General features: G+C 42.0%; 1 protein-coding gene and 1 long non-coding RNA gene across 2 annotated transcripts; one reads left to right on the top strand and one right to left on the bottom strand.

Annotated features, from left to right (window-relative positions):
• Nucleotides 1-29,914: 29,914 nt before the first annotated feature.
• On the bottom strand, nt 29,915-48,035 carry LOC128563844 (uncharacterized). Its single transcript, XR_008373908.1, has 3 exons — nt 47,913-48,035; nt 43,566-43,697; nt 29,915-30,459 (listed from the first exon to the last, which is right to left on the bottom strand). It is a non-coding gene; the product is annotated as an uncharacterized LOC128563844 (long non-coding RNA).
• On the top strand, nt 47,210-51,891 carry SNAI2 (snail family transcriptional repressor 2). Its single transcript, XM_053559332.1, has 4 exons — nt 47,210-47,727; nt 48,074-48,405; nt 49,195-49,740; nt 50,651-51,891. Exons 2-4 carry the CDS (start codon nt 48,327-48,329, stop codon nt 50,830-50,832), a joined length of 807 nt encoding a protein of 268 aa, XP_053415307.1. The 5' UTR covers nt 47,210-47,727; nt 48,074-48,326; the 3' UTR covers nt 50,833-51,891.
• The last annotated feature ends 20,198 nt before the right edge of the window (nt 51,892-72,089 follow it).

The raw sequence follows: 72,089 nt of genomic DNA, 5'->3' as shown, positions 1-72,089 counted from the left end.
AGAGCCTGAGTGATTTATTGAGTAGAATGTTCAGCTGGTCCTACTGAAAGACTTGGGACAAGACCCCCACTCTGTCCTGGGCCACAGCGACCCCCAATCAACTGCAAGAGACGACACTTGATGCAATCAGCAAAAGGATTTTTATTCCAGCATGCTGGGGCTTAGCTTGTGACTCTCTCAGGAGCAGAGGAGTTAAGCCCCGAACAGCAGATTTTACAAGCTTATAAAGGCAAAAACCACAAAGTAGGCAGGAGTAGCAGACATAGCAGGGGCTTTAACCATAAAGTAGGGAGGGGGAGCAGACATAGCAGGGGCTTTAACCATAAAGTAGGGAGGGGGAGCAGACATAGCAGGGGCTTTCTAGATAAGAAGAACTCTGGTTCATTACTCAACTGTCTTAAGACAAGATTAACATTTGCTTAACAGTTAAACATTTGCTTAGCCCTTTTATCTGCTTCAGCTCGGGGCTATCTCCTGGAACAGTTACAAAAGGTCACATTCTCATGGTAGGGGGTGAGAGGTGGTCACATTCCTATGGTAGGGGGTGAGAGGTGGTCACATTCTCATGGTAATACTTTCTTTCACTACCTTGACTTTTAACTGCTCACAGCAACTTTGAACTCTTGGGGCTGAAGTGATCCTCTTATCTCAGCCTCCCAAATAGCTGGCACTACAGGTGCCAGTCACAATGCCCAATAAGTTTTCTATTTTTAGTAGAGACAAGGTCTTGCTCTTGCTCAGGCTGGTCTTGAACTCCTAAACTCAAGCAATCCACCCACCTCAGCATCCCGGAGTGATAGGTTGACAGGTGCGAGCCGTGACACCTGGCTCAAAGTCTTTACATGATATGTATCTCTAGTACTGGAAAGGATGTGAAGATTAAATACATAGCAGAGCAAACTGTAAAAAACATATGAAAAGTGGCACATCACAGGCATAGATGTGGGCTGTGGCACAGAGATGGGCCATAAGAGCTGGTCAACTTTCATAATCATTAACTGCATTTTGAAGTCAGGCATCTCAATGAATAGCTGACGCTCTGTCTCTGTCAGGACATGGCTCTCCTTGGAGAGTATATTCACATTCACTTTCTGCATGGCACTGCTCTTCTCAAAATTGTCCCATGATTCAACATACACCAGCAGAAGTATTTCCTATTAAATGTTTCCATCTTTGCCATGCGTGGAAATCCATTCTTCATGCACTCATATACAGATCACAAATTTGGCAGAAACAGTACTAATGATCAAACAACAACGTTGCCCATCTTCTTATCCTACTATGCACATAATTGTTTTCAAACTAGTTGTAAACCGTGGTGGCTTCTCCAGCACGTGTGATAAAATGTCATACTTCCCTCAAATCTATGAGATCTAGGACTAGACAAAGAGAAAGACTGAAAATAGCTGCATGACTTACAAAAGAAAATTTGATAAATTGAACTTCATTGAAATGTGAAATTTTTACTCTGTGAAAAGTTCTGTAAGTCACAGGGAAAATATTCCAAAACCAAAAAGCTAGGCATTTTACCAAATAAGATACACAGATGATAATTAAGTCCATGAAAAGATGACTACTATCATTGGCCAATAGAGAAATTCAAATTAAAACCACAATATGACATCACACACACACAGAATGGCTAAAGTAAGAAGAATAATGATAAAACAAGGAGCTAGGATCACTCATATATTACTGGTGAAAATATGAAAATCATGTAGCCACTTTGGAAAAGTGTAGTATTTTCTTGGAAAAGCTAAACAAGTAACTATAAAATAATCCAGGAATTATACTCCTGGACTTTTATCCCAGAGAAATAAAAGGTTATGTTCATATAAAGACCTGTACACTAATGTTCATAGCAGCTTTATTTATAATAATCCAACACTGGAATTGGACCATGTGCCCTTCAGCAGATGAGTCAGTCAACCAACTGTAGTTTATAACATACCATGGAGCACTATCAGAAATTAAACCAAATATGCTCTTATTGATACATGCCATGACTTGGATGAATCTCCAGTGAGTCATACAGAGTAGAAAAAGGTTATTGCTGCAAGATTCTAATTTTGTGGGCGGCGCCAGTAGCTCAGTGAGTAGGGCGCCGGCCCCATATGCCGAGGGTGGCAGGTTCAAACCCAGCCCCGGCCAAACGGCAACAAAAAAATAGCCGGGCGTTGTGGCGGGCGCCTGTAGTCCCAGCTGCTCGGGAGGCTGAGGCAAGAGAATCGCGTAAGCCCAAGAGTTAGAGGTTGCTGTGAGCCTTGTGACGCCACGGCACTCTACCCGAGGGCGGTACAGTGAGACTCTGTCTCTACAAAAAAAAAAAAAAAAAAAAAAGATTCTAATTTTGTAACTTTTTTTAATGACAAAATTATAGAAATGGATGATGGATCAGTGGTGGTCAACCATTAGGGACAGGGTGAGGGGTGGTCAGGTGTTGGTGTGGCTGTAAAAGTGTCTTCCTGTAGGAGGTGCTATTCAGCACTTCAATCCTGGTGGTGGACGTATGAATTTACACAAGTGATAAAACTGTGTAGAACTGAATACATACATATACATACACAAATACATACTAATAAAACGGGAAATCTTAATAAGTGTGGTAGACCGAATCAGAATCCCGGTTGTAATTTGGTACAATGTTAGCATTGGAGAAACCACGTTAATCATACTAAGTGATTTCTCTGTAGTATTTCATGCAATTGCATGTGAATCTAAAATTGTAAATAAAAATTTAAATTTAAAAAATACAATTTAATGAATATAATACAGGAGTATGTAAACTATAGAAAGAAGCAAGGAAGAAAATGTCAAATCGTGTCATCAAAATTTGGTTCCTTATATGTATGACATATAAACAAGATAAAAACAGAGTAGAAAAAAGTTGAAAAATTGATGGCTCTAAAATCACATTCACCACAAGGTGGAATTTAGAAAACCTTAACGCATTTCTCATTATTATGTCCCCGAATAAAGGCTTGGCTAAGTCAAGGATCTGTCCCACATTAAACTTAAAAGGGAAAAACATGATGATTATTTTAACTAATGTTTCTCAGCATAATTGTTGGATAAAGACCTTCATTTCAGCACAAATACCACTGGGACCAAGAAAGAGCAACTCCAGCAAAGAATACAAGTTTACATACCTGTGAAAGAGTGGCACCCTGCAGTTTCCTTGTTCACGGGATACCTAAAACAGCCTGGAATAAATTATAAAGATTTGCAAGGGACTGTTCAGTCCAAGTATTTAAACACTTGTCTATTCCAATGAGGAGTCACATGCTAAAGCCATTAAATGGCTTAAACTGTTAGAAGAAAGAATAAGAGATCTGTGAACCGGGTCTCATCACATGACACTCAGAGATATTGCCAAGGACCACAAGGTGCACTAGGGAATAGGGCTGTTGGGTCCACCAGCATGAAAAGAAGTGGCAGTTAGTGAATGAAAACAGCTGTCACACTTTGCTGATTTACTCGTATATTACTACTTCCAAAGAAAGCTTATTTTTCATAACATTTATAGATTTACACATATATTTAAAAAGTTACTATTCCAAGATATGCACTTACTAAAAAGATGGTGGATATTTTTTAATCCAAAGGCCAAGAGCAGGAGGATTCAGCTGAGAACCAGCACATCCACATAGATGAATAGTAGGTAATTATATAAACGCTCAGTTCTCATGACTTAACAAAAAAGAAAAGGAAAAGGAAGAGGAGGAATGAGAAGAAAGGAAAATGTTCTCATCTGAAGCAGTTTGAAACTGCTTTGTATGTAGACTTTGTATGGTGGTAAAGGCCACACATCAACATTTACTCATTTTTTCCCCAATCTCCTTCTATGGAGAGCTCCTTCAATGAAAACTTCAACTAATAAAACTCTTCCAACTTCTTCTCCTATTGGAAAAATTGTACAGCCTTTAAATTAGATTTATTTCTCGATTAGAAGACTATTAAAATCAATTCAATGAATATGAGCTAGGAACTACATTAGATATTCCTGTGGAAGTCAGCCCAGTGACCTGCCCCAGGGAGGCAGCAGTCTGTGGATAATCATATAGTTTTACAAACGTACACTACTGAGAATTGAGTGTGTCCTTTGAACTCGAGACCGCCCTCTTTTAGATATATGGTTAGTTACTAGAATGTATAATAAGGCATGTATACAAATATTGTACAAACTGCAGCAAGACCATGACTATAACACACACGCAGAACGTGAAAAGAAGTTGGAAGAATCCCAGTGACAGCTGGATCCCATCTGTTCAGACAAAGCAGCAGAGAGCCATTTGAGATGAGCCATGGCACTTAGTACTTAATAGTCACTAACATTTACAGTGAACGTATTTCATACTACTCACTTATCTGCTTGTTTTACGTGGACTATCTCATGGGGTGTTTTCAACAACCTTATACACTAGGCGTCATCAATATCCCAAGTTTACAAATGAGAAATAGATCTAAAGAGGTAAAGTGACTTGACATCATGCTGCTAATAAATGGTAATGCCAGGATGCAAGCCAAATGATACCCAGAGTTCATGCTCAAAATCACTACAATATGTTGACTAAGAGGTCAGTAAAATTTCAATGTAGATGAAGGTACCCCAAGAGTCTGCAGTAGCCTTAGCAAATATAGGAGAAGTATTAAAATAGCCCATTCACTGAAAGTGAAGAGCTATATTTTGAGGAATTATATAATATCCTTAAGAGAGAATGAAAGCATAGATTAAAAAATGTTAGAATCCTATAGTAATAAAAAAGACAAAAGAAAGAAATTTGTGTTTAAACAGGCAAGGCAGGGAATACGGAGTAAGAATTCTGTGATGTTGCTACGTAAATATAAAATAGATGGAAAATTCCTCAACTTGATAATAAATATTTATAAAAAATTAAAAGCTAACGTAATAGTTAATGGTGAGATTAAGTATTGTCAAGACTTTCTCACTAAGAAGAGGAACAAGATAAGACTGTCCCCTCTCACCACTCCTTTTCATCATCATACTGGAAGACCTGACTAAGCAATAAGAAAAGAAAAGATATATTGAAGAAGAAAGATGAAATTAAACCAACTTGCAAATGACATGCTCCTCCATGTAGAAAATCTAAAATAATAGGTAAAACAAGACAAAACAACAACAAACAAAAAGTGAAAAAACCCTCCTGAAACTAATCAGCAATTATAGTAAGCTTTCGTGATACAAGGTTAATGAACAAAATCAACCACTTTCCTATGGGCCAGCAATGAGCAAGTGAAATATGAAGCTGAAAATACAATGTCATTTAAAGTAGCACCCCCAAAATGAAACACTTAGATATAAGTGTGACAAAATACGTACAAGATCTATATAAGGAAAAGTACAAAATGCCTTTGAAAAAAATCAAAGAACTAAATAAATGGAGAACTAGTCCATGTTCATGAACAGGAAGATGTAATACCATCGGTTCTTCCCAACTTGATCTATAGATTCAATGCCACCACAATCAGAATTCTAGAAAGTTATTTTGACAACATTGATTATAAATTTTATATGGCAAGGCAAAAGACCCAGAGTAACCAATAACGATATTGAAGAAGAACAGGTTTGAAAGAGTGGCACTACCTTATTTTAAGACTTAGTATAAAGCTATGGTAATCAAGGCAGTGTGGTAGCAGTGGAAAAAAAAATAGATTAGAACAGTGGAATAGAATAGAGAGCTCAGAAATAGATCCATATAAATATAAAATCATACTTGACACAGGAGCAAAGGAAGTGCAATGGAACAAAGATAACCTTTTCAACAAATGGTGTTCAGACAGTGGACACCCACAAGCAAGAGAAAAAGTGGTTCTTGACACAGACCTTATGCCCTTCACAGAAGTTAATTCCAAATAGAATGCAGAGCAAATGTAAAATACAAAAGTATAAAACTCATAGAAGGCAACATAGAAGAAAACCTAGATAACCTTGGGTTTGACCTTGACTTTTTAGGTGCAACACCGAAGTCAATTCATAAAAGGAAGAATTGATAACCTGGATTGTACTGAAAGTAAAACTTTCTGTTCTGTGAAAGACACTGTCAAAATAATAAAAAGGAAGCCACAGATGATGAGAAAATATTTGCAAATACATATCTGATAAAACATTGCTATCCAAAATGTGCAAAGAACTCTTAAAACTCAACAATGAGAAAAGAAATGACAAAAAAAAAAAAAAAAGGGTCAAAGACCTCAACAGACACCTCACCAAAGAAGAAACATAGATGGTGAATAATCAAGGAACAGAGTCTCCACACCGTACGTCCTCAGAGAAAGGAAAATTACGGCAAGATACCATTACACACCTTTACAGCAGCCGACATCCAGAACACGGACAGGGCCAAATGCTGGCCAGGATATGGAGCAAGGGGAATCTTTGTTCATTGCTGATGGGAATGCAAAACAATCCAGCCACTTTAGAAAATAGTTTTGCAGTTTCTGACAAAAATAAACATCTGTTTACCCTCCGATCCAGCAACTGTACTTGTTGGTAATTACCAAAAGGGGCTGGAAAACCACATCCTCAGGAAAGCTGCACCTGGATGCTGTGGCAGCTTCATTCATAACGGCCAAACCTGGAAGCAGCTGAGGTGTCCTTCAGCAGGGAAATGGTTAAACAAACCAAGGTGCCGTTTAAATGGTTAAACAAACCCGGTACACGGACAATGAAATATTACTTAGCACTAAAATAAAATGAGCCGTAAAAATCCTGAAGAAACTTAAATGCATATTACTAAGTAAAAAAAACAGGTCTGAAGAAGCTTCCTACTATATGATTCCAAGTCTATGACATTCTGGAAAAGTCAAAGCTGTGAAGGCAGTAAAAGGGTCAGTGGCCTCTATGGCTGTGGGCAGAGCATGAGGGTCTTCAGGGCAGTGACCTGCGTTAGCTGATGCTATAGTTGTGGGTGCTCGTCCTTATACACTGCAAACCCAAACAATGTAAAGCAACCTGAACGTAGCCTGTGTACTTGGGGTGATGACGCGGCGTCAATGTGGGGTCAAGTGGTAATGGGGGAGGCGGCACACGGCTGAAGGCAGGAGGCATGCGGGGAGCTCTGTACCTTCATCTCAATTTTTGTGTGAATTTAAAACTTTTCTAACAAACAAAATTTAAAAACAACAAGTCACACGTGGGGAAGCAGTCAAATCTATGTTGCTTATCCCGGCTTTTGCCATTGTTAACAAGATACGGAGGGTCCCTCTAACATAAATGCTTACTTCCACATTCAGGATAAAATAATCACTTAATAATGCAAGAACAACTACAAGATAGCATAGCGAAAATTCCAGGTATTATAAAGATAAAAAAGTAAGTAAAGTCAATCATTCAGAAAGGACCTGTGTGGAATGAAAGCTGCGCTCCACAGATGGTAGAATTGGGCAAGAAGAGAGGCTATGCCCCCGGATGACCAGGCAGGGATGTGGGTGATGGAGGCTAGGGATGCAGGTGAGGGCTGCAGGGGTGAGGGTGAGGACTGAAAGGGTCGAGGGTGAGGGCCTTCAGGGGATGCAGGTGAGGACTAAAGGGGGATGTGGGTGAGGACTAAAGGGGATGAGGGTGAGGACTGAAGAGGATGAGGGTGAGGACTGAAGGGGATGAGGGTGAGGACTGAAGAGGATGAGGGTGAGGACTGAAGGGGATGAGGGTGAGGACTGAAGGGGATGAGAGTGAGGACTGAAGAGGATGAGGGTGAGGGCTTCAGGGGATGAGGGTGAGGACTGAAAGGGACGAGGGTGAGGGCTTCAGGGGATGAGGGTGAGAACTAAAGGGGATGAGGGTGAGGACTGAAGAGGATGAGGGTGAGGACTGAAGGGGATGAGGGTGAGGACTGAAGGGGATGAGGGTGAGGACTGAAGAGGATGAGGGTGAGGCCAGCCACCGGGGTGGCGGGAAACTGCACTAGGTGGGGGGAATTGGGGCAGAGATGGGATGGAGGATGCGCCCATAGGGAGCAAAAGCAGGTGGTAGTGATGAAGGGTTTTATGTTTCTCCTGCTCTATGTAGCACCTTCCAAAATTAAAACAACCAATGAACCAAATGTGAGCTCAGCTCACAACTGGCAATATGTGGAACCAACCCAGGTGCCCGTCCACTCAGTCATAAAAAACACGGAGACTTTACATCTTTCATATTAATCTGGATGTAGCAGGAGAACATTCAGCATAGTGAAGTATCACAAGAATGGAAAAGCGAGTATCCAATGTACTCAGTACTAACGTGAAGCCACCGGATGACTAAATGCACACTCACAATTAAAATCCAGTGGGGAGAGGGAACTTGGGAGCTCTCATCGAAGGGGCACGATGTGAGGCGGGCCAGCTGAACCACCTGAACATTACTTTGCACACACACACACACACACACACACACACACACACACACACACAATTTAATCTAATCATTCATACCCTCATATTAATCTAGAAAAAATTGAAGAAGCACCTTCTTGAAGAACAAAGAATTCCAAATAACAAAGGGAACTGGACAAAAAGGAGAAAGGGTCCATCACTGGCTTTAACTAATTCAAAGGTAACAGAAAACAGAATAAAACGCTGACAGGTGGATTTGCGCATGGGCTGTCCTGCCTATCCCAGAAAGGGTGTCCTGAAGTAGAGAATGACATTTAACCTCTTAGGAAGCTCTTGAGACCTCAGGAGACAGACAGGAAAAGAAAATCTGAAGACATAGGCATCTATCCCTTGTTAGGGAGCCGCCTAACAGCCCCCACTAACACTCCACCACCATTGCTACCCTGTGCAAAGAGCTCCTGGAAACTGTGAGTGCCCCAGACAAACTAGAGGACTATTTCTCAAAGCATTAGCTTGAAATGGCTATGTAGCCTCGTGTGGGGCTGGCATTTGTGAATAAATCTCTCTGCATTGTGGCAATTACAAGTTCCCATCCAAGTAGACAGCTTCTTACCTCTATAACCCCAAGTGCATTTTGCTATGGCTTGATGCTGGGGGCGTCCACCCAGGAAAGAGTCATTGGGATACCAAGTCCACTTCCCCAGCACTACAAGACATTCTGCTCTTAGCACCAGGCTGTTAGGTAGGTGAAATCACTATCCCAATGTTGTAAATAGGCTGTGTGTGTGTGGGTGTCCTCAGAGTCTACAACTCTTGAATTTAAGTAGGAGATCAAAGATCTCAGATATTTGAATACAATTGAAAACGTAAAAATAATTGATTTAAATAAATGTAAAAAACAATCCACACAGAAACATAAATAATTCAAGATACAAAGAAAGCATTTTAAGACATTTAATTGCCATCCTCAGTGAGATTCAAGGAATGATTGCATTTATGAAATAAGAGAACAAGGAAAACTTGGATGTGAGCATAAGATTGCTGTAATAAAAGTGTCAATAAAAAGGAGAAATACGATATGAAAACACAAATGAAAGGCAAAAAAGAAAAGAAGCTGACCGCACAAGAGAAAAAAAATAAAAGATCTGTACAGAAAGGACAATTTCTGATAAATAGAGGTTCATAAATTGAGATGATGGGAGAGAAAAAATGAGGAAAAGTCTCAGTGATAGAAAAAGGTACAAACATTTAGATGGAAAGGGTTGAATAACAAGTAGAAAAGATCGAAAAATGATGCAAAGCTAAAGGTATGATCATTTAATTTAAAAAAGCAAAAATTCTGAGGCCCTACTGAAGTCTAGAGACAAAATCTCCGACAAAAGAATCAAAAAAAACCCTGACCCATTATTTGTCGAAATGTATGTGCTTGCAAAGTTGTAAAAACTTTGATTTGAACATAAAGTTCTTTATTCATTAAACTATTAATCATATATGAGGACAAAAATAAATACACTTTTCCCATCAAAGACTCAGAAATTCATCCCATATTCCTCCTTCAAGCAAAATTAACCTTAATAAATATTCCAGAGAATGAGCATTAAAAACCAAGACAGGGGAAGAAATTAGTTCCTATAAACAAAGTTTAATCCACAAGTACAGTTCAGGGAGACACAGAATGAAAGTTTTGTCTCAATTCTGATTGGTCAAGACATAGGAGTCTGGGGAGTGCATCTTCAAGAAAGGGTGGGAGCACACCCTTGATAGAAGTAAGAATTTTTTAAGAATAAAGGCATATTAACCTTTTGTCATAAAGAAAATAAATTAAAACTCCAGGAAAAACAAAGCTATTCAAGAAAGTGACAATTCAAATATATAGCAAGCAAATTAAAAATGTTATCTGTAGCAACTGATGGATAAAAATAAGTGTAGAGGGCAGCGCCTGTGGCTCAGTCAGTAAGGCGCCGGCCCCATATACCGAGGGTGGCGGGTTCAAACCAGGCCCCGGCCAAACTGCAACCAAAAAATAGCCGGGCGTTGTGGCGGGCGCCTGTAGTCCCAGTTGCTCGGGAGGCTGAGGCAGGAGAATCGCTTAAGCCCAGGAGTTGGAGGTTGCTGTGAGCTGTGTGAGGCCACGGCACTCTACCGAGGGCCATAAAGTGAGACTCTGTCTCTACAAAAAAAAAAAATAAGTGTAAATAAAACACTTTTTGTAGATAAAAATAAGTGTAATCCCAGTATACTGGTTCTGCAAAGGAAAAAAAATGAAGAACTGAGCAGAATTCTCATAATTCAGTGCACTGAAATATTGAATAAATGATGACTATTATTATTATTATCAAATAGGGCTGAATTACATTTTGAAGAATTCAAAATAGTCTGTTTTTTTGAGGCACAATTTTTCTTTGTAGGACTCTGTCTCTATCTTTTTCACCATCTATATGCTGTACCTAGTTTTTACTCTTCCTGGAAATCAAGTAACCACTCAAAAGCATTAATTTAAAATGTGTTATTTGAAAACATTTAGAGAGTGATTTCTTCCAAGACACTTTTTTCAATATGAAAAAAATTATAAATAACACAAGGATTAAGTAATTGTTTCTTATTCATATTTTACTATTGTTTTAAATTATGTAGTATTTTGAGCAAGATGGCAGAGGAGGAGATCCCAGACTTTATCCACCAATAAGAAATGATAATTAGACAAATAGCTCTGGAATTGCTCATGGGTACGTGGATATAGTTAAGATACTATAGCAACATAGTTGAGCAAGTTGGCAGTGACTGCCCATGAAAAGTAGGAAAAAACAGTTTCAGGTTACCTGCATTGTTCCATCCCCCAAGTGAACACTGTTCACTAAGAGGGAACTCCTCAGCCTGGGACTTCTCTTCATGGGAAAAGAAAACCAGGGTGAGCCACTCACTTCTTCAGTGTTGGAGGCCCTGCTAAAGTGACCATTCCACCCAGAATACCAGAGAAATCAGCACTGCTGAGGCATCTGAAGGCATCTGAGACGTCTGAAGTGTGAGTCTCAGCCACGTGGCATGAGCCACCACTGTCCTTTGGGACCACAGCAAACTTTACCACTGAGGAGCTCAACAACCATCACAGATACCATGGAAGCCCCAAAGAAGAGAACACTGCCCTATCATTCTGGGCCTGAGCTGCCATTTCCCAACTTACATCTGACAACCTTGCACATAGCTGCACTCCAGACCCATGCTCCATGGCCACTCCATGAACACCTGTGCCTCGGAAATCAGCACCGCCAGTTTCTCAGGGGGCGTGCCATGCCGTAGCCGTAGGCATACCCATGCACTGGACCATGGAGCTACAGTAGCTCTATGTACAACTATGCTCAGGAATCCAGCTCAGCAGCCACTCTGTGGAAGCCCATGCCTCACACATGACCAGAGTGGGCTTGCCCATACCCCCACCCCCAGACCCATGGTTGATCTGCATGTGCCCATAAGGAAACATTATAATCGAATGGTCTAGCAAGGGTGTACAACCTTACTTTCTTTCTGCCACACATTGGAAGAATAATAGTTCTCTTGGGCCACATGCTAAATACGCAAACACCAACTATAGTTGATGAGCAAAAAAGAAGGTCCGTGCATGTTTTTCATGATATTTGACACCACAGATAAGCAAAATAGTCTTCAAATAATCTGTATGCAGCTCACAGGCTGCAGATTGAACACTCCTAGTCTAAAGGCAAGGAGTACGATTTTAAAAGCAGCGTAAGTGAATCATCACACTTAAGAGAATCCCTAAAAGTACACTGTGCATTTGTGACAGAAACTTTGCAGGGAAGGAGAAGTCGGGATGACATATTTACAGTCCTGAATACTGGGAATCCTAAACTCAGCAAAATTATCCTTTAAAAATGAAAGACCAATAAAGTCTTTCTCAGACAAACAAAACCTTAGAGAATTCCTCGCCACCAGACCTACCTTATAAAAAATACTTAAGGGATTTTTGAGATTAAAATAAAAACACACTAAACAGCAACATAAATGCATAGGAAATTATCACTAATAAAAGGAGATATTAATGTAATGTAGTAATGGCGGTAATTTACTTTTAACCTTAAAAGTTAAAGGATAAAAATATTTCAGTGGATACACAACATAAAAAGAAGAAAACTCTGACAAAGAAAACACAAAATGGTGGTGGCACCTGTGCCTCAAGGAGTAGGGTGCCAGAGCCATACACCAGAGGTGGTGGGTTCAAACCTGGCCCCAGCCCAAAAGGACAAAGAAAAATAAATTTTTTTTTAAAGAAAACACAAAATGTGAGGTGAGGGGAGTAAAATTGTAATGTTTTTGTACCGTATTGAAGTTATTAACTTGAACCAGAAGAGTACTATAAGATATTTCATGAAAGCCTCAATCAAACCACCAAGAAAAGGCCAACAATAGAAACACAAAATATAAAGACTAAGGAATTAAATCTCTAAGAAAAAATGCTATCAAATGACAAAGGAAGCTGGCCGAAGAGACAAGGAGAAACAAAACAACTTTGAAATGAGTAGACATCATGAATGAAACAGAAACATCATGTCCTCATCTATTAAAACTTGCCTTAAATGTAAATAGATTAAATTCACCAATTAAAAGACATAAAAATGGGTAAATAGATGGAAAAAACCCACGATCTGGTGATATGCTGTCTCCAATACGCTCAGTTTAGATGTAAGGATCCACATAGGTAGAAATTGAAGGGATAGCAAAAGAACAAGGACAGAGCTGGACGCATCGGACTCTGTAATTTCAAATATAACCGAAGCCACAGTGATCAAAACCTCATGGTACTGCATAAAAACAAACATATAGACCCATGAAGCCATGCAGAGACCAAAACACATCCAGGAATCCATAGTCAACTGATCTTTGACCAACGAACGTTCCAAGAGCACACGGGGGAAAGGTAGACGCCTCAAGAAATGGTGCTGTGAGATCTCAACGCTCACAAGCAGAACAATAAATAAAACTGCACCCTCGTCTCAGCGCACGTACAAAAATCAACTCAAAATGGATTAAAGACTTAAATATAAGTCCCCAAACTTCAAAACCTTTAGAATAGAATAGAAGGAAAAACCCACTGGCTTTGGTCTTAGCAATGACAATTGGCTATAACCCTGAAAGCACAGGCAAGATAAGAAAAAATGGATAAGTGGGATCACACGAAACTAAAAAGGTTTTGCACAGCAAGGAGTGAATGGTAATCTACCAAATGAGAGAAAATATTTGTAAATCATATAGCCAATAAAAATAATATTCAAAATACATAAGGGACACATACAAATCAGTGGCAAACACACAAATAAGCTGATTACAAAACAGACAAAGGAGATGAATAGATACTTCTCAAAGGAATGAATATAAGTGGGCAACAGATATATACAAAGATGCCGAACTTCACTAATCATCAAGGAAATCAAAACGGAAAGTGCAGTGCGATGTCATCACTCGTGGAGGAAGACAAAGCAAGTGCTGGCAAGGGAGGGGTGCTGGGAGAAGGGAACTCTTGCACACTGCTGTCGAGAATGTAAATTGTTGTGGCCATTATGAAAAATAGCCTGAAATTTCCTTGAAAAAGTTAAAATAGGACTACCTCATGATGCAGAAATCCCAAATCTGGGTGTATATCCAAAGGAATGGAATATGTCTTATACGAGATATATATGTTCAGTAGATCTGACGCACGGCAGTGTAAACATATTGTGGAACCTCTGTAAGTTGACCACCAAGGGATGATAAGAAACCGGTCAAAATACGGAGGTTCAACATAGTGAATGAGGCCTCCTGCACTGACACGTACGTGTGGTGCATGTCCAGTCTATGAAAATGAAGTCAACTTAAGGAAGTGGTCAGTATAGGGAACTGGTCAGCTGGGGAGGGTCTATTGTATTTAATAAGGCATCGTATACTTGAAATTTGCTAAAAGGTTAGATCTGAAGTGTTCTTACCATATTAAAAAAATAGTAATTGTGTGAGGAGATAGGTAATGAGTTTGACTTGATGGGTAATTAGCTTTGGATGTTTCACTATGTTTACATAAATCGAGTTGTGCAACTGAAGTAGATACAGTTTTAACTGTTACCTGTATCTCAAAAAAGTTGAGAACATAATGACAAATAAATCGTGAAAATTTTTAAGCATGGAGGAAATACCTAAAGACATTTTTTGTCTCCCGGCCAGGATTGAACAAAGTTATCACTTGGCCACAAACAACAATTCTGACCCCCATCCTCCCCACCCCTCCCCACCAACCTGCCAACCTGATGTAATTTCTGACCTGATGTTTGTGAGTATTTTTATCTTGGAAGTTTCTCTGACTGTATTAAATGTGCATGAATCCAGAAATAATTTATGACATTGCCAGGTTTTTTAAATAATTATTTAAATGGCAGTAAATTGTACATATCTGCCATGTCTTTAATCAAATTTAGATAATAGAAAACATTGATATTGTGTTCATCTGTTAATAGCACATTGGTGAAATGTCTACATCTGTTCATGCCTCTAAAGCACAGCCTTTGATGGGACTGGGGTCGGGATCTGGAAATGATGAAGATGTATCTTTCCACCAAAAATCCAGACAGATGGCTTTTAAAATGCCAGAGTTCAGCAAGCGGGGCAACTGTATCTCCGGGCCTGCTCTCTGCAGCAACAATTACTGTGCTCTGACCTCCAGGCCAAGCCCCAGCCTAAGACAGGAGGATCCCTGTCAACAGAGACAAGAAGAACTTCCCTCTGCATGTTGGCACTGGGCCCACCCACAAGTCAGCAAAGTATGTACCGGCTGGCTGACGTGGTCTGGCTTAAAGGATTAGGGAGGTCACTCCTGCCCATGGGCTTCCTGCTGGTCAGCAGATCTCTCTAAAGTTAGTTAGTCTCTTCAGTTAGAGAACTATTATTTATGAAAACTTCATAGGCATTAAGTTCAATCAATCAATAACACCATATTTCAAATTAAATACTAGTATCTGATCTTAGAACTGCTCCACGTTGAATGAATAGGGATAGGTGGGTTTGGACAGAGGGAATTACAGAAAAATATACAACAGCCTTCCTGGGTAGTGAACCCAATGAGGGCTCTTTAAATAAACGGTCCTTATTTAGTGTGGACGGGGAAACCTGACTTCCACTGACACATTACAATGGTTCTATCTCTTAAGATCTAAATAAGAATAAGGAATTGCGTGTGTTTTACATGAGATATTTCAGAGCCACTTCCATTTTGAAAAAGAGTATTAAGAAATTTGGAAATAATATAATTACAAAATATAAATATAAAGTATAAAATCATGTAATAAAATCAACTTTTCTTATTTGTTTGTTTTCATTTTTCATGAGACAGAGGGCCAGCAGCAGCCAGTGAGTGGGAAAGACTCAGGCACACACATATTTATAGTTCCTTTGCAAGGAACATGTACAACAGTCATAGAGGAACAGAATTAAATTAAAAAGAGACAAGGAAATATGTAGTTAATTTATAACTTGTGAGAGGTACACTGGAAGAGAGTCGTCCTGTTGCACCTGTCCCTGCCCATCCTGTGCCCGTGGGAATCAGCCAGCAGGATTGTCAGAAAAACACAGGACACAGCCTGAAAGGGGCAGAATGATTTCTCAAATGCAAACTTGATCACCACAGCCACCTGTCCTGGCCACTTTCACTCTCTGGTCTATTCAAAGTCTGTGCCATTGCCCGGGATGGACTCGGCGCTGTGGCTGCTTGCCTTGTGCAGCGGCTCAGTCGGCGGCACCTTCTCAGGCTGCAGGCTTCCTGCTGGGTACCTCACCGTCTCCTCTCGGGCCTCGGCCTGGCTGACTCCAGCTCACTCCTTCAGACTCCACCAAGGCAATGCCTCTTCCTCCAAGGAGCAGTCTCCAACTTCCTGTCCCAGAGCTGACAACTACAAGTGCCAGCCTCTTGGGGATGGGATTTCCTCAGGGGCACCCATTGTGGGCCCAGAGGTGTGGATAAGTGAAAGCACGGACATGAAAAAAGAGTGTGGGGCAAATGGAAGCAACCCTCGTGAGTGAGGTCAGGAATGATGTGTTTGGGGTGTGGCTGCAGAGATGGGGCTGCCTAGGAAGGGCTCAGGGTGAGAAAAATCAAGATTTCAGGGAAAAGAACCAGAGGATAAAGGACATGTCCAGCATTACTGGGCCCTCGAAGCACAGAGCAAAGGTCTATTCCGGAAATGCTTCGACGTAATTCTCCTGTAATTGAGAAATAAAGGGAGGTCTCAGGAAGTTCAGGGGCAGGGCAGGGCAGCAGTGGTAGGTGACAATGACAGCCGTAGTGCCATCATCCCCAAGCCCTGGGAAGGATCCTACCATGGGCTTTGTTTCCACAGCTGCATCTTATAAATATCTCCCCCTCCTCTTTTTTTTTTTTTGATGGGGGGGTGGAGGACAGAGTCTCAAGCTGTTGCCCTGGGTAGAGTGCTATGGCGTCACAGCTCACAGCAACCTCAAACTCTTGGGCTTATGTGATTCTCTTGCCTCAGCCTCCCAAGTAGCTGGGACTACAGATGTCCACCATAGCACCCAGCTATTTTTCAGTTGTAGTTGTCAGTTCTTACCATATTAAAAAAATAGTAATTGTGTGAGGAGATAGGTAATGAGTTTGACTTGATGGGTAATTAGCTTTGGATGTTTCACTATGTTTACATAAATCGAGTTGTACAGTGTTGTTTGGTGGGCCTGGGCTATATTTGAACCCTCCAGCTCTGGTGTATATGTCTGGCGCCCTAGCCGCTTGAGCTACAGGAGCCAAGCCATACCCCTTTCTTTTAAATATCCTTAAGGAGGAGGGTTATCCTGCCCCTTAAAGTGGGCAAACTGCTTCCCACACAGAATCCACTCTCAATCCAGCATTCAAACACCAGGACCACTGGTGACAGCAGAAAATGGGATGGTGAGTTATGAGGTTTTTAAATACAGTGTCTACTCTAGAGGGAAAAGGGGATACTTAGGGAAGTTGATGTTGTATATTTACAAATTTAACCAGCAAAAGAAAACTTCCTGGATGTCACTTATTGAGGAGAGGACTATGCATTAGTCAGTGAATTGTTAGGATTTGCTAATTTGGGGAATTTCTATCTTCAAAATCATTCTTAATTTTATAGGAATATTAGTGCAGATGGTAACCTAGAGAAAATGAAAGTGCTCTTTTAATGCCTTTTGTTTTATTTCTTCCTGAGTATGTGACCTACATCCTGTATCTGATAACAGCCCAGATGTTATTAATTGTGACAGTTTCATACACCGAGCTCTTGCTGTACACCTGTAGCAGCCAATGTGTTCAGGTAAATTTGATCCTTGCAATAATCCTAAAAGGCAGAGGCTCTGATTACCCCCATACTGTACAGTATAAAACTCAGGTCAGACTGGTGAAAAGTTACACAGCTGGTCAGAACAAAGCTAGAAATCAGCCCCATTTCACCGTATTTCAGGGCTCGTGTGTTAGTCACTGTGTTCCTCTGCCTGCCGGACTCTACTTCATACACTGGCCTGTGAGAACACAGTCTGTGAGGGGTATTTTCTTGAGTGGTTGGTGTTCCTGGTAATGACTATTCTGGGAGAATGTTACGATTGTAAGCTGCCGGGACAACTGGTACATTTGGTTGGGGGAATAGTTGTGTTTCTGCATTTGCCAAACGTGAGGTGAAATAGTTCCCTTGTGAATCTTCGCCCGGCTTTGGGAAAGTGATGGTTGGAGAGACCTGAGGATGGAGTCCTGGCAGGTCTGTGTTCATCTGCTGTTAAACCATTGCTTCTGGCGCAGATGCATGTTCAAAATGTACTCACTGAATGTTTCGATCATGTGAATGCCTGTAGGAATTCCACTCGTGCACCTGAAAGTTGTCCCAGCTACAGCTGTGAAAGTAGAGCCTCCAGCTCGTGTACTGCAGGGCCGAGCTCCTCCGACACCACCGCAATCAAGGAACTGTGCAAATGGAGACCCGCTTATGCAGATTCGTATAACCAAAGCATTATAAGTTGACTTGTGGAGAGGCAGATGCAGGTGGTTTCTTTTATCTTGAGATTTATCTTTGTAATTTTATTTTTATCTTGAGATGATTTAGTCTTTGTAAATAAGGAAGTACCTTTTCCGCTTTTCCACTTTTTTATGGCATGTGCAAGTGTGAAGAACATGCTTATCACAATAAAATATTTGATTATGTTTTTTTCCTATTATCAGGCAATAAAACTGTCCTCTGACTTCGCCTGAGAAACTCAGTCGATGAACACTGTGGGTTCTAACCTGATAGGGAGGTAAGTGGGCAGAGAGGGCCTGTCTCAAGAAGATTGGTTGAACTAATGGCACCATCCATTTATTTGCCTGGATTGGGTTTGGGGGATATTCTACTCATCGTTCCCAGGAGACAGAGAAGCAAGGACTAGAAAAGCAGTCTCCAAGACAGAATACTTTACTGCCTCTACTCCTAAGCAGCATTCAAGGCACTTTTTTTTTTTTTTTGCAGTTTTGGCCGGGGCCGGGCTTGAACCCACCACTGTGGTATAAGGGGCCAGCGCCCTACTCCTTGAGCCACCGGCGCCGCCCAGGCACTTTTTAATTCAAGAATAATTAAAGGCACTTTCCAATATCCCTTGAACAGTGATCTTATTTTAGAAATAAATTCAACAGCACACATTGGTGTCTGCATAGGATTGGGACCTGAGGTTTCTTTCCCAAAACACAAATAACACCATGGTTAGCCTCATTCAACAGGATAAAAGACCAGGTATGAGGTTCAAGCCTAAAACTCTGAGCTCCTAATAAAACCAATCTCCTATGCTGAGATTTCTATTGTCCTAATTGCTCACTCCACTCAAGTTAACTGATTCAGAGATTTAGAAATTTTAGATCTAAACAATAGCTATTCCTTTGGGAGCTAATATCACACACACGCCATAGACCTTATTACTTAGTCTAAACTTGTTTATTCATCTGTAAAATGTGTTGTCCCAGGACTTAGTGAGAAAATGTTTATAAAAGTATACACTGCAATGGGTTCTGGTTATTAGTAACTTTGATAAACGGTTTTCCACTTAGTTCCACATGAAATGTCCCGAAATTGAATGATAGCAGTTTTACCAGCAAAAAAGTATAGTGAACCTGCCTAGATAGAATTCATTTTTCTAAAATTTACTGAGGTAAAATAATATAGAACACTCCCTACCAACTTTATTTTTTTTATTAAGTCATCTATACATAGATCATGAATACTTTTATGCCTTTGTGGGATTCTATGTGTTGATTATTTGTACAAATTGGAGTGCTTACATCCTACTCATTAATATTTCACCTCATTGACTTAATCCCAGTGTTAAGACATTTGTGTTCTACACTTGATAGATTTGACTTGTACCCTTGCAATATGCTCCATAGGTGTTAATGGTGGGACCACTCCCTACCAACTTTAAATTAGTTTATAATTAAAAGCCTAAAAATCAGGTCTCAACTTTCACTTGCCTCAGCAAAGACAGCCATTTGATGCTAGAATGTTCTCCTAGCAAAATCTACGGTTTTTCTTTCTTTTCTTCATGACTCAGAAACAAAATGAATTCCTCACAGCTTTTCTTTTCTGTAACTCTCTACTCACTTGTGTCTCTCAGAATTAAAAATGCAGAGATGTCCCCGTATTGTTCGCAGGAGGACAGTTTGTTAGACATGCAGTCATCATGAGTTGAGTACAGCAGCTGTTAAAGCAAAGCCCTGAGAAGCAGATTACCTGAATGTTGGTTTGCGAAAATCAAAGCATGTTTGCTTCAAGCTGACTCATTTCTTAATTTTTTCTCAAGACTATATTTTTGAAAAATATTGAACTGTTATACATCCATCATAAAAGTTAAGTAAACAAATTCTAAATGTCCCTAATGGATATAGCAAATATTTGTAAAGGTTTTGTCTATCGTAGCACAGATCTTTGGAGGAAGGTAGCAGGAACCTTTTCTCCTTTTATGAGTTTAAATTGATCACAACTGCATCCTACCCTCTGGTGGCCACAGTGTGTCATTTCCCCCAATAAATGAACAATAAATGAACCCCCAATTAGCACATTTATCACTTTTGTTTTCCAGTAAACCACGCTTTCAAATTTAAATTTTTTTATTTCTTTAATTTTTGAGCATAGTTACTTATTAATATTTAATATGTTTCTTTGGAACATCTCTTCTTGAATTACAAATATTTTTAAAACATTTTTTCATGTCAAATATTTTAATTTTCCATTTATATGTTTTATGTATGAATTGCAATACATTTTCGTATATTGTCATATCATTATAAAATAACATAAGCTGCATCATATGTACAATATCACCAATCCTTTTGATAGGCTGTGTCCACCAAAATGGATGGAGTTTTAATTGGCTTTGAGTAAAAACATTATAGGATAATTGAAAGAAAAAACACTTTAAAGAATGGTTACCTAGCTGGCTTCAGCCTTAGACTATTCATCCATGTTACAAAAGACACTTGGACCACCTAAATCTAGTGAAATATTTTTAAAAAGAAGCAGCAGAACAATGGGCTGCCTAGATTTGAGGATCGTAGGTTACCTTGCTCTCTCAGGCCATGACCTTGTGTAAGTCTGACATCACACTTTCACTGTCTTCAACTTCACATTGTATTTGACATGTACAAAATCATAGAAAAGTCTGAATTTTGTATATATTTTACAGACTGAGATGGTCACTTAGACATTTTCCAGGCAGAGAGTGATGAGTGATGTTCTAGTAGCTGGTAGTTCCTTTACCTTCCTTCTCTTTGAGCTACAGTTCTAAAGGGATATACCTTAAAAAACTGGAATAGATGGGCAGCACTTGTGGCTCAAAGGAGTAGGGTGCCGGCCCCATATGCCAGAGGTGGCAGGTTCAAACCCAGCCCTGGCCAAAACCTGTAATAGACTAGGCTCTCAAAAGTAAATATGAAGTGAATGAATGATTTTAGCAAATGATTTTAGCACTTTAATTGAAAGTGGAGAAATTTTAGCGCATTTCAGTATCTATATCTGGCCCAAATGCTTTTCATACTCAAGATATTAAAGACCTCATTGAAATAAAATACACATCTGTATTAATGTCATAGTCCTTGAAGCAGTTGAATACATAATGCACACTTTTTATTTTTTGCTTAGTTTCCATGGAAACTGGCTTGGAAGGTAAGCTTTCCGTGTGTCTATCATAGACAATTGCTTCTACTTCCAGGAGTTCTCTCCCCTTTCTTGCTGTAGTTCTCAAAGATAACTGTACAATGTGCTAGAAACACAACACCCTGAGAGAGAGGGGCCTGGCGCCTGTTCCTCCTAGGGAATGTAGCATCTGGAGTTAGGAAGGCGGGACCCAGGACAGCCCTGGCTTTACTCCTCTCCCCAGCCCCCTAGCAGGGTGCCCTTTAAAGCTTTGCCCAGTGAGTCCCATGGCCCCTGAGGTATATAATCCAGGGGAGCCACTTTTGGGGGTCCCTCAGCTGCAGTGCAAGTGAGGACCATGTGGATGAGAGCTTATCCACCCTGGGAACTTTCCTGAACCGGCTCACAAGGGATCCTAGGCTTTCTTTGTCCCTTGCTACCTGTCTGTAAGTAATAAACCTTAGTACGCCTTGCTGTGTATGTGCGGTGTCTCACCCAAATGAGACAAGTTGTGAACTGGAGCTTGAACCTTCACACTGTTCTATTTCCTTGACTTGGCAATACGGGAACTACTTAAAGAATGAAGGTCTTGGAGAACCAACATCCACCCTCCATGCACACGTGTACCAATGCCTGTGTCACCTGCATCCATCCTGAGGGACTCGACGACAGTAATAGTCGCCCAAAGTCTCTCCCCTGACTGCCTCAGAGGACGGGGGACCTTTCTTGGTTATCACAACTCTGGGTATGCAATTGAGACTTCAGACTCGTGTGTATTAAAATAGAACCACTCAGACATGAAGATACCAGTGCTAGCACCTACCATTTATTATTTTGGTCAAAATTAGTTTTCAATGATATAACTGTGGGAAGAAGCAACACAAGAAGTCAGGAGCATTCTTATCATTAGGGACACTGGGACACTGTCCTCACAGAAAACTGTGTTGCACTGCAGCTCCTTTGTGGTCCACGCCTGGGGCATTTGCTTGGACCTCACTATGTACCAGACATTGGACAGAAACTGGGAACACAAGGACAGCACAACACTGTTTCTGAGGCCATGGGGTCCCTGATGTGGTCCTGGGGAGAAGTCAGGGAAGCAATGCCAAGACAGAGGGCGAAGCTGGTGAAGACGGACTTTCCAGACAGAAAAGCATCTAAAAGATCTGGTTTAGGGAATGAGACGCCTGTATCCCAGAGGAAGCCGGAGTCACAAGGGGAGAGTCCTGAGAGAGAGGTGGAGGCCAGAGTCTGGACCCTTTGCTCTCAGGGTCATGTTGGGCTTCACCCTGAGAGCAAAAGAAACCTCGACACATTATAAGAAAGATTTTTGCCATATTGGAAGTGACGGCAGGACAGGGAAGCAGCAGGCCCCAACCAGGTGAGGGCTTCAGGGCAGGGGACAGAGGAGAGTTCTCCTCCAGGGAGGGCCGCTAAGTGGACAGCACATACCAAGACAGTAGGCTCACTGATCTACCTCAGAGCCAAAAGAGGACGTTTGGAAAATGTACGCGTGAGGGCGTGAGTGAGGACTGCGTGCTGTCTGAGCAGCTGCCACGCACTGCCCGCCCCAGCCCCACCTTAATGTCATCTGCTGATGTTTATTATTTCCGTTTTATCCATGAGGGTATGTTGAAGGTATATGACATGATGAGTAATATTAACAGATTTCTGGGATTAGACGCACCTGCACTCCACTCTGACTATACCACCAGCAGGCGACTGGGGCGATGCAAACTCTTCAAGCATCTCCCCCTTATGACTCATGTACATAGTAAGCACTTCCCCCTATTTTTACTATATTACTTTAATCATAGGGTAAATGGGATATGACTTTCATCATTGGGCAATTTACCTAAAATCAACAAATATGTAATTAAACTAAGATTGAATCAAACCTAAACAGGGCCAAACCACATATGTATATTTAACCATGAGACCCACCTCCCTGCTCACCTTCCAGATGTCAAAAAGATTGTTATCTAAAAGGTATTATTGTTTTCTTTATAAGGCAGTGATTATCAACTGATACACCATGAAAATTTATAAACTAGAGGTTGAAGTGTGCTGTGAGATAAAAAAAAGTTGAAAACTACTGTTATAAGGAGTTCATATACAATACATCAAGGAGAAATGATGATCCCAATAGACAGATGTGCAAAGACATTCCTCTTTGCACATTGTGAGAACAGTTCTAGTAATTTAACATGTGGAAACAAAGGCTTCAATGTTTCTGGGAATCTAATCGATAAAAAAATTAAACCATAGTGTACGATTTTTAGTATACTGAAGAAGCGTCAACAGAAAAGACAGCATTGCTCCCTTTCAGCACAGGGCACCTGCGTGGGTTGCTCCCTTTCAGCACAGGGCACCTGCGTGGGTTGCTCCCTTTCAGCACAGGGCACCTGCGTGGGTTGCTCCCTTTCAGCACAGGGCACCTGCGTGGGTTGCTCCCTTTCAGCACAGGGCACCTGCGTGGGTTGCTCCCTTTCAGCACAGGGCACTGCGTGGGTTGCTCCCTTTCAGCACAGGGCACCTGCGTGGGTTGCTCCCTTTCAGCACAGGGCACCTGCGTGGGTTGCTCCAATCCTGCTTCCCTGAACACAAACAGCTTCAATTTTGATATCTGGAATTTTGGCAAATTTTATCATGGACAATGGAAATGTTTATATCCTTTGGTGTAATAGTTTTATTTCCAGGACTATTTTCTAGTGCTACAATCTTATATTCCATATCATCAAACATACTTATAGTATCATCTGGGACAGCGAACGTTTGGAAACAACAAAATGTTGACATATAGGAGATTATTAAAACACATTAGCATCCTTCTCTATAATAGAATACTGGGTAGTGTTTATCATGTATGACCATGAAGGATCATGCACAGGGAAAGCCTTGGGGTTAGCCTGGATATTACTACTATAATATGCATAAAATGTGCATGGGAAAAAGTTAGAAAACTAACACAACAAAATTACAGCAAGCGCCATCATATTGTATAGCAATACAATAATTTTTTTCTATTTCCCAGAATTTTTGACAATATTATGTCTGTTCTTTTAAAAAACATTTTGGGCGGCGCCTATGGCTCAAAGGAGTAGAGCACCGGCCCTATATGCTGGAGGTGACCGGTTCAAACCCAGCCCCAGCCAAAAAAACAACAACAAAAAAAAACCAAACACTTTATATCAGTTTATTGTTTACAAATATAAGACATATAGTATACAGTAGCATTTTTCTCTAGGAATCCTCAGTAAAAGTATTAGCATAGGAGAATGCTTAAATATTTAAAAGCTAGTATTTTTCAGCTTTTAACAAAACATCCAATAAATAAAATAGGACCCAGAAAACATAAGGTATCACTGGGCTGCTTAATATAGGAATCAGTGAATTTAGGATTTGTTAATATTCAAAATATTAAAACAAAATAATAAATAAAATTTAAAAGCAAAAATAGTTATTTTTTTAACATTCTACTATTCCCAGCTCTTTGTGAAGGAAAAGTCATTTCAGATGACCTACTCAAGAGAGGCATTAGTCACAGAAAAAGGTTGACGTCCAGCTGAAACCTACTTAGTTGATTTGTGTAAAAGGCAAAGAGGGAAACTCAAGTGCTAGTGATTTCTGTTAAACCCTCATATGAATTCAACCAATAAGATGAAAATAAATTGGAAAAGAGTTAGAGAAACTCATTCTCCCCATACAAAAATCATATTCCTTCCAATGGGATCTATATACAAAGGATTAGTTATTTTTTCAGTCCTCCTTAACAATCACCAAGGCCAACCATGTACTGTATTAGGGTTAGTTGTAACAATGGACCCACAGCCAAGTTTACTAAATCTAAATCAAATGGTTTTAATTCTCTTGTCACCAATTCTAAAATACCCATCTTGGTGGCTACATTTGTATTTGTAACATGGTTTTATCTTGGAAGAAATTTTTTTTTACAATGGACAAGGTATGCCATCCCACACTGTAGCACTTGAGCAAGTTTAGAGGCCTGAACGAGGTGCCCACTGTGGACAAAACAAAGCATGTGGCAACTTGACACCAGGTCCTGGAGGAGAAAGTGCAAAGTACATCCTTACTCACCAAGCTTCACCTCCCTGCACGTGTGTGAGGGTACACCCGGTCATACAGGCTGCATTGAGAGGGGTTTTGTTTGTTTGTTTTTGAGACAAGAATCTCACTCTGTTGTCCCAGGCTAGAATGTGGTGGCATCCTCATAGTTCACAGCAACCTCAAACTTCTGAGCTCAAGCTGTCCTCCTGCCTCAGCCTCCTGAGTAGCTGGGACTACAGGCACAGAAATGGATAATTTTTTTTCTATTTTTAGTAAAGACAGGATCTTGCTCTTGCTTAGGCTGATCTGGAACTCCTGAGCTTAAGCTATCCACCCGCGTTGTCCTCCCAGAGGACTGCAGCCTGGCCTACAGGTTGTATTTCAGAAAATAATTAAGATATATGGTCTCACAGAAACAACTGTATTTGTGATATGTGCCTTTGGGATTTGAAATGCTTAATCCCTATGATTAAGATAATCAAGATATATGATCTTACAGAAACAATTGTATTTGTGATATTTGCCTTTGGGATTTGAAATAATTAAGATGTATGATCTCACAGAAACAATTGTATTTGTGATATTTGCCTTTGGGGCTTGAAATGCTTAATGACCATGAGCAGCTTCCCAGTCTCCTAGCACAGAGAGAGAGGAGGATGGTGAGGAGGGGTCGCGGGTGAGGTGAAGATAGGTGCCTGCAGAAGGAAAGTCAGTGCCACCCCAAAAATTAACTTTAGCATTATGAAGGGGCATTTTCTCGCCACCCCCTTCTCTTCTTCATAAATCCATATTACTTTTCTCTCTAAGAAGGTATTTAAAATCCTCCTTTTTTAATTTTTTTTTTAAGAATTATTTTATTTTTTTAAATTTTCTTTAGCAGTTTTTTTTTTTTGGCCAGGGCTGGGTTTGAAACCTGCCACCTCTGGCATATGGGGCCGGCACCCTACTCCTTTGAGCCACAGGCGCCACCCAGTTTATGGTATCTTAAATTTAATTTTTTTTTTTTTGCAGTTTTTGGCCGGGGCTGGGTTTGAACCCACCACCTCCGGTATATGGGGCCAGCGTCCTACACCTTTGAGCCACAGGCACCATCCAGTTTATGGTATCTTAAATTGCTCTATTCTCACCCTCTTTTCCTCTGCTCCTTCAAAGCCTTAAAAACTAGCATCCTGGCAGCAGAGGAAGGATGAGTCCAGGTCGGGAGCACCTCAGACACCCCCACTCCCAGAGTTCTGTCGCTCCTGGACCATCCTGTAGCTCCCTGAAAAATCACACTCACAAGGTTCTGTCGTTGTTCAACACAACTGGGAGCTCCCTTGCTGAAAAGCTCTATCCCCAGGGCAGATGTTTAACATGGCAGCTGCCTAAGGCGAACAAGAGCTCAATCAAAAATTTAAAAGGATTGTGTAGAGAAGATGTCCAAAGGGTCTTTGACAAACTCTGACATATTCCTGGGGATCTCAAGGACTCAAACATGTGCAGAAAAAACTGTGACCTCTGGCTGACCTTGAGGCTCTACACCCGCAAGAAGCAGAGACGGAGGTGCAATTGTCAAGTGCCTGAGCATCCACGGTGTAACTCGCTGCCACACAAACTCATGCACACACCTTACCTGCACAGAGAGATGCACTCACACACGTGTACATGCAACACACGAACAGGCAGCAGGTGCAGACACACGCAAATGTGCACACAGCCTCTCAGCAACAGCAGAAAAGCCACTGGCCCCAGGCATCCCAGGAAAGCACTGAGCAATCGTTAGCTAAATGAAGCTAGCTGAGCAGACTGGAGTGGTCCCAGGCAATAGCGATCACAGACTTCACAGACTTAGGAAAGTCAATATAGAGTAACAGCAAAACAGCAACAGCCGCACAAATCCTGCAGGACAGCAAAGGGGAGTCCAGACTTGATTTCCAAACTTCTCATATGATATTATCTAAAACAGGGGTCCTCAAACTTTTTAAAAAGGGGGTCAGTTCACTGTCCCTCAGACTGTTGGAGGGCCGGACTATAGTTTACAAAAAAAAAAAAAAAAACTATGAACAAATTTCTATGCACACTGCACATCTCTTATTTTGAAGTAAAAAAACAAAACGGGAACAAATACAATCACACCGCTGCACGTGGGCCGTGGGCCGTAGTTTGAGGACCCCTGAAAAAATGTCCAGTTTTTAAGACAAAAAATATTTTAAGACTTTCTTGTTTTATTAATAAAACAAGAAATCATGGCCCATATACAGAAAAATATATATATCAGTTGACAAAGAGATGCAACAGCCAGTTTGAACTAACAGACATCTATGGAACTCCTCCAAGAACAGCAGAACACACGCAGCTTTGTCTTTGTTTTCTTTTGTTTTCTTAATCTCCGACAACACTTGTTCAAGAGTGTGCTTGAGTGTTTTTAAGTACACATGGATTATTCCCCATATCCTCAGCTATAAAGCAAATCTTAGTAAATGTAGAAGGACTGAAATCATACACAGTATACTCTCTGACAACAATGGAATTAGGTTAGAAATTAATAACAGAAGGTAACGTAGAGAAACCACGAATATCTGGAAGTCAAACAAGAGATTTCCAAATAATACATAATTGAAAAAAGACACTACAAGGTAAACAAGGAAGCATTTTGATCTGAATCAAAAAGAAAATACAACATGTTGACATTTATGGTGTTCAGCTGAGTGGTGCTGAGTTATTTTGACCTAGTTTAGTGAAAATATTAGAAATGAAAAGTGATCTCAAGTCAATAATCTACGCTTTCCCCGTTAGTACACTGGTGAATGGCTCAATATCCTTACAATGACACATTATTGGCAATAAAAAGGAATGAGACACAACGCACACTGCAGGCTGCCGAGCCTTCAGTCATGCCAGAGAAGCCAGCGACAAGATGGAGCATGTGCTGTGATTCAGTTTCTATAAAATGAAAGGAAAATTTATAGACACAGAAAGCCCATTTGTGGTTGCCTGTGGCTGAGGATCAGAACAGAGATTACCTGTTAATAAGCATAATCTTGTTGAGGGGGATAAAAAACTTCTAAAATTGATGTATGGTGATGTCTTCAGCATTCAGTAACGTTGCTAACTCACTGAATTATACATTCTAAATGAATGAATTTTATGATTTGTAAACTATACCTTAATACAGCTATTGTAAAAACAAAAGCTTCATGCATCCATGAAAAGATAGATAGATAGATGGACCTACAGTCCCTCTAATACGTGATTGCTCCCAAATACACCTTCTAAGAAACTGAAAGTGTAGCTCTGCGTCAGCAATGATTAGCTTACAGCTATTCTCTTGAGTATCTTATGATGTAAGAGCAGATTTTTTCCTAATAATTATTGAGGCTGCTAACTTAATTTAAAAAAAAAGAAAAGAAAACCTAATAGTGTGGAATTTAAATCTGTTCAAATATTTCCCTGATGGAGTCTGCCACAATTCTCTGTGCAAAATAATAAACAGCAAGAGAATCAAAATTTTGAAATCTCCAAATCACATTCATGACCTATTGCCGCACTTAGAAGCTGAAACCAGCACCTAGTTAACACCTCACAATGTCCAGGGTCAAGGGTCTTGACCCAAGTTAGCAGGGTTCTCTGCTTTGAGTCTTCACAAGACAGTCAAGGAGTTGGATGAGTTGTGTTCTTATCTCGATGCTTAACTGGAGAAGAATCTGTTACCAAGCTCAGCAAGGTTTTTGGAACAGTCATTTTCCTTGAAGCCTTCTTCAAGGAATAGCTAGAAATAGCTTTTTGATCCCCATGGCTTTCCTCAGCTCTTTGCTTCGTTTACTGTCCAACATGCCCACTTACTTCTTCAAAATGAGCAACGGGGAGACTCTCCCCAGTGAGTCCCCCAGCAAGATGGATTCTTAGGTACCACAGTAATCAGAAGAGTGACCGCCTATAACCTTGGCTGAATCCTATTGGCTAGACATCATCGCACGTCACCCACACTCAAGGGGAAGGGGCTATCACTTTGGCCATATTCTATTGGCTAGAAACCATCACAGGCCCCACCCACACTCTTGGGAGAAAAATACCTAGGACATGACCACCAGGAGGTGAGGTCATGGGTCTGACCACTACAAGTGTCAATTAAAATGTAAGTCATATGTATATTTTATTTTTGTTTTAAAAAGTTTCCAAGATTGATGTTTTTTTTCTTTTAAGTATTGTATTTACCATAAAATCTCAAAGTAACATATGAATGGTTCTGCTGCATCTATTGGCACATTATAAACTCATATGTAAGTGTGTGTACACATAATATAAATGTGTTATGCATATACACATATACAAACATATAAAATGTATATACAGTGTGATACCTCAGAATCTGAACTTAGTCTGTTACAGAACCCCATTTGAGTTCCAAGATAATTTTCCCTTTGAAAATAATAGAAACTGGATTAATCTGTTTCTAGGTCCCCAAAACTTGAATTTTCAAAATGATTTTAACAGTAAATACACCAGATTTTAAGGTAAAATATTAACAAATAATATTTGAATAAATTGTAAATTAATAAAATTAAAAATATAAACACCTAAAAACATAAAGGCCTGTTTCATCACAATTGAACACTCGGTTCAAAACATACCCCTCACTGTTTACAAACTTTTCTGCTGCTTCCAAATTAGAACTGGCAACTTCTCCGTGCATAACAACACAAGGGATCCCGGTCCTTTTCTTAAAGTTCTCCAACCACCCCTTACTGGCTTTAAACGCCTCCTTTTGAGCACTAGTACCAGGCGTGCTGTTCACTGAATCATGGGGGAGCACCTTGGGGTTCTCAGAAATTGTCATCTCAGGGGAGCGCCTGTGGCTCAAAGGAGTTGGGCACCGGCCCCAGGTACCGAAGGTGGTGGGTTCAAACCTGGCCCCAGGCAAAAACTGAAAAAAAAAGAAAAAATTATCATCTCGGGAATCACATCACCACCAGCTGGCTGTTTTTCATTAATGCGAACTAAGAGGAGTTTTTCCACCTCTTTCACACTTTTCCATCTCCTAGAGGTCAGCATCGTACCCCCTTTCTCACATCAGCTGCTTTGATAGCTTGTTTATTTTTCAAAACCATACAGTCAATTTAGGTGTCCTGATCGCCCCTCGGGTGCGGCCTTCATGCTCGCGGTGACCTCTTTCTTGGCTTAACTGTAGCTCTAACATCTTTCCTCTTACTCATTTTCCTCACTACACTTTTTAGGACCCATGGCAAATACACTTAATTGTTATTATATAAAATAATAACACAAAGCAGGCACAGAACCATAAAAATAGCAGCAAAAACCACACGAGATGCTTTCACACCAGCTTTGGACAATGAACCAAACTACAAAGCAGAGGGGTGGCCCCAGCAGCAGGGAAACCTTGGCATAGAAACACCACAACGGGCTGGGCATTCAGACTCCAGAGCAGTGTTCAGATTTCAGACAAAATTTGCTCAATTTTTTCATTGGAATTCCAAGTTGCTCAAGTTCTGGGGCATCTGGATTCCAGAAGCAATACTATACACAATATTCTATTTCACTATGAATGAAATGAATTCCACAATTCTCCATTTTCAGAATGAAAAATATTTGCTTTCAAATCTTCATTTCACAAGTTTATAGAAAATCTAAATATATCAGTCACACAAAGATAGTAAGAGAGCAACCACATCCACTCTCCCCTCCCTCAGGGCCCTGATAGTGGCTGTGGACATTATTAAAAGGTCTCTCCTCATTTATATTTGGAAAATGAGAACACATAATAAACAACTTCACAACCACACCACTCTCTCCCTTCCCCTCCTCACGAGTGCCCATAACGACCTCTCTGTCGCTGCGTATCATTTCACAGAGACCGGAGGACCTGACCTGCAGTTTTCTTCTTCCCCTCAAGTGTTGTCATCAGCTGGAATCTCCTGGTATCTGTGTGGAATCTGCCCATGCCTTGGCCTCCCAGGCCATGTGTGTTCACTCTGCCTCCTGTGGAATGGCCTGCATTTTGCTTTGCTCAGAACTGCCACGCCTCTAGAGTCAGCCCAGCATCCCCCTCTTTGATCACGTTCCTCTATCCTTATGAATTGTTTACACATCTGATTCCCTACGTATCTTCTTAAATTGTATAAGACTTCAAATTACTGACATCTCTGCCTTCTCCTTTCCACTAGCTTTCTACTTTTTTATTCCTCTCTTTATCTAATTGAATTGCTCGGTTCATTACTTCCATAAAGTATCTGCTATGTTAGTTAAGGTAATAGTTTTCTATATTAAGAAAAAATCAAAGTCGCAACTATATGGTTGTTTATTTCTCTTCAGTAAATAAAAACATGCTTAGAGGTACTGAAAAACTTGTCAACAAAATTCCTTGTACCAGACAAAAAGGACATATGTCACACAATGAAAAAAAAGTAAATGAAATGAAGACCTTTTGGGAAACAAAATTTCTAAAAAAGAATATTCATGACCAGCACACTTGTACTATAAGAAATGTTAAAGAAAGTTCCACAAGCAGAAAGAAAATGACAGCAGATGAAAAGAAAGTAAAATAAAAGTAAATACAAAAGATACATTTATTTCATTTTTCATCTCCTTAAAATATAATTGACAGTTATGGGGAAAAATAATGATAAGATACTGTGGAAATTTAGCATATGTAGAAGTAAAATTATGACAATTGAACAAACGGTAGGTTTAGAAAGCAAATTGCAATATGGCACATGAAAACTTGAGCTGTAAGTCATGTTCAATTCACAAGATCTAACACCCTCACTTAAAAGAGAGATATTGTTAGATTGGATAAAAATGCATGAGCTCATTTTTTTTTAAATTTTTTCTTTTTTTTATTAAATCATAGCTGTGTACATTAGTATGATCATGGGGCACCATACACTTGGTTCATAGATCGTTTGACACATTTTCATCACAATAGTTAACATAGCTTTCGTAGCATTTTCTTAGTTATTTTGCTAAGACCTTTACATTCCACATTTACTAGGATTCGCATATACCCTTGTAAGATGCCCATTTGATACTTTAATTATAACAATACCCATAGTGGAAAGAAAAGTATGCAAAAAGATACATTAGGCAAATAACAAAAGAAAAGTTAAGAAGCGGCCATTTCCTACGATAAAGACATCACCGGCAGTGAGCAGTAAGAGCCCTAAAGGTGTATGAACTAGCAACACAGTTCAAAATACCCGAAGGAGTGGGGGTAGAGCAAGACAGCAGCCGAGTAACAGCTTCCCTGCAACTGGGTACCGTGAGTCTGCGGAGATAAGACTCCACACATCTCTGGCTTGTGGGATCTGCCTAGAATCATGCCCTTGAGGATACAGGAAGTCAGCAAGGGACTTCTGGACCCCAAAAGGAGGACAAAAACAGTGGAAAACTGGCAAGTGGTTGGCAGCCATAAGTACAAGCAGCATTGAGACTGCAAACCGGAAAGGCCTTACCTGTGAACTGTTTTGATGTTTTTGGACTTGGCACTCAGTTGAACTGCCTTGGGGAGAGCTTGAGCAGGAGTGCAGAGAACTTTGGGCATTGTCTAGGGCCCCAGACTGAGCCGCTGAGCTAGACAGAGCTAATAGTATTCGGCTGTGGGCTGCAGGGAGCCATTGTGAGAGAACTGCCCCGGCAAGCTCTGCCCTCAGGGTCACAGAGCAAGGATCAGGCGGGAGCTAGTAACCTAGTGACAGAGCAGCCTAAAGGCGGGGACTGAGCTGCCTTACAGTCTTAACCCTCAGGGGCAGAGTGAGACCGGTTTTGGCACACTGGAGCCTCGAGCTATGGCCCTGGGTAAGTGCCGTGGCATCACAGCTCATAGCAACCTCAAACCCCTGAGCTTGGCGCCACCCTGACCTCCATAAGAGCTGTGCAGCAACCCTGGACTGGCGACCCACAATTGCCGGGCCTCCGCATGCCCTGACCAGGAACTGCGGGAGCCACACAACCCTGCGTCCTCCTTCCCTCCCTCCACAGCGGCCCAGTCATCTGGCCAGGGACTCTGGTAGCCGTGTGCCCTCCGGAGCCCTCCTAGCCTCTGCACAGAGCCCTTCTCCTGGCCAGAGACTGCTGGAGCCTTGAGTTCTCTGTGTCAAAGTCACTGGGTGCCAGGCACTCCCAGAACCATGCGCACCACCTCCCACCCTGTTGCTGGATCCGGGTGTGTCACACTGCAGAGCTGCTTCCACAACCACAACTCCCTGGCTGGGGCAGCCCCAGAGGAGCTACACAGGGTCACTCCCTACAAAGATCCAGCAACAATAGAGTGATCCCGCTGGGGTCTAATCTTGGAGAGACACCTCCCCAACTCTGAGGATGGCCAGAGGCAACGGTGAAAAACAATCATGAGGTGAAATCAACAGGAAAACTCTGACAATATGAATAATCAGGGTAGATCAACTCCCCCAAGGAACAATGGGGCAGACACAGCACAAGATCCCATGCACAAGCAATTAGCTGAGATGTCAGAAATTGAATTCAGAATCTGGATAGCAAATAAGATTGAATTAGAATTACAAGCAGTAACCCAAAAGATATCTCAAGAATTCAACAAATTCAAAGACCAAATGACCAAAGATTTTGACACATTGAGACAAGAAGTTGCAGCCCTCAAAGATCTGAGAAACACAGAAGAATCCCTCAGTAACAGAATGGAGCAAGCAGAAGAAAGGATTTCTGACATTGAAGACAAAGCTTTCGAGTACTCCCAAACTCTCAAAGAAAAAGAGAAATGGAAGGCAAAAACAGATCACTCTCTCAGAGAGCTCCGGGATAATTCAAAGAAAACCAATTATCGTCTGATGGTTTATTCTCATTTGGCTGGCCATCATTCCCCACAAAGGTAATGATAAATATTTAGGTGAATATAAATTTTTAAAACTTCATAAAACTGTATTAATGATTTTGTTTAATTTGCAAGGTCAAATCAGATAAGTAAAGAGCTAAATAAACAGAGGCATAGACCCTGTTCATAGATTGGAAGTCTCAACATAGTAAAAATTTTTTCAAATTAATTTATAGGTTTAATGCAATTTCTACTAAAATCCCAGAAATATTTGGCAGGTGCCTGTAGTCCGGCTATGTGAGAAGCTGAAGCAGGAGGCTCAATCACTTGAACTCAGGAGTTTGAGGTTGCTATGAGCTAGGCTGAGGTAACAGTGAGACTCTGTCTCCTAAAAAAAATGGGGGTGGGGGATAGAACCTCTTATTATGTATTTACAGAAAACAAGGCCATTTTAAGTTTATAACTAAAATTTATGAAGTTAAACGACAGAATTATTTTTCTTTGAGATATGGGAATCTCACTCTGTAACCCAGGCTGGAGTGCAGTGATGCAATCCTAGCTCACAGCAACCTCAAGTTCCGGGCTTAAGGGATCCTCCTGCCTCAGCCTCCTGAGTAGCAAGGACTACAGGTGCACATCCCTATACCCAGCTACAAGAAAAAATTTAAATCTAATGCCCAAAATTGTTGGAAGAGGGAGGAAGAAGAGCATTCCACTCTACTCCTTCCTGGGGGGAATTGCTTAACACTGATAAATGGAGGATGCTGTTTGAACTCATGAAGCTGACTCAAGAAATACAGAGAAATAGTAAAAACAGAGGCTTCCAAGGAAGGGTGGGGAAGAGGAGGTAAAGAGTAACATTTTTTTAATCAAGCTAGACTGTTTGAAAGGTGGTTTATTTCTAAACACATGTGTATTCAATGTTTTTTTAACAAAATGTCAGCTACATGTTCACACATAAAACTTCTTTCAGTTATTTCCACTGATGTTTTAATAGAGAGAATCTCCTCACCACAGCCGCAAGGGCCTGCTGGATTCAGCCCCTCCCCCTGGGTGCCTGTGGCAGCCCCTCCCGTGTCCCCCTGTCCTGGCACTGGGCTCTTTAGTCCCCAGGTGTCCCTGGGGTCCCTCCACTCACTCCTCCTTCCGTTAAGAGAACGCTTCTCTTCCTTCCCTCCTTCCAAAGACCTAACATCTACTCAGCTCTCTAAACTCAATTCAAACATCACTTCATCATAGGAGGATCTTAATTCTCTACAAAGGGACAGATTTATTGTTAAGTAATTTTGTAACATGCCTCAGTCATCCCACTTGTTATAATTTGTGGTTCATGTTTCCCTTCTAAATTGCAAGCTCCAGAGATCAGAGCTCTGTTTTGCCCACTATTGTTTCCCCAGCATCTAGATTGGGCATTTAACAAATGTCTGTTGAATAAATAATTGTCAAGTGTATAAATCAAATTCTCTAAGTCCCCCCACACCTCCTTGTGTAGAAGGTGCAAGCTCCAGGTAACCACCCTTAAACAACTAAAGGGGCATTGCAAGGTAGCCTTTCCCTCCCACCTATCTATCTCCCTCATACGCTTTTCAGTGCTTGTTTTAAACTATTACAGTGCAGTGAAGTCTATTCAAGCAATATACTCACTGTCGTTACACCTTCGTACTTTATAACTCGTGTCCCAAGAAATAGGACTAATGCCTATATCACAGACTAATCATGTTATTTGAGGCTTTGGCAAGTGTCCTTGTTACATTTGGAAGACTTAGGATGACCAGTAATATATTCAAATCTGCAGATGCGTCATGTCCTAACAAGGATCTACTGTATTATTAAATTTTGGCAGGAAAATGACCGAAGGTCTCACTAGCTTATTTTGGCTCAGCTCCAATGCCTTCTTGTGCAGTCAGAAATAACACCACCCTGAGAACTAACAGAAATAAGGACAGAGGCAGGAACTTAATGGAAAGGAACCCGGAAAGACTTCTGTCCCCACCTGTCTTAAGATGCTTCAAAACACAACAAAACAGAAGGTAGCGTCACCTTAGAATCATGGCATTAAAAGGTCAACAATCTTGTCTCTGAAATGAAATTGCTGTTGTTGGATGTCAAATAGTCCACACAGTTCCTTTAAAAAATATTTTTATAACAAAATGATGCCCTGGAGTAGAGTTGCTGGGTGTGCCATGCGGTGTCCAGCAGTGAGAGCTGGACGCAGCCCCTCCGTGGGCAGGTCTTTAGGTAGGAAGGCCTAGGCCCAGCGGCGTGAGCGGGCTCTGGAATCAGACACACACTGATGGGCAGGTCACTCTGGCAGCCCACGTGCAACACGGCAGTTTTCTCAGGACTGAGTTAAAAGGGTCAGATAAAACAAAACCTGTCGAATTGCTCAATACGGTATCCAGTACCCAGTCTGCCCTTGATAAAGGGCTGGCACTTTACCACTGCTCTGTGCCGGGAGGTCCATGGGGGAGCTCTGCCAGACGGTCATCAAAACACCCATCTGGCCAACGAGGTCTCTGAGTTAGCGACGCGGATCGTTATTCAGATCTGCACCTGCAGAGCCTCGGACTCCCCGGTACTTACCGATCTGTAAAGTGTGGGATTTAATGATGGCGCAGACCACAGTGTCTCCAGTCAGCATAGGGCTGTTATTACCTCACTTACAAACAATTGGAAGTCAACAACTAGTTGTTCTGCTAACATCCAGTTTAAAAGTCCTTAAATTTAGACACACCACCAATGTATAGTGGGACCCTCTAACCCTTCTATTCCAAGTATAAAGAGAACGGAAGCAAAACATATTATTCTCAGGAAAGAATTATACAAGCTATAATTCCAAGACCAGCTTCCAAATTTTTCCAAATTGATTCTCTACAATCAGCTGAGCAGTTAATTTAATTTGCTTGTGACATTCACAGCTACTCAGCCTGACTCGAGAGCAGCGTCTGCAGTGCCCTGTGGTTCTGCTCCTTGGTCTCCATCTGGCTGGAGAGCAGCGTCTGCAGCGCCCTGTGGTTCTGCTCCTTGGTCTCCATCTGACTGGAGAGCAGCGTCTACAGTGCCCTGTGGTTCTGCTCCTTGGTCTCCATCTGGCTGGAGAGCAGCGTCTACAGTGCCCTGTGGTTCTGCTCCTTGGTCTCCATCTGGCTGGAGAGCAGCGTCTACAGTGCCCTGTGGTTCTGCTCCTTGGTCTCCATCTGACTGGAGAGCAGCGTCTACAGTGCCCTGTGGTTCTGCTCCTTGGTCTCCATCTGACTGGAGAGCAGCGTCTACAGTGCCCTGTGGTTCTGCTCCTTGGTCTCCATCTGACTGGAGAGCAGCGTCTACAGTGCCCTGTGGTTCTGCTCCTTGGTCTCCATCTGACTGGAGAGCAGCGTCTACAGCGCCCTGTGGTTCTGCTCCTTGGTCTCCATCTGGCTGGAGAGCAGCGTCTGCAGCGCCCTGCGGTTCTGCTCCTTGGTCTCCATCTGGCTGGAGAGCAGCGTCTGCAGTGCCCTGTGGTTCTGCTCCTTGGTCTCCATCTGGCTGGAGAGCAGCGTCTGCAGCGCCCTGTGGTTCTGCTCCTTGGTCTCCATCTGGCTGGAGAGCAGCGTCTGCAGCGCCCTGTGGTTCTGCTCCTTGGTCTCCATCTGACTCCAGAGCAGCGTCTGCAGCGTGCAGGGGTTCTCTGTCCTCCACCCACAGCGGAAGAGCCTCCCTGCATCCCCCATCACCAGTGCTCTTCACAGAGACACTGAATCCTGTTGTCACCACATCACCGGAGCCTTTCATGTTAAGTGCTCTTGATGTTCAACATCATTGTGTCAAATCAGTGCCTACCCTGGGGCTAGTGGGTGACTTTCTCTAGCATAAAGTCTCTATTCTGACAAATACATTTACAACTTTGCTTTTTGTCATGAGAAGGACCCTGACCAATTGGCTCTGGATTTCCCCTAGACAGAAGTTACCAAGCCATAGCCTACCTAATGAAAGATACCATTACCCGGAAGGCCTTTTATTCTTAATATAACTTGATACAATTTCACTGTCACCTTTAGAAATGAGGGACATTTAGTTGTGTGTGGAGGAGGCAGGGTTATTATTCTGAGCCCAACAGGATCCCTAGAGTCTACACAGACGGACCTGGAGGACCCGGCACTCCTCACTTCTTCATGGCCCCCATTAGGCCATGAGCTTATTTGGTAGCTTTCGGGCAGGGGGCAGGGGTTAAAGAATTTGCAACCCAACTTTGGGAACATCGTTGTACCTTATATTTGGGGTTTGGAGTTCAAGGTATCTACTCTTTAGACTAGCGCTGTGGCATACTGGTGTGCTTGAGAGGATCTTAGGAGTGCCACAAAAATTTTTAAAGATCATTTATTAAATTATTTTTGAAAGAAGTTTAAAGCACATTAAGTATATTTTTAACTCTTTTTTTATCAATATAATTTAAGTGTGCTGAAGAAGTTTAACCACAAGTTCAAACGTGCCATGATATTAAAAAAAGAAGGTTGAAAAACACTGCTTTAGACCAACTAAGCTATTCTTAAATCTCACTCAATTGTAGCTTCTACCCATGGGGAATTCAGTTGAGTTAATAATAAAGAGAAAATTGAAAATGAGGACTCAGGAAAACAAAGGTGTACATATTAGCCCTTTTCGTGATAAGTTCTTCCTCTGGCCGAATGATACACCACGTGGGGTGGGGTGGGTTAACAGTCCTCCTTTGCACTTTGGTCTAAAATGATTAATTTTACCTACTTTTTTCGGTGCAAAAGTGTAAAAGTGGAAACCAAAGTTAAATATGCAAGGCAGGTGTCCCCAGTAGAATAAACTCCACAGGCATTAAACTATCCTGCTTCACGGGGGGGGGGGGAGGGCAAAACAGGTCAGGATGCTGAATTGCACATGAGTTTTGAAATAGAGACCGATTACTTATTCTTATTTTGATTTCTTTAAAGTCACTCAAGGAGAGTTTACAGAAGCTGATCAATTACAGTTTCATATAATAGGAGGCCTGCCCCAGAGCCCCACAGATGCTGTGTGCTACTATCTCCCCTTGAAAGTCAGCACATTTTGAATCTGATCTATACGATGGGGAGAAGGATTGTACCCTTGAGTCAGCTGGGTGGAGGATATCGCTAGATCGTTAAGGTTCTCCCTTGCTGTAATGTTTGATGATTTCATCTAAGTTTCCTCTTAAGACTCAAATTCCTTTTCCACTCTTCCCAAGTACATTTGTACAATTGCTGGCTCGTCATCACTGTGCCCTAATTCCACAGACTCCAGGGACTTGGAAGATTCAAGAGTCTTACATCCTTAACTTCCATCCATGATCACTTCCAAATGACTTCAGCGTGCCTCTGGCCTTCACTTTGAAAGCATGTTAATGTTTTCCATCCCCTCAATAGAGTTTGGGTCTGTGAGGCTGTGCTAGGCAGGGGTGGGGAAGGGAGGATGCTCATCCGGGTGAGCACAGTGAGGAAGGGACCCTCCAACCCAGCCCCTAAAAGGGTTCGTACTTCTGTACGCAGCCAGTCACCGCTCACTGCTGGAACAGTTCTACTGACAACAATTTCAATGTTAAATGTTAACACTCTTCTGCTAATAAGTATCTGACACTGCCAGGTCACTTTAGTGCCAGAAAAAGGTTTATTTTATTTATTTATTTTTTTTTTGGCTGGGGCTGGGTTTGAACCCACCACCTCCGGCATATGGGACCGGCGCCCTACTCCTTGAGCTACAGTCACCGCTTTTATTTATTTATTTTTTACATATACATGTGTTTATTAGGTTTCCAATTTTGCCTTCACAGAATTAAAAAGGCTTAAAATTTAATAATAATAACAATGTTGAAGATAAGGACTAGAAACAAAAACCTTGTAAAGCACGAACAACAATAAATACATTCAGAAAAGAAATCAGACGATTGCTGCATCGAAATTTTAAGCAGCAATAATAATAATAATGCAAAGAAAGTAACATTCACATTACATTAAGAGTATGTCTATTATAGAATGCCTTCACTCTGAGGTTCAGTATGGAGTCATCCGTTAGCTTCTTATTATTTTTTTTCCAAAGTCTCAAAAAATAGACAACTAATATTTATAAATAAAAGTAAAAGATAAATTCACAAAAAAACAGATCATGTCAAATCTTACAGACAACAGAAAAAGAAGAAATACTTCAAAATAATTCTACTTAATCTTGATAGATCTGATAATAAAATTGGAGAAAATAGGTTTATATGAAAAGGTTTATATAGAAAAAGGTTTATATGCGAGGTCAGGGCACTGGAATTTGAAGGGGGTAAATGAAGCCAATGTTTCTTTCCTATTATCATTCTGGCTTTAAGGCAAACCTTTCATTTTTAAGTGCAAGGCCAAAAAGTGCTTTTAGAAAAGATCGTGCTACCTGTAGGCTGTGTGTATGTGCGTATATATGTGGGTTTTTCTTTTCAAACAACTATGGCATAATGCTTTAAAATGTCTACTTTGAAAAACTCTCAGCATATAAAATAACAGGTGCTTCTATCCGGACCAAAGCGTCCATCCATGGCGAATCCAAGCAGCTACTTAGGACTTCCAGGCCAGGCTCCTGATCTCTTTAATGGGACTGGGTTAGCAAATGCTGTAATCAGGTTTGACTGGTAGGTAACGGTCAATGTTTATGAGACAGATAAAAGTAGCAAAGTGCTTCTGGATACCTGGGAAGCTCCCCAAACCTTGTGTTCTGAGAGCACCGGCCAAGGCTGCTTTTGGAAACTGGCTCAATGAGTGGATGACTCCAGATGTACATGAGGGGAACCCTCACATGCAGTGTGACTCAGGCATTGCTTCTCTTGGTTGTCTTGGAAAGCCTGCTGTTTTAAAGGCTTTTGAATTTAATATGCAGATAGATGTGCGGGTCACTCAGATGCAAGGCCCAGAACCAAACAGGGATGCTAAGTAAAGGCACTGTTTCGGGCACCCAGGCAGCAAGGGCACCAGCAAACTTGGCTGCCAGGCGCTCGGCCTTGCTCAGTGTGAAGGTGACAGCTGCCCTATCTTCCTACTGAATCAGGACGTGATCGGGATGTGAGCACCTGCACTGATGCTCTGGAGCCCTGCGGTTCCGTGTGTGTCTACAGGACCAGCACTTAAGTTCAGGGCAGAACACACAGGTCCCCTCCTGCTCCATGCCTGCCTCTGACGTGCACCACCCTTTCTCCCAGATGCCTCTGCCCGAAGCTCTGCTCCCTTGTGGAGCACTCCCTCTACTTCTGCAGAAACCCAGACAATCCGCAAGGCCCTCAGTTCTCACCTTCTCAGTCCATTCCGACTGCTGCACCAAAGTACCGTGGACTGGGAGGTTTATGAACAACAGAAGTTTATTTCTCACATTTCTGGAGGTTGGGGGTCAGAGACCAGAGCTCCGGCAGGTGCAGCATCTGGTAAGGGCTGCATCCTGGTTCACAGTCTGTTTTATCCTGGATGTTCACACGGGAGAAGGGGAGAAGGTTCTCTGGCATCTCCTGGCAGAGCACTGTCTCCATTTACAAGGATTCCACCTTCATGACCTAACCACCTCCCAAAGGCCCCAGCCCCATGTACTACCCCGTTTCCCGGAAAATAAGACATCCTCCGAAAATAAGACCTACTTACAGGAAAGATAAGACGTCCCTGAAAATAAGACCTAGTGCATCTTTGGGAGCACACCTGAAAATAAGACACTGTCTTATTTGGGGGGAAACAGGGTACCACCTTAGGGGTTAGGCTTCAACAAAAGAATTTGGGGGTTCACAAATATTCACTTCACAGCAGCACTGCCACTATGACTGGGGACCCGGGGCCCTCCAGCAGTGATGCCCTGTGGTGTCCCAATATAGGAGGTTAGAGTACTCACTATAGGAGGTTAGAGTACTCACTATAGGAGGTTAGAGTACTCCCACAAAGCATGGTCTACCCTCTAATGCCTAAAAGAGTTGGAGAAAAGCCACGTTTCAGCTTCACCCACTGGGCTCCATGCCTGCTTCCCCACAGCCTTTTTGGGTGCTCAGCCAAAAGACTTATTAAAGTGCCAGACACATCCCTATACTCAGAACCAACACTCTTCTTTGGATACTGAGGTCTCTTGTAGAGTCGAACTTGGTGGACCCAACTGCACTCACTCTGTTGTTCTTGGGTACATTCTCCCCAGGAAGTGTCTAAAGTCCTTCTTGTAAATGAACACAGACCAGGTCAACTCACAAGGTCACCAAACTTGTCCACTCACATGTGAACCCTGTGGAAGCTCACACTGGAAGCAAGGCAGGCACACCATACACTCACACTCATGCCCACACATGGGCAAACATACGAAAGGAAGAGAGAGACCTTCTCAGAGTACAGACCTTCATTATATTTGGACACATAGGTTCTTCACTGATGGCTTTATTTTTCCCCACATAATCCCATTAAAGACTGAGGTAACAAAGCCCACCACCTTTTCAGACCAAAAGACAAGAGCAGCTACTTAGACACGTGGGACTCTATCCCATGTGCCTTCCCAGAAGTCACACCTAACACCTGGAAGCAACAAGTCTGAAATCAAGCAGCCATGACCTGGGGTGACTTGGGAAAAGAGGCAGAGGCTGGGCAGAGGCAGTGGTGAGTAGAGGATGGATTACAGACCCATGTGTAAGCATCATCTCATGAGGGGAAGAAAGAGATCATGTTTTACAGTTAGTCATGGTTCTAATCTACCCTTGTGATGTGTTACTACAGAGTGGTGAGATACACAGGATTTAAATTAAACAGATTCAAATCCCACCTCTACCTACTCCTTACCAGCAGTGTGATTTAACCAGGATAATTAAATCTCATGTCTTCATTTCTTCATCTCTAAACAGGGGTATCTACCTTGGAAGACAAACTACTTTGGCGAGATTACTTAAAATAATGCTGTGATGTGCTTAGCGTATTGGCCAACTCATATGCATCATTTTAGAATGGCAGCTCTTACCATGGCCTCCAGCTCCACCAACAGCTGCATCCTGAGTGTCTCTCATCTACCTGAGCAGACTCCAGCAGCAGAGAAGGCAGAGTGGAGATCCTCACTCCATCATCTGCATTCTGAACGCCCCTGGAAAACGGGTCTCAGCCTCGGCTCCTCTTCCCAGAAATACCTCTGCCTTTGGGGTCATTATGTTCCCATGACATAATTTTGAGACTTATAAGAAATAATCCAAAAGAAAGAAGAGACTTATAAAGATCTCAAATGGTGCTTACTTATTGTTGAGTATAATTCCAGCTATTTTTGCCGACTTCCTTCTTCATGACTGTGCAAGCTGGTGAACATCAGCCTTTGTCGCCTCTCTTATAAATCCAACATAATTTGTCGTATAAATGTTATTCACATTCCTACAAACAAAAATATGACATTTTAAGTTATGAATGCATGGATAAATTCAAAACGTTGAATGACATTCATTTGAAATTGAGGCAATTACAAAACAAGGTCAGGTTGATGCTCTTAGCGTTAAGTCCGCCCATGTTCCACTAGGTGGCAGACCTGGTTAAAAAGTTATGGGAAAGGAGTGGGGGCGGGAAGAAAAAAAAAAGGACAGCAATGCATTTTCCAGAACTGACCAATAGGTGTCTCTTTGCAACCACATATCCCTGAGCTGTAGTATCACACAGATTATAATTTCAAATTTCTGCAGTCTTCCTTAAATCATCTGACAGATAAGATCATCAACACTTTCCACAAGATACAAAGGGAATACTGAAGAGATGATTATCTTTTACTTTGCATAATACACTAATCATACTAAATCCATCCAATGGGAAACGAGATGATAAAAACATAACTAGGAATAAGATTCTGAATACAAGTGATTTGGCAGATCTCATTAAAATGCTGTCCCTAAGTTAAAGTTTCCTTTGGAGGTGATCTTCAGTGTTTGCCAATCCTATTCGATGGTACTTAGCGACCCACCAGGAGCAGAGCTAACTCCAGACAGATGCACAAGGCTAGTGGCTATGAGCTGGTGAATATGGCCCTAGGAACATGCAGGAAATAATGGAGATTCCTACACACTGAAGGGACTCTGTGATATCGTTATTTGTTATTATTGCTTTTTGCCCCAATTTAGATACATCCACTCTCTCTCACACACACACATATTCATGGGGGCCTTGCTGGTATCATTTAGATATGCGTACGAATGTTAAGTGTGTACATGAGGTCCATCCACACCTGCAAAGAGGCTCTCCTTACTATGCAGTTGAGAATATATAAGCAGAATCCTATACCACTTCGATAATTTTTTTTCATGTAGGAAAATATTTGTCCTTAAATCATTCTGAAAGAAATTAGGGATAAGTATTAAACATAACTTACAGACAGAGAAGCTCTGGAACTAAAAGGAAACATTTAGGACTTGGCTTATTTTATCTGAGATTGAATTAAAAGATGAATTAGGAATGTGAATATCATACATTTACAAAACCACAAAATGGCATCACATCTATGTCATTCAATCAAGTTACATATACTAAACCCTTTGTTCCTATCTAAATAGATTTTAAAAGTTGTAATGCATTATCATATTCTCCAGATCTCAGAGCCAGATATTTCTTAACTTCATATCATGCAAGGTCTACAAATATGCCATCAGTGCAAAGGCTATCCCTGCCCTCTCCAAGGGTCGTCACACCACAAACCAAAGCTAGAAGGAGACACTGTTCATTTAGGAGGCAGGACCAGCACAGGATGAGGTATTCAGCATCCATTACACTGATTCCTCTCTGCTACACTCACTCTGTTTTCTAAATCTGACAGTCAATACCCGCACTGCCTTATATACTCCTAAACAGCTAAATGTGGCACGAATCTCTGTGCAAAGTAAACAGATCCAAGGTGCATTCCCAAAGCTCGTGAATCTCATTTATTTCCCTATTTGGCAAGGCAAGAATGTGTCAAAAAGTGTGGGGCCAGGAGGAACCCCACCCCTCCAGGGAGGCTGTGGGTAAGACTGAGCCTCCCCTGAACTCCCAGACCTTTAATTAGAGAAGTTGTTCACAAGTTATCTTGGTCAGCGTCTACAGAAAACAGAGGAAATGAGACTGTCAGGGACGTCATGTCATGGCAATTAGGGAATTAGATTATTTGGGTTTCTGGGGTCTCACACAACCACAGAATCCATCCACAGAAATCAGGAAGGAGAAAGGACCCCCGTAGTTGAAGGTCTGGTGAGCAGGGTTTTTTAAGTTGCCCTAATGCCACCAGACTCCCTCGTTTCTCCTCACCCTACATTAAACTGCTGGGAGCTGAAGGGCGGAACCTGTGCCTGCCTGCCTGGAACACACCTGTGCCCATGGCCTCCCCCAGGCTGGCTACGTGCACGGGGACTCTGGACACAAGCTTCATTTCCTTTCAGGACTACTCAAATCAGCCTCCTCAGGTAACTCCAATCCAACCTCGGATTGATGCCTCACATTAGCGAAGTCACTTATGTTTGTTTTGCCCATGTTTTCCCCTCTCAGTCACTGACTGATTTCTATTTGATTCTATTAAAATCTGGTGCCCATTTTCTTTGCAAAAATTTCTGTCCCTGGACAAGAGACAGTCTTTTCAGTCAATGACCCCAGCCAGCTCTTACATGTGCGCCCTGCGGCTGGCAGAAAAAAAGGAAACCTCTGTCTTGTCTTTGCAGAGTCCCAGCAGCTGGCCTTTGGGTGTGGTTTTGACTTTGCTTCGTGCGTTTCCACCACCCGGTTCTGGCGCCGAGGGCCCTCCGCTGTGTCTGAGCAGAGCACCTGTTTAGTCTGTGACTCACGCTATCAGCGCGCGGACTCTCCCTTTCTCCGACGGTGGCCAGACCTCACACGGGCCTGCGCGCCACTGGCCAGCACCGTCCGTCCCCGGGGCGCGGCGCCGTGACGCAGACCCTCGTGGGGCCCCCTGCACAACGGCTCTCCCGGTGATGCCTTTGGAATCCAAATTCAGCCTTTTTTTTTCAGGCATAGTGAATTGCTGTCAAGCTTTTTAAATGGAGTTTTTAAATAGACATTTTAGCAGATTGTCTTGTTTTTTAACACCTAGCAAATAAATACCACCACGTGCCCTCTCTTCTCAGTTGGGGACAGATACTGCAGAGGGAGGAAGTAATAGCCACACAACGTGTGTTTTCTCTACATGATCTCTAACAAAATGCGCGTTTTTCAGGAAATGAGGTGGAAAGGGTAAAGAGGATGAGTTCTAATAAACCTATGTGCCTAAATCAGAACAAACGCTCACAAAAAGTAGCAAACTCAGAACACTGGCTCTGATGTCTCCTCCAGTTACGGTTTGAGGAGAAATCGAACGTGGGTCTTCTTAGCTTCCTGTCTCCTATAGACAGAGATCCCTTAACATAAGGGTTCATCTAAATGCCATTCCCTGTTTGACACCTAAATTAGCGACTGTTGGAAGAAATAAGAGGAATCCTGGGAATCAGCTGGGGAAGGTGCCGAGCCTCTCCCCACCCACACACACTCCTGTTTTCTCTCCAAGAGGAAGAAGCGACCTAGCCTGACGATGTACTTTTCTCTTACAAGTCTTGACATCACCACTATAATTTTCTTTTTCACTTTTTTCTTTTGACACCTGTTAGAAAAAAGAGTGGTTTTCATGAGCAAATTCTTCCTTAATCTCTAAGCAAAAGGGAGGGGATAAAAATCTGAACTGCATACAGATGCTTAAAAATATGGGTGACATTTTTACTTTACAAATGAGCCACCTTGCAGGGTTTTTAGATGTAATGCCATCTACAATATCAAGATGTCTTTGCTGGTTACCAGACTAGCCTCTCAAAACTTTAATCAAGCACTCACGGGAGTATCTTTATATTATTTTAACATAATACCAAAAACTGACAGATAGCGACGTGGATTTTTTAATGACTTTGTGCAGGCGCAAAAAGCACCAGGAAAAGGAGATGACTATTCGGATTGAATAATTGTCTCTAAACACCCAGGCACGCTTTTTTCCCCCATAAAAATACATCGTGACGCATGAAAGGATACCAACGTTGTGTTTGTGAGACAATTTCCAGGATTCCAAATGACAGTTTACCTTCTGCCCCCGCCCCCTCCCCCAACTCCGGGCCACCGTTCCTTTTTATCTTTGCAGTTTTCCAGTTCTTCTGATGAGCCGTGTTTTAAAGGGCTACAAAGCATTTCTTTCTCGCCACCATAACTAAGACAGTGACATGATTACTTAATTTCCCGGAGGAAGCGCCGCCTCAGGCTCTGCGGAAGTCCCGGGGACCCCAGCGCGGTCCCGCCCCGGCCCAGTGCTGCCCAGGTCCGGGCAGCCCCGCCGGGAGCTCGGCCTCCGCTCGCCCAGGCCTTTGTCTTCGTGCCGCAGCCTTTTTCAAGAGCCAGGAGTTCATTATTTGCGCCCTGTGTAAGTCGAACCTCTCCAAATGCCACTTCCAAATATAGGCTCTAGTTCAGAGCGGCGGCTGGCCTGGTGTCGCAGGACGGCCTCGCCTTCCCCGACCCACACTTTGTCCCCTGGCGCTGCCCCCACACCCTCCACATCTGGAAGCCAGGCCGGCTTCGGGCAGGAACCCGGCCCCGGCGACCCACCGGCTCTCGCAGAGCGCGCACCACGGCGCCGCTGAAGAAGTGAAATTACCTCTCCTGAAAATATTTAAACACTTTTTTTTCTCTTCACTGAAATCCTGAAAAACAGTCCATTTTGAACCAGAATAATTTAGTCTGACAACAGATTCTTCCTCTGTTCACAGCTGTCCCAGAGGGAGGAGCTGAAATCTGAACCTCTCGGCTGTGATTGGATCCTTCCTGCAAAAGCCAGGGGAAAAAACCCTCCCCGCCCCGGCAGGCTCAGTGCGTAAAGGAGCCGGGCGAGTGGAGAGGCGCCCGCCGTCCGCCGCACCTGAGCGCGGCCCTGGCCAGCCCCGCGGCCGCGATGCTGTAGGGCCCGGCCAGTCCTCCCGCCGGACCGTTATCCGCGCCCGCGCCGCCGGACCCGCCGGCAAGATGCCGCGCTCCTTCCTGGTCAAGAAGCATTTCAACGCCTCCAAAAAGCCAAACTACAGCGAACTGGACACACACACAGGTAAAAAAAAAAAAAAAAAATTAACTATATTTGTAACTATGTATCTCTAAATCCTTAAATATACAGTTTTGAGAATCTGAGTGTTGGTATTCAAAGGCTGGTACAAAAGAGCAAAAGACTCAGCTGCTTTCCCCTTTGAAACAGCATCCCCGAAGAGCGTTTCTATTCTTTTGATCATGTAACAGAACATTTTAATTCAAAACTTTTTCAACTCTTAACGACTGACAAGGCCCTTTTTATTCAATTCAGGCAACTAACTCAGGCAACCTCCTTTTCTGAAGTTTGTGTATGCGCACGACGTATGTGTGAAAATGAGCAGGGCAGTTCCCATAAATGCTGAATGACGGCTTTCCTCATGGAATGCGCCTCCTTCCCCTTACAAGGCAGCTTGATGCACGCATATCTTTGTGCTCATGGTCATAATACCAACAAATAGCCCAAGCATACCATGGAAAACAACTTTTCTCTATGTATAAAAACACTGTCTAGGTTATCCCCCCTCAGTGAGGACAGTGAAGGCGCTGGCTTGGCCACACTCCCTGTCTTGGGAGGCTGGGGTGGCTCTGCAAAGCTGTCAGCCTGGGTCTGCTCTAGGTACAAGAACCCCACAGACGCCAGCGTGGACATGAGGGTTTTACCCAGGCGTCTGTCCTTTTCAATGAGTCTGTCTTCTTCATTAGAAAACTGTGTGTCTTCCTCCGGATCCTGTGTGTGTGTGTGTGTGTGTGTGTGTGTGTGTATTTCAGTCGCTTTCCTTAATCTTCATTCCTGTCCTTTTCTTTCCTTCAGTGATCATTTCCCCATATCTCTACGAGAGCTACCCCATGCCTGTCATCCCCCAGCCGGAGATCCTCAGCTCAGGAGCCTACAGCCCCATTACTGTGTGGACTACCACGGCTCCGTTCCACTCCCCACTGCCTAACGGCCTCTCCCCACTCTCCGGGTACCCCTCATCCTTGGGGAGAGTGAGTCCCCCTCCTCCATCGGACACCTCATCCAAGGACCACAGTGGCTCAGAAAGCCCCATTAGCGATGAAGAGGAAAGACTACAATCCAAGCTTTCTGACCCCCATGCCATTGAAGCTGAGAAGTTTCAGTGCAATTTATGCAATAAGAACTACTCGACGTTTTCTGGGCTGGCCAAACACAAGCAGCTGCACTGTGATGCCCAGTCTCGGAAATCCTTCAGCTGTAAGTACTGTGACAAGGAATACGTGAGCCTGGGCGCCCTCAAGATGCACATTCGGACCCACACGTTACCTTGTGTCTGCAAGATCTGTGGAAAGGCGTTTTCCAGACCCTGGTTGCTTCAAGGACACATCAGAACTCATACTGGTAAGAAAAAAAAAAAAAACGCAGCTGGGAATGTTAATCTCGGGTAGAAGGGAGCTCTGGGCTGGCTGTAGGATTTGCATGTAGGGACACAGTGCTTGCAGTGATGGATGGGCCTTGATAGCTACTTCCTGACTGCTCAGAAAGTTGTGAGAGCACAAAGTGCTCCGTTTCTTGCTAACAACCTCTGCGCCAGGGACTGCAAACAGCATTTAGACTTTGGAAAGTAGATTCAGGAGGTTTGGTCTCAAAGATCAGTTAGAAAATCAGGAAAGATGTGCTTGAATGTGTGTTCTGTGGAACTGCCCCCAGTAATCAGCAAATACAAATGTTGCTATCTTAATCAATTGATTTGGTAAATAGATGAAGGGTTTTCCTATAGTTTTCTGTTAGTTACATTCTTGCTGTGATATCTATTACCCTTTAGCAAGTTGGAGAGTTGAACCAAATTTGCTCTGTGTCTTTTTTATTTCCTCTCGGGGCTGAATTTCTTATTCCTAGCACCAAATCATCCTGTAGGGTGTCAAGGCACTTATACTTCCTTAGTCGTAAGAAGAGGGAAAGAGGGAAAAGGGGAGTTATTGGGAAATGTTGGGCAACACTCAACGTTAGCTGCACCTGCTGAAGCAGAAAGGTTTCATAAGTGAAAGTCCTAGAACTATGTGCATTATTTCTGCCTGACTAGCAACAGTGATGATATTCAGTGTATGATTGTTTAAGGCAACATTCAAATTTACCTTAACGGGGCACGTGTTACGATAAATGTCTATCATGGGGACTTTTAATCAAGTTTTACTGCTTCTCGTTTTGGGGGGTGCAAAATGTGACTGATTTTTATCAATGTTATTTGATTTTATGTTTCCTCTGAAAACACTGACTGTCTTTCTTTTTCATCCCCCACCCTCACCCCCAGGGGAGAAGCCTTTCTCTTGCCCTCACTGCAACAGAGCATTTGCAGACAGGTCAAACCTGAGGGCTCATCTGCAGACCCATTCTGATGTAAAGAAATACCAGTGCAAAAACTGCTCCAAAACCTTCTCCAGAATGTCTCTTCTGCACAAACATGAGGAATCTGGCTGCTGTGTGGCGCACTGAGTGACGCAATCAATGTTTACTCGAACAGAATGCATTTCTTCACTCCAAAGCCAAATGACCAATTAAAGTCCAAAGGCGTTTTCTCTTGTGCTTACCGACCAAATAATATGTATAGACACATACACACACACACACACGTGCACACACCGTACATACCAGCACACACTGAAAGCTGCGAGAGCACGGAATCCATGTGTTTAAAGTTAATCCTTTCCATGTGAAGTTGAAAATTACTATCTATTTACTGACAGTTAAATTGAGAGAATAAAAGATAAGAACCTTTCTCTTCAAAGATGAAGTGAAAAGCACATTGCATCTTTTCTTGCTAAGAGAGAACGCAAAGATTTACATTGCTGCCAAATCATTTCAACTGAAAAGAACAGTATTGCTTTGTAGTAGAGTCTGCAATGGAATTTCCTCTCGGAAGAGAATCTGCCAGACGCTATCTCAGGTGCCTTATAAAGTTTTCCAAGTTTACTTCATTCCATGTCTGATGTCTGGTTGCCATTGTTGAACTAAGGCCTTCTTTTTTGTTTTTCTTTTTTTATTACCTATAATGCTTTAAAGTATATTTTTAAGAGAGAGAGAAAAGATCGAGGAACAAGCGAATGTATTAAAAGTATTTTTTGTTTTGTTTTTGCCAATACATAGTATGTGCCTTAGGGGAGGAGGGAAAGATTAACTTTGAACATTCCTGGTGCATGCTTCATTTCTTATTTTTTAAAAGAACTCTAATGATTTTCTAAAATTATTAAAGATGGGAATAAGTGCAAGAGACAATTCTTAGAAATTCAGTAATGTACTTAAACCATTTTAAATGCAGATGATAAATGCAATAATACAACACCTATTCCAAGTGCCTTTTTTTAATTACTTGTATAGTTGATGAGTCCGTGTAAATTTGTGTTTATTTTTATATGATTGAATGAGTTTTGTATGAAAGTAAGATGTTGTCTATAGCTATGTCTATAAACAATCTGAAGACTTGTGAACTCAATATTTCTTTTTTAGAAAACAATTTTCAAGGTCTTTTTTACAATAAACATTTTTGATTTAAAACCTATTGTTTGTTTACTATTTTCAGAGACTTTACTTGTTCCACAACTAGTATCAAACCGTTATACAAAGAATTATTCCTTTTGTTATTAAGAAAAAAATAAATTATGTATTCTATGCATTTTATTACGCTTTATATTATGTGTTCGATTATAAGAAAGTAACCTGCCGGTATTTTTCATTCTTAAGATAATACTGTCACATTCAGAAAAGACAGCCTATGACAGTAGTTTGTTAACATCATCTTAACAAAAAAAATCGCACTTTCTGAGTGCTAAAATAGTGGTATTATTAATAGTCAAAAACACCTTTCAAAACTTTTTATTTGTGTTGACTTTATCATATTGACTTTAGAAAAGCAAATTACAATTACTTATATTATCACATAGGCCACTGGAACAGTTTAAGATTTTTGAAAGAAATATTTAAGGGTATATAAAAGAAAAAAGTAGAAAAACTGCGTGAAAAGAATAGGAGGAAAATGGATTTACTCTGAATTACACAAGTTGGAAAATTAAACCATGCAAAAAAAATAAATGCCACATCTAGTGACATAAAATAAGTGATATGTTTGGCAATGGGAATGGTACTAAATAATGGAAAGTTAAAATTTCCTTTTATAGAATTTGAACAGGTTGAACAAGTCCCCACCCAAATCTAATATGTACTTGAGAAAATATAACATGACTGTAGGCAAGTGTGTGGGCATTAACTGCACATGTGCTAGGTCACATGTGGACATCCCAGCCCTCTCAGGGACTGTGAGAATGCCAAGGTCCAAATCCCAAACCCATTAGGAGGATAGTACCTGCTCCTGTTCACCGCTTCTCTCTGGTGGAATGAGCAGCTCTTACAGAATCTTTTTGTTTTCTTGTGTTGTCCTTGTAATACAAATAAAAGCCAGAACTAGTAACTCAAAGAAATTAGTGACAGGCCCTTAGCCGATGACCAGAAATAAGAACTAAGTATCAATGCTACTCTTTTAGTGCTCATATTCCTTTCTCTGTGTGTTATGTTACATTTTTAGGCAACACTGAAAAGGATAGTAATCTGACTAAGAAAACAATCTTTAGACAATTAATATTCTGCTTTTAATTTTTTTGATATCACAGTACATATTTCTCAGAGGCAAACTTATTTGGAACAGCAATTTGTAAATGTGAAGAAATGGCTGATAGCTTGACTAGGGCATTCTAAAGTTATAAAAACACCAATTTAGCTGACTGCAAGCTTCCAAGACAGCTAACGTGTGGAAACATCTTGCAAGGAGAAAATGTGAATGAGTCACGCCCTCTAAGACGTTCTAGTTGGCTCTCTGAGGAAGCAAATCTCCCTCCCCCATTTGTAGGTCTATAGGCCAGTAGTTTATTGGTGTTCCAAATTTAAACAGCTAACTTTCTAAAAGAAAAGATATGTTCATTAATTTAACTGCTTAATGAAAAATTCGTGGAAATGTTTTTGTAATCAACTTTGTTCTCAGCATTCTAATTTCACTTGTGATTAAAATGCTTTACTGTCATTAAGATACATGGGTATAAATTAAAGTTCATCAGATTGAGACATTCTATAAATTTGCCTTGGTAATTATCTTAGACTTTTTACAATTTCTACCAAGGTTTTGAATGGATCTACTGCTGTCCTGCAGTATGTGAAATCCCACTGAAAGGTCATTGACCTTCCAAATTCACTCACTTGGAGCTTTATGACCATTTATATGTACTTGAGAAAATATAACATTTTCATCTCATCTCATCTCATGACATCACAACCTTTTGTTGACCCTTCCTTTTCACTAGGCAGAACATCCTTAAAGCAGAAATTCCCAGCATCCAGCACTTTACCTGGAACATAGATACCAACAGGTGTTTGTGGAATAATAAATCAATAAAATAGTAGAAATTGGTAAAAACAAAAAAAGCTTGCACATCTAAAATAAATTCAACATATTTTCCTCTATTACAAAGCATTTTTGATAGTTTCTGAAATATCCTCCAAGCACATTTACTGGGGTATCCTAACTTAGTGATGAGAGCTCCCCAGATAGATTGGACATCCCCCTCAAAGTGAAGGGGGAAATACATATCCATATAGGTAAGGCTTGAGAACACTGTGAGAGCCTGAGTTTTAAAAACTATGGATTTTACCAGAGGTACATATGGACACGGGCATTCTCAGTAGCCTTAATTTGTTTCATACTATTTGAGGCAGCAGGAAGAGCTCAAGCTCTTAAACCTAACAAATGTGTTCAGTACATCACTATCTCACCACTGTGGGCTTTATAGCCTTACGCAAGTTACTTCACTGTTCTGTGCCTCAGTTTCCAGAGTGCAAAATAGGAATAGAGTTTCAGTATCACGGATAAAGGACTCAATAGTTCCTTGCACGGATGAGGCTCATATGCCATAAAAATGAGTTCCCAATGTTATTACTAAATGCTTAAAATGTACCTGCTCTTGCTGGAACACATTCTTCTTAGCAAAGTATCTCAAGAATGGAATAAAAAGTATCCAATGTACTCAGCCCTACTATGAAACCAATTTATAGCTTTCATATGAAAGCTATAACCCAATTACAGCCCAAGAATATGGGGAAAGGGGACGGGAGGGGAGGGGAAGGATGGGTGGAAGGAATGTAATTGGTGGGACCACACCTACGGTGCCTCTTACAGGGATACATGTGAAATTTACTAAATGTAGAATATAAATGACTTAACACAATAACTAAGAAAATGCTGTGATGGCTATGTTAACTAGTTTGATGAAAATATTTCAAATTATATATAAAACCAGCACATCGTACCCCATGATTGCATTAATGTACACAGCTATGATTTAATAACAGAGAAAAGTACCTGCTCTTGTACTAGGAAACTTACATTCATGATTTTCTTCAATGGTAGCAATTTCTCTATGAAGTCTCTCTTTCTCTGTCTCTCTCTCTCTATATATATATATACACACACACACATATATATGTTTCAAAGATAAGTATATTAAATTCAAAGAGGTTAGACAATGGGCTTAAGGTGACAATGGTGGCAAGTTGCAAAACTGGAATCTAAACCCAGGTCTGCTGGCTCCAGGAACCTTGCTCTTTTCATGGCACCATGGGACGGAGGAGATTCTGCTGCACCACTCTCAGCAAGGGGATTTATGTGGGTAGGTACACATCAGAGAGCTCCTGAAATGGAAAGCAATAACGTGCCCTGAAATTGAATAGTCTAACAGCATAATTAGGAACGATCATAATTCAGGAGTTACATGACGTACATACAACAATCTTCAGAACCCTTTTCCAGTTTCTCCTAGAAATCTGACTGGCTCCAGCCCCTTTGGTGTCAGTGCTCTGTCCTGATGCCTCCTCACAGCCCCCCACGCTTTGCTGGTGCCTGTGAGCCCATGTCCTTGGGTCTGTTCTCAGCCTGGATGGAGAGCAGCTGGTCTCCATCCTTGGGACATTAACACTTCATCTTCTGGAGGCCACTGCTGCTCTCCTGAACACCCACACTCCACAGCCAGCTTTTATCTTCTTAGACTGAAAAGTCTTCCAAGCTAAACAGTCATTTCTTTCACGACAAAATGTGGACCCTCTGGTGTAATGAGGCAATTATAACTTGAAAAGTATAAGGAACTTTTTGGCTAAGATCCATATCTGAAGAATTGTCCCTAGTTTAGATATTGGGAATAATTTGAGCACAATTAGTTTGAGAATGAGCATCTGTCATCCAGGGAAGCAAGGTTTCTCAAATAAGATGATGTTTATCACCCTTGTCTCATCAGACACAGAGGAAGAACTAAAGTGTTCCATTTACCTGAGATGGATATATATGAAGAGGAAAAAAGCTCTCAGATATAATTTTCAGCAGTAAATGTGTACAATCTAACAACCAAAGGAGGAAGCTATGGCTAAAGTTTGGGTTAGCCCTCAGCCCCCCAGGAAGCAATAATCGTTCAGTGGAAAACATGCATGTAAAATTCAACAAGCATGGCAACTTTTCCACTGTGGCACTGGGCCAGACCCGGGAACAATGCGAGATTAGCAGAGGAAGTAGCAGCATGTTCATGTCCGCAGACTCCAAAGGGCCTGGAAGGTATTTATAGCTTGGAGCAGGAGAGCCAGTACGAAATGATGGGCGTGTCGATATATTTTGTACCACTTCATCTAGTTAGGTTACTCTGGTTATCACAGCTACTTTGATCTGCTGAGCCTGTTCTCCTGATAATTTGTAGAGATAGTTGTAAGGTCCTTTGAATAATCACTAAGTAATTTTTGTAGACAATGGCCAAAGGGAAGGCCCTGTCATTCATCCCTTTTAATAGTAGGCATGACAAAGAAGAATATGGTGACATTCTTCAAAAGTTTATTATGAAGCTGGAATTGATTGCCTTTCAGGTAGGGAGCAGAAGTTAACACTTTTTTTTTACTATGTAGTTAGGAGGTGGCGATAGTTGGTTCTAAGGAATAGAAAGGAAAGACCTGGATGGAATAACATAGCAACACTTTCTCTTGCCAAAGAAAATGGATAGTAATTAAACTTCTTGTTTGTTCCAACTTCTGCTGCATATCCATCAGATGCCAAACTTCTTGTATTGTGTGATAATACACTTTTTAGAACTTTGCAGAAAGGGCAGTAACACAGGATGCCACAGAATCTCACTGAGCTATAGGTGCTGAGATCCTGTCCACCTAGGTCTAATGAATGTCAAATCTCGCTGTGTCAGGGATACTCTGACAGGTTTGTGCCAGCACACAGTGGGTGGCCTGCGGACATCCTGGCTTGATGGGTCTGGGGTGGCCTGAGAGTCTGCATTTCCAGAGGGCTCCCAGGTGATGCCTGCTGCTGGTCTTTGTACTGCCTGCAAGCAGCAAGCTTCAGCCCCAGACTGGGCTCTTAACCTGTTCCTCTGGCCCCCTTTCCCATCCCAGTTCCTGATCCAGGGCAAGCCTGAGGGGCAGAGGGAGGGCAGGGTTTCTGGAAAGTGACAGCACCAGCCTTTGCCACTGGAGGCTGGGGAGCAGAGGACCTCACAGCACGATGCCCACGGAGCCAGACTGCTCTGCTTCTGTCCCCACCATCTTTTAAGCCACGATCCCCCAGCTGCACAATAGTAGCATGACTGAGTTGTGCTTCAGTGTCTGATTTCCGCTCTCTTTTTCTTGTATGTCTTCAGTCATGACCAAGCCTCACTTTCCTTTGGTGGCCCAGAATGCACACCAGAGAGGCTGCACAAAGCTCTCTGCTATGAAGCTTCTGAATGAGATTTCTTGCCAGGCCTTAAGCACGCCCCATAATTGTGTTGCAGACCATGGGAGGAGTCCCCACCCAGAAGGAGACTCCACATTGCTGCCAAATGCTGCTCACACTGTAGTCCTTTATTTTATGAAGTAAGCTTATTTTAAATCACATTTGTTAACACAAAATTGAGATTGCCACATCCTAAACCTACAGAATCTCCATGAAGTAAAGCATGGAGTTAAAGTAAAGGTCACCCACAGGTTGGTGCGCTGGCTGGGGACGTCCTGCCCTCCCGGAGCCTCAGGCCCCTGGTTTCTCCTCACCGTCTGAGGTCGTCCCTACATGGCAGCGCTTGGGCCTCTTCTGGGATATCTGTGGCCGTCTCTGGTGACCAAAGTTTTTTCCTTGGTTTGCCATTTTGCCAAGGGGAAGTTATCTCATATATTTTTCTCTCTAGTGGTCTGATTATTTTATTGATTTCACTGACTTTCCTTCATTTATAACTTATTAATATTTGTGCAAAATTGCAAGTAAGCATTCTCAGACAATTATTCTTTCTGAGTGGGTGGCCAGCATCTCTCTCTCCCTTTTTTATTTTATTTTATTTTTTTTTTTTTTTGAGACAAAGTCTCACTTTATTGCCTTCAGTAGAGTGCTGGGGCATCACAGTTCACAGTGGCCTCTAACTCTTAGGCTTACACGATTCTCTTGCCTTAGCCTCCCAAGTAGCTGGGAATACAAGCTCCCACCACAACGCCCGGCTTTTATTTTGTTGTATTGTCATTTTTGTTTAGTTGGCCTGGGCCAGGTTCAAACCTTCCAGCCTGGGTGTATGTCGCTGGCGCCCTAACCACTGAGCAACAGGCATTGAGCCACTAGCACCTCTACTAGGTCTTTTAACTGTTTTTATTTGTAACACCTTAGCTAATTCTGAGCATGCAAAACAATAATAGTTAACTGAGTATCATTTTAGTTCCTAAACGCATTATTGAATAAATATGTATATATAAAGTGTGCATATACAGAGAATACCAAAAACTGTGTACACATTTTAAGAAAAGAAATAACTGCATTAAAATAGTAACAATATATACTGGTAACAAAAGGTGAATACACGTTGAACAGCTCATGTAACTGCAGAAGTCCAATATGACTTGAGTATTACAGATTTAATGTAGTTTTTTCCTTTCTTAAAGGTGCATGCATGTTTTAGGCCCCCTCTCTGTGTACACACACACACACACATGGGCAAATTGGGTGAAGAGACTCCACATCGCTGCCAACATGCAGCTCGCCCTGTATTCTTTTATTTTATGAAGTGAGCTTATTTTAAACCACATTTGTTGAAACAAAATTGAGATTACCACATCCTAAACCTGCAGCATTTCCCCGAAGTAAAGCTCTGAGTGGCAGTGAAGGAAATTCAGCGGGAGTAGATTGAAGCGGGAGCAGCTAATGGTGTGGGCGGCGAGTGGTGCGAAGCGACAGGTGGTCCCGCAGCCTCCGGTCGGGTCCTGCCGGCTGACGTCCCCCCGCTGCCCGCTTCCTTCAGGACGCGAGGTCTGTCCCCACCCCGGAGTCGGCAAAGCGGTGCTGGCGGGGAGCGCCCCCTGGCGGCCGGCCAGTCCCGCCCCTGCGTCCGCCCTGCCGGTCTAGGCTCCAGGGCCAACTCTAAACTAGTTGCAACTGGGTTACAGCTTTCATATGAAAGCCATAAATTAGTTCCATAGTAGGGCTGAGTACATTGGATACTTTTTCTTCCATTCTTGAGATACTTTACTAAGAAGAATATGTTCCAGCTCCATCCATGTAAACATGAAAGAGGTAAAGTCTCCATCTCTCTTTAAGGCTGCATAATATTCCATGGTGTACATATACCACAATTTATTAATCCATTCGTGGATCAATGGGCACCTGGGCTTCTTCCATGACTTAGCAATTATGAATTGGGCTGCAATAAACATTCTGGTAGAAATATCTTTGTTATGATGTGATTTTTGGTCTTCTGGGTATATACCTAGTAGAGGAATTACAGGATGAATGGCAGATCTATTTTTAGATCTCTACGGGTTCTCCAAACATCTTTCCAAAAGGAAGAATATGGGGAAGGGGGAGAGGGAGGGGAAGGAGGGGGGAGGATGGGAGGAGGGAGGGGGATTGGTGGGATTACACCTGTGGTGCATCTTACAAGGGTGTATGTGAAACTTAGTAAATGTAGAATATAATTGTCTTAACACAATAACTAAGAAAATGCCAGGAAGGCTATGTGTGATGTCAACCAGTGTGATGAAAATGTCAAACTGTTTATAAAACAGTGTATGGTGCCCCATGATCGCATTAATGTACACAACTATGATTTAATATTAATAAAAAATAAAATAAAAAATAAACTAGTTGTAATTACGCGTATAAGTACCTGTCGACAAAGACATTCTTTTGAATACCAGCCTGGAACAGCTTCAGTGGTCCCTCAGGAAGCATTCCTGACGAATGACTCCCCCCCGCCCCCCCCCAGGCTCTGGGATACAGACCCAGAGCCCTCTCCGGTCTCCAGGAGGAGAAGGGCGGCCCGGGCCACGGGGAGGCGGAGGAAACGCTGACCGGAGGGGCAGGGTTACCTGGTGGCTTTTGGACATCAGAGAGCTTCAGACCCGGCAAGAGAGGCCAACACAGGACTTGCTGGGTCCCACTCGCAGTTGTGTCCGCAGCACGCTCAGGGCCTGGTGGGGGGCCTCGCCGGCTTCTGCTGAGCCCTGGAGCGCGCGCTTCATGCACCTGCAGGCGCCTTCTCTTCTCGTGTTCACGGCCTGCCGGCACCCCACCCCCGATTCCCGCCGGGCCCCCAGTGGGAGCAGGAACTGAACGCACCCCTAGTGAAAAAAAGCAAAAAGCACACACTTAAAAAATGACTTTAAACTCTTTATCATTACCTTTTAAAAGCAGTCTACTGCACAGGGTCTTCAAAAGAGTTTGAAATCAAGCTGGGAAGATACACCATCCAATAGGGAAGGGTTGAGGTAAGGGCCTGCCTACACAGTGAAAAACTATTTTAAATATGAACAAGAAAGCCAATTACAGCTTACACAGCTATCACGATTTCTTTAGAACGTTTTATTTGAGAATCTGGCTTTTTTTCACGTATTAAGATTTTTAAAGCAATGTCCTGCGTTTATAAGCTGAAATACATGAACTTGTTTGCTGCGATGGGACTTTTACTGGCAGGGTGAGGTCGATCAGCTACAGACTTTTCTCCCTGAACACAGGCAGACAAGCCCCTCCTGGTTTCTGCTTTTTAAATCAGAAGATGTAAAAGAATCTTTTGTGTTACTGCTTTCCTGAGGCAATGAAAAGGCAATAAAAAGAAATTAGAAGAAAAGACTATTCTAAAATGTAACTTTCAGATTTTTACAATTTAGGAAAATCTTGACAGCTCCAGGGAGGAGCTGCCAGTGGGCGCTGGCTGGCCCCAGGGCCCTGCCTGTGTGTCTCTGGGGTGCCAGCTCTTGCCACTGCTCATGCCAAGGATGAAATAGCCCAGGTGATTTTCCACAGAGGTGTCCGGATTGATTTCAAAAGCAGCCTCTTCCTTTTTTCCAATCTAGAAAATGTTAAATGAGAAAGGAGCTGCATTTTTAGCTGTCTTGCAGAAAGTGCTGTTGTCTGTTAGAATAACCGTGGGCAATAAAAATATTTATACTGTTTTTAAAAAAACTGATGGTGGCAGCCCTGTCCTAATCCAGGCAATCCTGGTCTGTCACAGACAGTAGGTAGAGTAGGGCTCTGTCGTCAGACTGACCTGGAGTCAAGCTGCTCTTTCCCACATGTGTGAACTGTGGCTGAGTTCTGACTCATGGCCTCTGTAGTGAAGGCGATTCCTGAACCCTGGTGAGTAGAGACAAAGATGCTAGCTGAACACGGTGCCACAGACAGTGGAGCTCAATATTTTATTATTTTTTTCCTTAGAAAGTTGAACCTGGTTTTCTAACTATACACAGCAATACTCAGAAGAAGGCCAAAGGTACACTTTGCACCTAATGAAACATTGCTTTCTTCTTGCCTGTTACAAAAAGGCAGTAGTCCCTTCCCCCAGGGGTCTGTTACGCCCACTCTTCGTCACTGCTTAACAGTAAGACCACCTACAGGAGGATCTAACCGAGTCCGGGCAATTCGAGTTCAGAGACATAGTGCCCCTTCTAGCACCGTCTCGTCTAGCTTAGTGCAAACAGCTGAAAAGTTGGAATGACACTCCTTGGATTTGCAGACCACTAAAATATACAAATATCTCTCAGTGAGTTTGACAGGATCTCTGAAAAATTTACTCCTACTAGAATGCATGTATAGAGTGTGTACATTATTTGGCAAGCCCACATTACTTCTGAAATCAGAAAAATAATAAATATTTTTTAAAACTCAGCAGACAGAGCATTTTATATTGATCTTACACTATGCCTACAGCTTGACTCACAAGGTGTTATTCTTGTGAGTAGAACAAGAATATGAACTTTACCTCTTATCTGAGTTTATGTTACAGATAAAGTAATTTTAAAACCCCAAGAAAATTTCACTCAATCAAGATGATTAAAAATGATACTGCAAAAAATAATCTTGTAGCAGAGTTGGAAAGGAAGGTTAGAACCAGGTTTTTCGATTATTTTGTACATGAATTCAGTTGCCACTGACACCCACATGTCCTTCCTGCCAAAAATCCCTTCTGTGACTGGACTCTACACCAAGGCAAGAGGTTAGGAGAACTTACTGGCCCTCTTGTTGAAACTGAAACAAGGCCTTGGGTGCTGTGTGCACTGACAGATGCCTCCAGGGGTCCTTGGCAAGGATCAGGAAGTGAAGTTTTATGTAGGTGCCAGGACACCCAAGTGGAGAAAGCCTGGGTGGCGACCTGGCCTCTGCCTGCCTCGGAGAGGTGCCTATGTTCCTGCAATGCGCACCACTCAACCTTGCCAACCGGCACCCGAGCCAGGAGCATCCTCCCAAACCACTCCCGAGAGGACTGAGGGACCAAAACCCACTCGGAGTTTAATACCTGATGCTTCCCGCGTCCAGCACAGCTCTTTCCTAGAACAAAACGAGTTAATGCAGTCAGGTACCAAATGTTTATTGTTTACTCGAGGAAAGAAAAAAACGTGACTTGAATCTACTAAGGTACCTTGTTTTACTCCCTTTCCTATAACATGTAAAAATTTGGCTTTCTGATTAGCCACTGCTCAGCATTACCAGCCATGGCCACTACCAAGTAGGCAGTGGGAGCCAAACCCCAACTGAATGCAGCTGATTTATTTATGGAGGGTAGTGGACAAAAGAAAAACTCAGAAAACTATATTAAAACGTCAGTATTGTTTCCTGTTAACCAAAGAGCTTTTTCTATCCAATAATCAGAGCTTATATTTTGTCAAGTATTAAGTAAATAAACCTCAGAAGACAGTCAAAAAAAAAACAAAAACAAAAAAACAAAGAACTGATATTTCTGGTGTTCTTTTTATTCATTTGCTATCATAAATAACTTTTTCCTGAAAACTCTATAAGCAACTCACTAACCATATTGAATAATTTTCTTCCCCCAAAGAGTTAGTGATACTCTAGTTCATAGCAAAAGAATGGGAGAATTTGTACCCAAGGATCAACAAATCCTAGAAAATGCTTATCTTGGGATCAGGTGAGATATTCAGGTAATTCTGATCTACATGTGAAATATCTGATGTGGCTTTGGCACTAGGCTGAGTCCTTGGTGAGAGAGGGAAAATCAATATGAAAGAATTTCTGACCCATTGCCCCAACTCAAAAGCAGACACAGATCACTGGATATGCAGCACGGCTTTGCAGTGTTTGGCTCACCCCGCTCTTTCAACCAGGATAAAAAGAGGCTGAGAAGTCTCCAAAACCAGTGTTGACTTTCCATCTTTTTCTAATATAGCAACATAAAGTAAATTAAACAAACATATTTCCCTTGCATATGGCATCAAAGCCAATGTCTGTACATGTTAGACTATTATTCAAACCCACAAGCATACGTTGTTTCATTGATAGATGATAATCTATTTTATTTTATGTTTTTGCATACTCTAGAAATATCAAGCATTATATTTACCTAATAAACTCTTGCACATGCTACACCCACCCTCCTCCTATCCACCCAATTCCTACATGTTCCTACAGTCCCACTTCAATGGTTGCATCCTCCAAGAAGCCCCCCTGACTTTTCCAGACCTCCATAAGAGTTCCTTTGCTATATTCCTGATGCACATTGCACCTTACTTATATTGCAATTATGTGCCTGTGTACCCATCTCCTCACTAATGGATAAATGCCTTAAGGGCAGGGGCCAGGATCACATTCTTATTTCCCAATGTCCTGGGACCTAATAGATGAACAGAAAATTTTTATTAAATAAATATCTCTTTGGTCCTACAGTAGACACGTTCTAGTTGATTGTGGGAATAACTTAACTTCCTGTCGTAACATTTTAAAGTTTTATAAAGCACCTGAAAACAAAAACAGTGCCAAGGAGGGTCCATCAACGGATAACAAATGCTTGTCTCCTCCTGCAGCAAACTGTCACTTCATTAGTGCTATTGTTTCCACCTCTCCCCCACAAAAACATTAAAGGCATGATTAAAACGAAACCAAACATCAACAAAAAGAATGGCTGTACCAAGGCGTGTCTCCGCCGAGCTACTTCTTTCTCTTGCTGTTGTCTTTCCTTTTTTCTTCCCAGCGTGTTGGGACGGAGGACACACTTGGGATTTTCCTGTGCTGTGCTGTGTGCTCCTGATGTTTCTTGTAGGCTGCCACTCTGATTTCTTGTGGTCCTGGAAACCAGCCTTCAGACTGATTCACCCCCCGCTTGGTGCTCTGGGCTGTTTAAGAGTCTTTCATAGCCTTTTGGTTCCACACAGAAGGCAGTTGCCTGTTTTCTGTGTCTAACTGCCATCCGTCACCATGTCAAGGAAGAAAAATTGTGCTTTACCTCAAATCATCTTTACTCCTGCGTAGACTTACGTTGCTCTCTACATGTGCGTAGGTGTAAGAGAGACAGAGGGAGGGAGGACAGGAGAGAGATGGACTTGCAGAAGCCCCATCGCTGTGTCGACTCCTGAGGCTAGAAGGCTTGATGCAATGTTCGGTCTTTAGAAATCCCTCTTTGGAACATTAGAAACATCTGCAGAAACCACATTTCCATGTTGAAATAAAGATAAGTTGTCATTTCTGCTACTCATTTTGAATTTATCCCATAGCCTGATGAGAAGATTTTGCCCAAAGCAAGTTAGACAGTAGACAACTTAAAAAGAAAAAAGTAGCAGTTAAAAAACTGATGTTGTAGCATCCTACTAGGTTTTCTTAACTACCCCTCCAAACAGGTGGGCCTGGGCCCTGGAAGTGGGCTCCTGGTGGGCAGGAGCTACGGACACGAGCGACCCCAGCACGTTCACTGGTCAGCCTCACTTCTGTCCACCAAATTTAAATGACGGTGTGCACATATGCCCAATAATATATTTGGTCTGGAAGTTTAAGACGTTGCAGTGTCAAGATGGGGTCTCAGTACGGTTCTTAAGAATCACTTCTTTTTCTAATTTTACACACGATTGTTTGTCTTTTAGGGCCTACACATTTTTCACAATTTTTAACGTGTTCCCCTTGTCAGGAGACGATGGGGAATGTTTGCGGAAGTCCCTCTGGATCAGCTTCGGGTCTGCAGCTCCCTCACCCTGACGGCTGCCGCTGCAGTTACTAAAGTGACCAATTTGTATAAATTCAGGGACTGGGGTACCCTGCGTAAGACAGCTGGGGGTGTCTAGGGAGAACAGACATAGTCAGCAATGTTCCCACCACCTCTGCGATCAGCTCCCTCTGCGATCCCACTACCAAGGAGACCTCTCCTTTGCTTATGGTTCTAATGCACTTGTGGGAAAAAAAATCAGACATTTTTGCCTTTTGGATTCATATGTGGTTTCATTCCAAAAATACCATAAGAGAGCTGAAGAGTAGCAAAACCGGGGGAAAAATAGCTGACATTGAGATTCGGTCTTAAGCATCCACAAATATTTCTAGAATTTTTTTTATTTGGAAGGGGGAGGTGGTCAAAGAAACCTTTCTTCAGAAGAAAGCTTAGTCACTGAAGAGCCAGATATGTAAGAGAGATGAAGCAAAGACTCTTCATAAACAGCCCGAGTCAGGCCTCTCTGCTTCTCCATGTGGCTCCTCCCTGGAGCTCACCCGGCAGGTTTGAAACTGCGTCTGTCTCCAAGGTGAGCTCCAGACAGCTCAAGTCTTTTCAGACATCCCCAGACGAATGTCTGTGACCTACTGGATGCCACCTCTTGTACTTGGCATTAGAAATTTGGTTCCACATATTGAAAGACTCCAGGAAGAGCTTACAGTGAAGAACTCAGTCTAATTTTCTTTGGGTCTAAAGGGACAGCCCATGAAACCCTCAAGTCCATGTATTCTGTAAACTACTAGTACTTCTCCAGCCCTGAAACTAACCTACTGGGGAGCTAGGAGGGTGGGGGGGATTCTGAACCTCCACCTGATCTCTCTGGTTTATTCCTGCAGGAATAAGGGTGCTGAGTGAAGCTGGGAAGGTGGGAGGGATGAGACCTCAGCAGCCTGCAGAAGGAGACCCCAAAACACAGGGACAGCATTCATGATGCACTATATTCCAGGGATGCGTCAATCCAAGCAAACATCACCCACTCTCTTTCTCTCTGTGTAGACATCGAATCCAAGACCCTCTCCTGACTCTCCCCACTGCCTCCCGGATTCCTCAGCAACCTGTAAAATCCCTATCACAGAACAGCAAAGCCTGTGGACCAAAGCCTCTCCCCCTCTTGCAAAAGACATGTTTCTCCCTGCAATCTCCATACTCCCCATCAGTCTATTTCTGGTTCTGCAATGGCTTCACTCTCCTTATAAATATGGATGACTCAAATGATTTCTGAGAAATGAGTAAAACTTTTGAAAAAAGCATCTCCAGAGACTTTTACTGTATAGTTCATACAGATGGTGCTACATATATGAAATTAAACAAAATGATACTCTTTATCCTGACTGTCAAAATAGATTTAACAACGGTTTTGCTTTTTTTCTTCTGGTGACTTTTTTAAAAAATCTTTTTAAAGAAGGGATGAAATGCTTTGAGTCAACAAGTAAACCTAAAATCCTGTGGCCAAGACCTCAGGCATTAGCTGTCCCATATTCTTCAACATCCTGAAATTTTCCATTCAACTTGGGTGGCGATTTCTCATTTCCCGGACTTCTGTACCCTGTGCAGTCTGGGACACCACCAAGGACAGCGAGTGAGCCGACACCTGCCCGTGGGCTCTGGGCTTCGCTCCAGCTGAGGCTGCAGCACAAGGCTGGGGGGCAGACGGCCTGTGGGTGAGGGGACCTGCCCTGGGCAAGGGGCCTCCAGGGCTGTGTTGAAGAAAAAAGGATTACGCAGCAAAGCTTTTTCTCAGAGGCAGGAGAAAAAGGTTTACTTTACCTTTTCTTCCTACCACTAGGCTTCTATTTGGGGAGAAGGTAAAAGATAAATAAATATTTGATACCTTTTTAAAACTATAGATAGGCTGGTTAATTAATACTGAGTTTAATTTGAGACATATTTATTATCCTCCGAAAAAATAATGTATGAGTCAGAGAGAAACACACTGACGTGCCAATTGCAGAGGCAAAGGAGAACGTCCTCCCTGGGGGGGTCTGACCTCCCTGCTGCGGCAGGTGCAGCGGGCCCTCCCAGCCCAGGCCCAGCGTCCAGCCCATCTGGGAGGTGCCATTCTTGGCCTCAGTTCTATTCTGAGCCATATGCTCAGAAATGAAGGCTGCACATAGAAACACTGCCACTTATTACTTTGAAAAAATTAAAATTTGTTTTTTGGAGACCCTGTTGCTGCCATTATTTCTATAGGATCATTATTCTTACATATGAACATTGCTCTTTTCTTTAAGGAAATTGTCAGTTATGAAATAAAATTGACCACTTCGATATTGATCTATAGGAGCAGAATTGAGGAAGAATCTCTGTAACACTCCACTTTGAAAGGCAGCCCTGGGGGAAAAGTGCTAATCTCGGAATGTGTCCAGCCAGCCTGACCCTGCCCGCGGGACCATTCTCACAAGAGGAACAAAACTCAGCTTCAGAGATAACCCTGTCACCATCATCACCAGAGTCTTTCCTGCTATCTGTGTTCTTACTTTAAGAGAACCTTTCACTAATTTCCTGAAACGTTCTGCAGCCACAGCTTTCTTCATATGCCAGAAGCTTTGAGCTCAGCCTCTGAGATGCATCTGTCACTTTCCCCAGCAACTTCCCACAGCTGGATCTAGGTGGTGGACCTGTTTCCACATAACACGTGTGACATGAACTAAATAATCCCCTGCAAAGCAATAATACCACCAAAAGTCAAGATAATAATACAGCAACTCAATTTGTCTCTTCAAATATTTTTTTAAGGTGCAGTGCACCTTTTTATTCATTTTCCATAAAAAGACACCACCACACTCATCCCATTTTCACCCTAAATTTCCCACAACATTCATCTAATATAAAAATCACACACCTTATGCTGCCTTTAGTTTTTGCAATGTGCCTTTTTGTCATTATAAATACTTGAAAGATTGTTAGTCATGCTCTACCCCCATACAAATACCAAAATATAGTGAACCTATTCTTGTATTTTATTTCACTTAATTTTGAATTACACATCTTAATGAATACGTAGTTTAAGACCTCTTCCGTGACAATGGAAAAAAGAGGCAATAAAAGTTCTAGAAGGTCAATATATTTACAAACATCAAGTGGCTCCTGACACGTCTCCGCTGAGGAGTTTGAATGTGGGCTTTGTACAAAGCAGGCTAATAGTCCATCGCCTTCCTTTCCTAGGGGAGCTTTTCTGGGAGTGGGATGGGAATCCAGAGGTGATGGCACCAGGGCATCTCCGAGATTGCCCTGCCATTAGCCACCAAGGGTCGCCTGCAGAGCTTTATAACCAGAGCTCTTAGCCCCTAAATGCTGCTGAGTGGAGTCATTGGCCGGCATGTGCCACTGTGACCGGCATGTGGAACCAATGAAATTATCATCCTGTGAGAGGGCTGTGCTCTCCCGTGGTCAGTCAGAGGCCTGAGGGAGGCCAGCTCACAAAGGATGTGTTGTGTGCCTGTGGCTCCTCTTTGGCTCCCTTTAGGAGGGCTGCCCTAGAGAGAAGGAAGCCACCCCGCTGAGTTTGGTTCCAGCATTTCACATGGATTGCCCAGATGATGTAAGAGGGTCTTTTATGATTCTCTGGAAGCCAACAACCTTGAAAATGATGAGGAATGTAGTGTTGGAGGCAGGGCTGGCTTCCAACTATCAAACATCAAACTGAGAGAAACCTTTACATGGAGTTGCAGCGTAACACGTTATGATCTCAATTATAAAATTAGAAAGGAACAAATACGCATGTGTGTGTATGAGTGTCCCCGCACACGCATGCTCACACGTGTGTTGGTAATGTCCCCACAGAAGGTTGCTTACCAAATGCTGCAAATGATTTTCTACAAGCAAAGGAGTGATTGGAGGAAAAGGAGAGCAGTAATTTATTCCTTATTGCTTACTTATTGCTTAATTTACTATGTATGAAAGTCATTACTTAAAACAATCCAATGAAATGCATTCAAACATGATACATTTCAAGGGGGGGGAAACACCACTAGAAACAAAAAGCAGTGCTGGGTCGGTATTAACGTTTGCAATGACAACGACATTGAAATTCTAAAAGAGAAATGTTATGTTCATGTTCATTTGTGTATAACCCAGACCCACTGGGCCCATAAACCATTCTTTTATACCACATCCAGTTAGAGTCTAGAGCTTCATGTGATATGTCACAGCAAATCATGGTTGGATAACTCCCGCGTCCAGAGTTGGAACTACAAGTCCTGCTGTTCATTAAGTCTTCCACCCTGCTCTGTAAAATGGGACGCAGTCAAGCAATTCTGCAGAAAATGTTGACTGCCATGACTCAAGGAAGACACTGCCTTTAAATCTGAAAACAATGTGGGTGGCCATCTTCACAAGGAGCCCAAGTCAGGGGACAACATGTCACATGTCACTGTTTCACTTTGCTATTCATTATCCTATAAATAAGAATTTGCTTGGGAAAAAAAGTGAAATTCAATGCTAAAATAAAGTTTAATAGTCTGTGATTATGAAATATCAATTGAGTAGTCCAGGATTTTAAAAAAGAAAGTGTTTGTTGACCTCTAGGACCTGTGAGTTCTGCAACATTTTAAATATAGTTAACTTTTGACTGTAATCTAAAATTGTATTTTCCAGTAATAATAGCTTCTCTTTTATAGTGAAAGATATATTTATAGCACAAAATTTCATTTCTTAAGTAAATTACTGTCAAATTAGTTTTTTAGGTCATTAGGTTTCTAGCCTCTGAAGGATTACAAACTGTGGACTATTCAACACTCAACGTTTTTCTTTTAAAAAAAGAAAACTTGAATAATATCCAAGTTTTGAAAGAAGTATGACTTTAACTATGTAAAATGTATTCACAGAAAAAAATAACTGAAAAGAAATATAATAAAAAGCTAACACTGTATCTTGCCAAAGGGGATTTATTTTATTCTATATACTTTCATTTTCACTTTGTAAACTATGCACAATTTACTTTCATCCTAGAAAAAGATAAAGTTAAAAAAATATTAACTGTATGGGGACACCATTAAAAACATGACATTCTGAACATGGCAATATAGTTACCAAGCAAAAATCTAAAACTACTTTCCATTAACGTAAAACATTTTTTAAAAATCAGTATTTTTAGAGCATGTTTCTGAAGTTCTATAATTTATACTTCCCTATAACCGAATATAGATCTAATTTTTTTGTGTGTTGGAGCATGTTCAAAGAATACACATTGGATTATTTAGTAAATAACATAACAAAACACAGCCTCCAGTACATTTCGAATACACTAAAAGCCAGGGCTGTTGCACCTTTTTTTCACTCTGCCACAAATTGGAGGAGAATGTTGTCTTGGGCCACACATTAAATACACAAATCCTAATAATAGCTGCATACTTTTTGGGATATCCAGCACCACAGATAAGCTAAATAGACTTCAAAATCAGCATTCGGCCCATGGCCTATAGGTTGGACACCCCTGCAAGCCGTGGCTGAAGGCTCATCTTCCTGTTGTATGGGACACACTTCACAGTAACTAGAGCAGGGAAGAGGGGAAAGGGAGAGCAGGTGGAGGACGCACAGAAAGCAGGGCATATTTCTGAAAATTGTTGAAGCTGTGTCTTTAGAAAATCAGGATCATTTTCCATTTTCTTTACTTTTTCGTATGCTTGAAAATTTTCTTAATAAGGATATAAAAAATAAAATCACAAAACCAAACTAATCACTCCATTGATACTATTGTCCACCCATCAGAATGGCTTAAAGAACAGAAGACCAATAACAACAACCATGGACCAGGTCACAGAGACCTAAGCACACACAGTCTGCCTCGGAAATGATCCACGTGAAGCTTACATTTTTACGTTTTACATGGGGATTGGATAAAAACTTTATAGGTTTATTCCCTATTCTAAAGCTTAAATCTTTGTCTGCCTTGACAAAAATTCATGTTTAAATCATTTACGGGGAGATTATATTTGAGGGGGGCTGGCCATACAAAACATGTATCCTCCTATCCTTCTAGAGCCTATTAACTGGGCTTGGACCACACATGACATGCCCTAGCCCAGCACTTGCTGGTAAGCATGCATCATTGATGTAATTGTCACTTTAACGGCATATGCCCCTGATTTTATTATCACCGCATATGCACCAGAGATCTCTATATTAACAGGCTGTGCAGAGCTTTCAGACATTGAAAGAGCACCGTATGGCTCAGTGCTAAGACAATGAAAGATTTCTTACGTTTTAGTCTACTTAGAATGTAATTTAGTCACGTGTCATTTGCTAGACTCATTTTCTATTTAAAGAATGTTGCCTGAGAAAGAAATGAGATGGGAATCTAAAGCTATGTTACCACAATTCTATGGGTCTGGTGTAATTGTGGTATACTGTGACCCTTCCTAGACAGGACCACCTATATGGTGCTATCATGTTACAATGCTTTTCCCAATCATCTAAGTCTAAAACATTATACATAGGTTATATTTTCATAATTTAAAAATATATTCATAAAATATTCAAATGTTATCTTTTAAAATTATGTTTAAAAAAGTCCAGAAGAGGGAAAGCACACATATATACCCACATATAGACAGAGGTAGAGATGAGTGTGGGGTGGGGACAGGGCCGATCGAGAACCATCAGACCGACAGACCAAGAGAGCCGGAGGGCACAGGGAGCAGAGTGAAAGCCTGACGTGGCCGCTGCCTGCATCAAAACCCAGGACACTGCCAGGACCCCCAAAGCCAATCACTGTGACCTCCCTTTGCCTTAAAAGTAACCACGATCCCAACTTACAACACCAGTTTAAGTGGCCTTTTTTTTTTTTTTAGAGAGACAGAGTTTCACTTTGGTGTCACAGCTCACAGCAACCTCCTGCTCTTGGGCTTAGGCAATTCTCTTGCCTCAGCCTCCCGAGTAGCTGGGACTACAGGTGCCCACCACAATGCCCGGCTATTTTTTTGTTGGCCGGGGCCAAGTTCTGACCTGCCACCCTCGGTATATGGAGCTGGCGCCCTACCCACTGAGCCACAGGTGCTACCCTAAATGGCCTTCTTTTTAAGTTAGTATAAATAGAATCATACTGTACGTATCCTCTTGGGTCTGGCATCTCGATGTCAACATTGAGTTTGGGACTCACCCTACTGCTCGTGTGGTTGTCTTTCACCCCATTTCAGCGCCATTTAGACCTCTTTACAGGCTCACATTTCAAACAGCTATCCGTTTTGCTATAATACATATTTGAATAAATTCCAATAAGGACCTATCATGAAT

This window comes from Nycticebus coucang, chromosome 13, assembly GCF_027406575.1.
Source record: "Nycticebus coucang isolate mNycCou1 chromosome 13, mNycCou1.pri, whole genome shotgun sequence".
NCBI lineage: Eukaryota > Metazoa > Chordata > Mammalia > Primates > Lorisidae > Nycticebus > Nycticebus coucang.
The sequence above is the reverse complement of the archived record's forward strand: the minus strand, read 5'-3'. Positions and strand labels throughout refer to the sequence as shown.

Excerpts from the sequence above, each read along its gene's own strand:
- SNAI2 (XM_053559332.1), top strand. The coding sequence starts at position 48,327 with ATGCCGCGCTCCTTCCTGGTCAAGAAGCATTTCAACGCCTCCAAAAAG. Across the intron at positions 48,406-49,194 it reads CGAACTGGACACACACACAG|TGATCATTTCCCCATATCTC; the intron begins GTAAAAAAAAAA and ends TCTTTCCTTCAG. Across the intron at positions 49,741-50,650 it reads ACACATCAGAACTCATACTG|GGGAGAAGCCTTTCTCTTGC; the intron begins GTAAGAAAAAAA and ends CCTCACCCCCAG.